Here is a 57,147-nt window from a genome sequence, read left to right as displayed (position 1 = left end):
AAAATGACAGGCCAACAAGAATATTGACCCCCAAACTTAACATGAGGAGCAAAACCATCTGTACACAAGCTAAGTCTCACATTACGAGGCTCAGAAGCAAACTCTGGAAACCGACAATCGAGGTGCTTCCAAGCTGCGCTGTCACTAGGGTGTGCCATTGTGCCTTGAACTCTAGGATTTTTCGAATGCCATGTCATTTCCTCCGGAATGTTCTTCGTTGCAAACAGTCTTTGCAACCTGGGTGTGATCGGGAAATAAATAGAACATTCAAAGGCATTAAGCTACCTTTGGAAGTCTGCTTGTATCGATCGCTGCCACACACCCTGCATTCAGACAACTAAGCATCATCTTTCCAAAACAACATACACCCTTTCGAGCACGCATGAATCTTTTGATGGGACAGTTCCAACCCCTTAACAATCTTCTTCACCTCGTAGAAAGTGTCGGCCATATGATTGTTGTTCGGAATCGCCTCAATTAGCAAAGAAGCAAACCCATCAACACATCTGTGAGGCAAATTATACTCACATTTGAGACTAGTGATTCTAGCGGCCATCTCTAACACAAACAAAGAACTCCCTTCGTATAATGGCCTTTCAGAAGCCTTCAACAAATCCAGAAAATGCTTAGCAGTTGCATTAGGCTCCTCCTCTGATGAAACACTAGCCTCCTCGGAATGCCCCTGATCTTGACTATGACCAAAAGCATCCAAAACCATGTCAAGATATTCATTGGACCGCCGTTCGGGAACTCCCGGATACCCCTCCCTGGATTACTACTCTCGGGATGATCTCTGACGTACTGAATGAATTCATCAACTCCTTTCACGAAATCTGGATTAATACTTTGCCCAATCGTCCTTTTATACATCCAGCTACGTTCTCTTCGTTTCATGATTACAACTTCTACACAGCTCACGCATATGTACAATCACATTAGTCATGAACGGTATTTCGCAGTCATTATCCACCACAGCGTTATGGAAATGCAAATGAGATTTGAAATGCATCCAAAGGGTCCTTATCACTCCAACCTAACCCATCCTTGTACGTTTATTCTCACTAGTGAATGTAACCCAGGTTTTCAATTCTATGGAAAATCCGCCAGCATTTCCCTATAGTTCTCCAAGTACACGATGTAGGTGATTATACACACCTACATATGTACCTAGAGAACACAGTAGAGAAGTGCATGAAAAGGTAGGATTTTCCCTAGAATAAAAACAAGGCTTACATTCACCACCTAAGTGAGAATAAGCGTACAAGGACATTCCCAACCGAGGACTATTCAAGACATACTCCTAATGTGTATGCCTTGAACGGGTATCTAGGCATATGATTATGCAAATGATTCATTTATTATAATATATATATATATAAAAACTAACTTGCATTACATTAAACTAACAAATATATTATAATTTATCTAAAGAAAACTAACATATCATAATATCATAATATTCAAATAAACCAATCAAACAAAACCAAACTACACTAAAATATCATTATATTAAACCAAAATAAGATACATTATATAAATTAAACTAAACTAAGCTACAATATATTAAACTAAAGTAATGTAACATACATGATATTAAACTAAACCAAACCAACCTACATTATAATAAATTAAACAAAACTAAACAACATTATATTATGATAAAGTAAGCTAACATACATTATATTAATCTAAACTAAACTAAACCAACATACATTATTATATTAAACTAAACCAAACTAAACTAACCTATTATAATACAACTAAACTAAACTAACATATTATCCTAAACTATACCAAACTAAAGTAACGTGTTATAATAAAGTAATTAAAAACTATACTTATATTAACTAAACTAATCTAACATATTATAACACAAGCACATTCATTTAAAATATTTCAACAAATTGTAAATACAATAACTAAAAACAATAATAAACTACCATATATCTACACACCATTAGGATTTAACATGCCAAGTATGTACTAAATTTATAAATTTAGCTTTAAAATAATGTCTAACCTGTAGATCTGAGTTTGTAATTGCTAAATAAACAATGCAATACACAAAACCTACAAATCTTCAAATTTAACACAAAAAATTAACACCAAACAAAAGCATAAACTACATTTATGATTTAAGCTTGAATACTTAACTAAAAAAAAAACAGAAAAGCAAACAAACTACCTGCTGGCGGCGGCGGCTGGTCGTGGTTGTTGCAGACTCGCCGGCCACTTAAGCCCTAGGTGAAAACTCCCGTACACCCTAGGTGAAAGGTGGTGGTTAGGGTTTGAAGGAAAAAAAAAATTAAAAAAAATTACCAAAACCCTTACCGGCGGTGAGGCGGCAGCAGAGGGGGCCGTTGTGGCGGCGGCGACGGCGTGCCTTTCTCTCTCTTCCTCTTTCTCCTTCTCCCTTTCTCTTCCTCCTCCCTTTCTGTCTCTTCCGCTTCCTCTCTCTTCCCCTTTCTTCCTCTTCCTCTTTCTCCCTCCTCCTCTTTCTCCCTCTTCCTCTTCTCTCTCTTCTTCTTCCTCTTCTTGGTTTGCCTTTTCCTTCTCTCTCTTCCCTTCGTTTATTTTTTCTGTTTTCGCTTCTGTACAGAAGTCAGAATGGTTGCGTTTTTTTATTTCTCGCAGCTTCCGATGATCCGTCGGAACTTGTGATTTCCAAGGGAATTAATTCCGTCGGAACACACTCCGAGGGAATATTCCGTCGAAACTTAAATATTTCGAGGGAAATATATTCCGTCGGAAAGTTTCCGAGGGATTATTCTGTCGGTAGGGTACCTTTCCGATGAATTTTTCCTACAAAGTCAATTTCCCTCAAAAATTTTGAATTTTCCGAGGGAATTAAATTCCGTCGGAAGATATCCCTCGGAAATAAGCCTATTTCTAGTAGTGAGTCAGCGTATGCTGGATCAGACCCCAGCAGCATGCTCCCAGTGTATGATCGGCCCACTAGTTCAGCTACGGACTCTGGCGGTGATCAGTCCGCGCTACTGCCTGGTTCTACCCATTACACTGGAGATGCTACGGGCGATGGCACTCAACAGCAGCCCTCTCCTACTGTATATGTTGATCAGCAGCACATAGGGGCTGATATGGGTTGTGGTTTTAGGTAGAAATTTCCGTTAGTTAAGCTTCGGGATTTTGTTACGCATATAGTGTTTGCTAATAGTACGTCTCACTCTGCTCCGTCTTCCGATCATGATTCAGGTACCCTGTATCTCTTAGCACACTATATAAATTATGACAATTTTTCTGTAAATTATCGAAAGTTTATTACAGCTATTGTTCAGGGAAAAGATCCAAAGTCGTTTAAAGAAGCTATACAATCTAAAGGATGGAAAAAATCAATGCAAGAGGAAATTAAAGCTCTAGAAAACAATGGTACATGGAGTTTAGAGCCTCTTCCTCTAGGTAAACGAGCTCTTGGAAGCCAATGGGTCGAAAAGACCAAGTTTCTGTCGAATGGTGATATTGAGAGATTAAAGTCTCGGTTGGTAGTATTTGGCAACCATCAGTAGGAAAGGACTTATTACACTGAAACTTTTGCTCCAGTTGCCATGACGACAGTTCGGACTTTTCTTGCTATTGCGACATCTAAAATTATTGGGAGTTGCACCAAATGGATGTCCATAATGCCTTTCTACACGGTGATCTTGATGAAGAAGTGTACATGAAGTTGCCTCCCGGGTTTGAAAGCTCGGATCCTTCCGTAGTCTGTAGATTGAGAAAGTTGTTGTACGGCTTAAAGCAAGCTCCTCGATGTTGGTTCACAAAGCTTCTGTCAGCTTTGAAAGAGTATGGTTTTCTTCAATCCTATTCAGATTACTCTTTGTTTACATTTACTAAGGCTCATGTTAAAATTAACGTCTTAGTTTATGTTGATGATCTCATTGTCTCTGGTAATGATTTCGCTGCGATAAGCTCTTTCAAAGCCTATCTCAGTGATTGTTTCAAGATGAAGGACTTGGATCCTTTGAAATATTTTTTTAGTATAGAAGTTCCCCATAGTTCTGCAGGTATGTTCTTGTGTCAACAGAAGTACACACTTGACATTATTTTTGAAGCAGGTTTGTTAGGAGCTAGGCCGAGTGGTATTCCCATAGAGCAGAATCATAGACTCGGCTTAGCCATTGGAGAGCTTCTTGAAGACCTGGAAGCCTATCGTAGTCTTGTGGGTCGTTTGATATACCTTGTTGTTACTCGTCCTGATTTGGCATTCTCAGTTCATATTTTGTCTCAGTTCATGCAAGAACCTTGTTGTGAGCATTGGGATGCGGCTCTGAGAGTCGTTCGGTACTTGAAGGGTACTCCGAGACATGGAATATTGTTAAGTGCAGATTGTAATTTGACCTTGCAAGGATGGTGTGATTTGGACTGGACGGTTTATCCTATCACATGTCGTTCTCTCATAGGTTAGCTCGTCTTTCTAGGAAAATCTCCTATATCTTGGAAAACAAAGAAGCAGCATACGGTGTATAAAATACAAAGGTCTATGGCTACTATAACTTGTGAGTTAAAGTGGCTAAAAGCTTTGTTGTTGAGCTTGGGTGTGAATCATCCGAAAGCAATTAAGTTGTTTTGTGATAGGGAGTCTGCGCTACATATTGCAAACAATCCGGTTTTTCATGAACGAACAAAGCACATTGAGGTTGACTGTCACTTTTTTCGGGTTGCAATTAATGAAGGTTTGATTTCTCCGTCGCATGTTTCGACTAATTCTCAATTAGCCGACGTTTTTACTAAGGCACTTGGCAAGACTCAGTTTGATTTTCTTATCTCCAAGTTAGGCATTCATGAACCTCATGCTCTAACTTGAGGGGGATATTGAGAATATTTTGTGTATATCTCATAGAATATTTGTTACGATATTTTAGGTGATTATCTTGTAATTTAGGTAGTTGCCTAATTTCCTAGTTTATCTCTGATTCTAGGTTTAGGTTCCTTTGTAACTCATATATATGTTTGGCATGTGCCTAATGAGAAGTTAAGCCGTATTTGTGCAAGTTTCTACATGGGTCAATGCTGGAAAGTTTGATCAATGGAGGAAATCCGGCCATAGATAGTATTTTACGGCATTTTTATTAGGTAGTTTCTTACAACATTTTTTTATTAGATAGTTTCTCACATAATTTGAATTTTAGTAGGTAGTTTTTCACAAAATGTCCAACTTTTTTTTGTGTCAGTGTAATTTTCTTTTCCTTTTACTCTCAGCTTTACAAGTATTCAGTTTTGTATTGTTTGTCTCTTTGTATTAGCTGTACCAATGAGAGAATCTAGGGATTAGCTAGCATCAGGGTGCTCCCATATACTCCCTCCGTTTTTTTTAATGCATTACTTTCCTTTTATGGATGGTATTTTTTTTTAAATGCATTACTTCCTTATTTGGTAACTTTATACTATATTTTATTCTCTCTTACTTTAAATCCCACTTAAATTATTTTACCATTTCTCTCTCTCCTTTATGGTCCCCACTTATATAATAAAAATATTTACTGTCTCTCATATTTTTTCTCCTTCATGGTCCCCATCTAACTTTTACTATAATAAATTATTCACCCACTCATAATATTATATTACTCTTCTAAAATTTCGTGCATCACCAAGTGATGCAATAAAAAAACGAAGGGAGTAAATATGTAATGCTAGACCCTATTTTGAATGACACAAAAGTATTTGACTGTGCCTCAAACTCTTCTCGAATTTCCCATCTCTATTTCTTCTTTCAAGAGCTTTATTTTGCTCTTCAGTTTGAACTAATAGTATATGAACAGCTTAAAAAAAAAGGGATGAATATAATGCACAAATCAAAGTACTCGATCGATCCGTATATATGATGATCTTTAATGTATATGGAGATTACCGATTTAGGAAGTAAGTATTAACACAAAGTACGTACATACGATAAAGTCATGATTGAAAATAAAAAATAAATAAGCACGAAAGCTATTGAAGTGATCCATTATTATACGATAATACGACATACAACATTATTATATAGTCCATAAGATAATTATGCATATAGTACAATAAAGGGAGTCTGATATGCATTATTACATAGTCCGATAATAATGCATATAATACAATAAAGGGGTCGATCTCTATGAAACTCAACAAAGATCCTTCTCTATTATCAGAATCACCATTATTTATGAATTAATTAAAGAGGGCACACTAGGCGAGTACTCGGCACTGCAACGAGTCGACTCGCCCTAGAAATAGTGAGTCCAAAAGTTTCATCTGTCCTAAGTTCACTTGGCTTCATCCCATCAGGGAGTTCCCACGTAAAACAATGCAGTAAGTTCACCGCGCACAACTCTAGCGTGTATAGCGCAAGCCCCATCCCGGGGCAAGACTGCCTACCCGACCCGAATGGTATTAACTCAAAATTAGCTCCCTTAATATTGGGTGCACCCTCTTCAAGGAACCTTCCAGGTTTGAACATGTCTGCATCAGACCACGAGTTTGGGTCTCGTCCAATAGCCCATGTATTGACCACGACTCGTGATTGTTTAGGAATATAGTACCCTCCAATTACCGCATCATGTGAAGTTGCATGAAGTAGGAGGGAGACTGGTGGGTGCAACCGTAGGGTCTCTTTTATGCAACACCGAAAGTAAGGGAGCTTATCTAGATCCGAGTCATCGGGCTTTCGGGTCAAGCCAGCCACATTTGCTAGTTCATTTTGGACCCGTTTCATGTCATCGGGGTTGCGTAGTAACTCAGTCATTGCCCATTCTACCGTCCATGCTACTGTCTCCGTAGCACCAAATGTCACATCCTGTATAATAATGGTTAAGTGGCCAAGATTATTTAGATTACTTGTGCGCAACCATATATAGATTGTTGAATTTAGGGCAAAATATATCTACTGTAATATGTTATTTGAGTATAAAGTCATGCCAATTTTGTTGATCTATTAACATCACTAATTTGACTTGTGTTAAGAAATAATTTTTATTATTAAATATGTGAAAGTGCACACCTTACTCAATTATATTTTTTTGAAAGAATCTTATTCATCTCTTGGAATCGGGAGAGAAGTTCTAACCACTTGAACTATCCCTCACTCTCATCTTACTCAATTATATGAGTACGCATAACTAACCTTTGCTAAAAAGCTTGATAATTGCAAATTAAACTAATGATAAATATAACATTTAATAATAACTTGCAATGTGCATCATATTATTAAGTAATAATGATAGAGTTGGAACAGAGTTGGAACGTTAAATAATGACTCTAAGGAGCTTAGTAAAATATAGGGATTAAAGAGAATGCATGACGACGAAAATGATTAGTATAAAATACAAAGGTTAGAGTATGAAACGTGGCACAAAATTTAAAACAATAATTAACGTTTCCTCCATTAAATTTTGTTATTTTTATTTGAAATCTTTCTTGTACCAGGCATGCATGCACTCAGGTTTAACTTTACACCTTTTCACATAGTTGCTTACCACGTTAATAAAATGCTCCCTTATACACAACCTTATTTATACTCAACCTTTGACTTAAATATTTAACTTATGTATAATATATAAATGTTATCATGTAATATGTTATTGGATTTGTCATCATGTCTACTTTTATAACAAATTTTTTTGTTAATTTCTTAAATAAAATTTAATTAAAAATATTGATGGTCAAATCTGTGCCTCATCAAATATGCAAAATCAAGTGATGCATTTAAAAAACAAAGAGAGGGAGTACCATGCATACACCCCTTATACATTATTTTTTCATGCTTAAGTAAAAAATTAAAATTAGGGTGCGTATACTTACCATGATGATGGCTTTGATGTTATCCCTAGTAAGCTTTAGAGAATTTGTGGAATCTTCCGGTTCATTAATTTTCCCATCTTCATTGTAAAAGTTTAACAACTCATCTACTATATCAAAACTTCTTAAACTTTATTGTCTTCTTTGTAATGTCCATTATTAAGCGTCTTCTTTTTTATATGACTATCAATAATTGGATCAAAGAACCCGTCCAAATCGCTCTGGGCCTTTACAAGTCGTTCATTGAGCCCATTTGGGTCAGCCCAAGTGAGAAATGGGATAAAGTCCGCAATGTTCAAAGCTCCAAAGAGCTGGGAAAGCTCCTGAAGTACGGCAAGGAACTCATCCTGCCTTTCGGACAAGTTAGACCCTTATGCAGCTCGGTAGATAACATTCTTGGTAAGATGAAAAACGTGCTCCCCAACATTCACCGGAGACCCGGCCCGGCCTGATAAAACCCGAACAATGTGATTTACCTCACTGCGGACCGACTCCCACGTTGTTGTCCGTTTGCGGCTAAAGAGCCGCATGACGGACAGCTTGCGCATCCTGCGCTAGAAGGGGGTTCAATGCTCGAAAACCATACCAACCTCGCCGTAGGTGAGGTAATTGATGGCAATTGTTTTGGGCCGATTGGAGAAAATAGTGTCATGGACTTAGAGGACTTGTTTAGCCTCCTCCGGGCCAATGACCACTATCACGTGGACGGAACCCATTTTGAGGTGGAATAGCCCGCCGTAATGCTTGGCTAACTTGGCTAGACCACGGTGGTTCAGCCGCTTCGCCATCATTATGTTGCCGATGATGGGCAGGCCCCACGGGCCTGGTGGGTATGGTTTCCGCCTTAGCCTTGATATGATATCCAATATTAACATTGGTACAAGAAAAAATATGAAAATTGACCTCAATTCAGAAACTAGCTGCTCATGCATTTTTATTCTATTTTTTGTTTTGGTGGCTACTAGTTACGAAGGTTGGTATTAATTTGTTTTTGGAATTGAAATGTTTCTGATGAGGGTAATGTGCTGATGAGGGTATTAATTAGTTACGAGGGTTATATATATATACATATATATATATACAGGGTCGAGATCCGGTAAGAACAACCTCTTATGTGAAAATTCATCCCATATGTGAGAACAAATCTCATTCATTAGATTGTATTTATCCAACAGCTGAGATTGTTCCACTAATAATGGCAATAATGTAATTCTGAAAATAAACAAATCAGCCCCAAATCCCATACTATTTTGTATACTCCTCTTTCTCTCTCTTCAAAGTTTGAAGGTGGGATTTGATTTCTCTTATTCTTCTTCGCTGCTGCATAATTTCTAAGTAGTATTTGATTTCTCTTATTCGAATTTCTCTTAATTTGATTTTAATTTTGATAATTTCAATTGAATTCCCAAACTTCTTGTTCTGATTTTTGTAATTTTGATAATTTCAAATCATCTTCTTCCAATTTTGATAAGTTCAATCATAATTTCGATTTTACCGACCTCACTTGCCTTGCTCGTGAATCTCAATGTAAGTTTCCGGAATTTGATGAATTTTCATTTAACAATTTTAATTTTTTGTGGATCTAGTTTTCGAATTTGTTACGGTGAATGAAATTGAAGCATTATTTGAGTTATTCAAAGAATGGAGTTGTACAATCATTGACAATGGCTTAATTTTTATTCCGAATTAAATTCAGTATTATATTTATGGTCAGAATATTCATTACAATGTTCTTATTTACGAATGATGTTATTATGCTCCTATGTTATTAGGTTCTTATTTGCAATCAAATTTAAGATGAGCAAATAAATTGAAAATGAGCAAACCTAAATATGTGTAATAATATAGAAAAAATATAATGAGCATGGCTTCTCTTAACTTACAAGTTGCCAGCCACTTGAAATTCTAATAATAAACCAATTACAGAGTACTATTGTCGGTTTTGGTGCAATGTTTGGTGCTTTATTATAGATGTACTACTGTCGGTTTCTATTGCTATGATTTCATATGGATACATTGCAAATATCTATAATCTTTGTTTTTGCATTCATGTTTAATAGTAGTGATTAAAGATTGTAGTTGATGGAGGTGGTATAGGCAGTCATGTTCAATGGTATTTGAAATAGTGATATCATTGTTGCATCTTGTTGTTGTTGCTAGGATAGTTTGTTTTGTTGGGGTTGTGCTTCCTAAATACTTATTTGCTCATTTCACAAATGAGCACTGAGTTATTTGCTCATTTGATGAGCATTCAATTATTTATTCATTTCCTAAATATGTGAAATAATATAGAAAAATATAATGACCAAATATAATTAAAATGAGCAAATACCAAAAAAAAAAATTAGCAAATACAAAAATGAGCAATTGAGGAAAATAAGCTAGTGATGGTAGGGTGCAAGGAATAGTGGCGGTGGCAGGGGAGTGAGAGTGACACAAGGTTGTGGTGATGTTGTTGGTTGTGGTCGGGTGCAGAGGCAGAGAAAGGAGATAGAGTTTGGTGGTCGTGGTGATGGTATGGTGTAAAGAAAATGGTGAGAAATGACAAAAATCAAATATATCATAATTAGTAAAAATTAAATTGGGAGCTCTTACATGTCATACTTTGTAGTATACAACATAGTCTACCTTCTGCTATTCAACCCCTTATTCTGCCCTCCTGCTACTGCTCCCTAACTGCTGCCACCCTTCTACTGCTCCCCCTCTTCTCTTATTTAGTTTTCTATTTTACTGTGTTATTGACTTGCTATATTTTCTACTTTATTATGTTCTTAACTTTATTTTTGTAATATTCTGCAGAAATGATTAGCAACAACAAGCAGTGTAATAGTAGAATAACAACAAACAGTGTAATAGTAGAACAAAACAAGAGGTAGAAGTGCAAAAAGGCTCAAGGGAAAAAAAGAAAAGGTTGTAGAACAAAACCAGAAAAAGAAGAGATTATGTAGAGGTTGTGGTGAATTGAGTCATCATGATATTAGAAATTGTCCAAAAAAAGTGTAATGATAACTTTATATAAATATAAGATTTAATATTTTTGGCACATCTCCTCATTATTTATTAAACATTTATAAATTTTGTGTTTTAAATTTTGTTAACATTTTGTTGATTTTATATTTCTTAACAGAATCAATTACTTACTCATTTGGAAAATGAGCAATCAATTTTTTACTCATTTAGAAAATGAGCAAATAGTTATTTGCTCATTTGTCAAATGAGCAAATACTTAGTTGCTAATTTAACAAATGAGCAAAAACTTAGTTGCTCATTTATCAAATGAGCAAACAGTTAGTTTCTCATTTGTCAAATGAGCAAACAGTTAGTTGCTCATTTGTCAAATGAGCAAAATTTATTTTTAATCATTCATTAAATAAATAAGCATTTCTTTGCTCATTTGTCAAATGAGCAAATTATTCTTTGCTCAATTGTCCAATGAGCAAATTATTCTTTGCTCATTTGTCAAATGAGCAATTTGTTCTTTGTTCATTTTTCAAATGAGTTAATTATTCTTTGCTCATTTGTCAAATGAGCAAATTATTCTTTGTTGATTTTTCAAATGAGCAAAAACTTAGTTGCTCATTTGTCAAATGAGCAAAGAATAATTTGCTCCACCCTTGAGCAAATAATTGTTCTTTGTTTATTTGCTCAAATAAGCAAATATTTATTTACTCATTTGTCAATTGAGAAAATAGTTCGTTGCTCATTTGTAAATCAACAAATAGTTCAAATAAACGGTAGGTATAAATGACTAAGTATTTTAGGTAAACACAAAACATCCAATTTAAATATAACCAATACAAAAGTCACCATAATCAAAAGTCACCATTTTTACATCATTCAAAAAATAACAATTTACAAGTTGATTAAATCATTGTTTTTCTACTTCCCTAAACTTAGAAAGCTATATCAACACCTTAATCAACACTACACCAAGAAAAATATTGAGGTTACACAAACAAGTAGCCTTTTCTTCTTAAGCTTTTTCTTCTTCACCCTTTTCTTCTTCAACTTTTTCTTCTTCACTCTTAACATAAACTTTCTTCTGCCTTTTCTTCTTTTAAGGAATTTCTTTAACGGATTGAATTGTGTTTATTTCACTTGAAATTATTGCCAAGGTGTACTTCACACGAAGTTTTTCTATGATTATCACCTGTAAGAAATAGAAAAGAAAAAATAAAACAAGAAAATTTTAAAAAATATAAATGCATGAAGGAGGGTGAAGCACGAAGCAGAAAAATAGAATAAGTAATAAAAACCCAAATTCTGATTCTTTTACAGTTATTTTAAAAGAAAAGTAGATTGAAATCTTGCTAATGAGCAATCAATTACTTGATATGAAGCATACTTGATATGTAAGCCAAGACTATTTCAAAGTTCACTGGGTTCACTGAACTTTGGCTCAATTGCTCTACAGTTTATATTCCAAGTTTCAGCCGAGTTGGAAAAGGGAAGGTGGATGACTGGTGTGCAAGGTCACTCAGAACCATCTACTACTTATATTGGCCATAAACAGAATTCAATAAAAGAGGAAAATGTCATCATTAAAGCAAAGAATAATTTGCTCATTTGAAAAATGAGCAAATAATTACTTGCTCATTTGAAAAATGAGCAAAATATTTGCTCATGGGGATAGTGTATTGCAAATTATTTGCAATTTAACTGTCTTTTCTTCTTGAATAGTGTATTGTAATCTAATGTAATATTAGAAGTTGTGGAAATTTATGTCCTGTTTTTTTTAATTGTTGAAATGTTAGTGCAAAGCCTCTACTTCAAGAGAAAATGAACCAGAGTAGGAAGGTGCCTTAGTGTGCTACCTTCTCTGCTATGCATAAGCAGATAGAAGCTTGGAAGATTTCACTTATCAAGGATGCATAATCCATAGCCTAGAGCACTAGTTTAGTTCTTCTCTCTTTAACTACTTAAATGTGCTTACCAACTTTAACATTGAAAGTGTAGCGCTTCCTAAAGACCTTACATTTAACAAATGGAAACTTTACAATTTGTTCCTTTCTTGGTTAACTATCAAATAACAGTGCAAGAACTTTCACAAGAAGTCTAAGCACATGGAATCACTTATATAAGGAACTTGCAACCAGGGAAACAAAATATGGTGAAGATCTCTACTACACAGCTCAATTGATTCCCTGAGAAACTGCAACCAGGGAAACAAAAGATGATAACTACAAAATAGCATACATTTATGCTGCTGCTTATCAATCGATTCCTTATTTGTGTATTATTAGTACTTTTGCCGCATTACTAAAAACAACAGCATGTTAGTGTCATATTCATTTAAACAAGATGCTTGGTGCTTATGGTAGCAGCATGTGAGTACTCATATATCACTACACAGACATATTAATGCATAATGATTGAAGCCCAAATACACATTACAAGACAAGTGTATATTGTATAGAATTAAGGCAATAAATTATGATACTTCTACATGACATATCAAACATCTTAGTGTGCATCAAACATCTTTGGGAGTATTAAATAAGAAGATCATCAATTAAATATGTACTATATTTGAAATTGATAAAATTATAGGATTCATTGGGGAATATTGTCAAACACTTAGTGTGCATCAAAATTTAAGCACAAATTAGTGAAATGCAAGTACCAAAATTGACAAAATCAATCTCTATAACCATTCATAACCTCAGAAATTATAAATAAAAGTTCGAATTACACTATAAAGAACCCTAAATTAACAAAATCAATTAACGATAAACTAGTGAAATTGAAATCAATCTGTAGCCAAATTACTTTGTATGTTCATAGGAACGAAACCTAAATTGCTCGCAAAAACACTCTTCTAAAAATTTCCTCACATTAATTAAGACTAGATTATGGGAAATAAATTCTATTTTAATAGTTTCGTCCAAACATCGGGTTTTGTTTAGCAATCAAATATGGCATAATTATCAATGTAATTGTCCAACAATTTGAACTCTAAATTGAGCATACTGACAATTAAGTTAACGAAAACCTAGATTGTGAAATTGATATTTAAAAAAAGTATCTTACCTAAGAAGCTGCTTCAATGGAGGAGGAAAGCTCACATGCCGCTTCAACGAATAATTCAATGGAGTAGAGAAAGAGAGAGAGGGGTACAGTGAAAAAACTACGAAGGGGGCGAAATTAAACATTAGAGGGGGTTTTTTTTACCGGGATTAATTGTTGCCGTTGGATGTAATTGATCCAACGGTTATAATGAGTCCTCACATATAAAAAGGTTCTCACATAAGGGATGTGTTCTCACAAGATCTCATTTCTATATATATAATATATATATATCAATGTTGCAGGTTTCAGGTTATCACAAAGTCAGCAATCTGGTTCTAAGTAACTAAAAGAAGTCAAATGAAGATTTTTTCAAGGAATATTCCAAGAGTATCCCAATTGAATAAGTCAAAAGGGGGTGCCAAAAGAATCGGAACCATGAGCCCCAGCTTGCCGTTGATGAAGACTAATTCAAACTGTAATGAATAAGTGCAAAAGGAGAATGGCAAGGAAATCGAAACTACTCCAGCCAACTAACTCCGGATTCCACAGAATCGTTAAAGCCTTTCAAAAATGATTCTTTTATTATAAATAGGAAGCTAATTCATTGTACAGAGGAATCACAAATATTCAAGCCTTAGCATTAATAGAAATTAGCAATTATTAGCAACAATTAGTATCGTTACAAATCTGTTCATAACCTATAGTGTACTTGTATCAACCTATCTACCTATTGGATTGGTGGACTCATAGCCACCCGCAGTTTTCTGCGTCATCATCTTGTGTCTCTTCTTCCTTTTCCCCTTAGCTCATTTTCTGCATATCATTTACTTTCATTCCTAGAACCTGTATTGTCATTTGCATCCTCATTAATCTAGTTGTGGTCCAATCGAGCCTGATCTTATCTGGCAATCAGATTTTTTACGTAAGCATAATTCATATCAAGTATATCATTTTCATTTTCAAGTATTTAAGTCATCTAATACTTTTTTTTTTTGACAAGAACTTGTCTAATACTAGGGGATTGCTATTAGGTATAAATGAAAATTTATGAAATGAAATATAATCTCTTACTGTTCAGTATCGTTGTAGTTATTAATTATTTTTTTTAATGATATATTTTATAGGAAAGATTAAAAATTAGTTAAATTCATTATTCGTAAAATCATCATGATTTAGAATTCATTAAAAAAAAAAAAGTTGCAAAACCCTTTTTTGGCTTCTTGGTTTTGCTTAAATAAAACAGAAAATTAACAAAGAGGAAAAAATGAAAACGAATGGGCCGTAAATAACTAGCTTACGGCTTGTACCATGTACAGAAAGTTTACTTTTGCTTATACTACGTTGTATAACAGGGGAATAGAGAAGAAAAAAAAAAACTCCATAACGTTTTTTATATCAATTTTTTAAAGATCAGCAACCTTTGATTTTGAACCTCCCAAGTGGAATGTAACATGTAGCACTAGTGGTATGTAATTTTAAATAATACTCATTAGGTACATAAAGGTGTTAATTCGGATAATCAGATGGAATTTGGGTTGACCCATCATAACGAATCAAGCCTAATTAAAGTCGAGTTAAGATATGTCAGGTCAAGGTCGGGTCAATTTCAAACAAGTTTATATTCGGCTCGGATAAATTTGGATCAGGTTCAAAATGGGTTTGACCGGGTTAATTAGGTCTGATAACTTTGGGTTAGGTTGATTTCAATTCAAATGATTTCAGTTGGGTTAAGTTCAATTTGATTAAAGGTTGATTCAATATTTGGTCAATTTTGATTCAAATCTTTTTCGTGTTTGGCTAAATTTTGGTCGGGTTGACCAAATTCAATATTCAAATAAGGTTATTTTTTATAACCTAATTATTGGGACGATATCAGGTCATTAATGTGTCATTTTTCATACTGTATCATTAATTTTACGGGGTATTTGTTTTTTCATTAGATCAGTTCTTGTGTTATTTTATCTTTTAAGCAATATTTTATTCGAATTATCGATGACTTATTACACCTATATAAGTGAGACGATGAGTGATGAACTAGTGACAGACTGATAGATGATAGCCATATATGGTGATATAGACACAAAAGAATGTCATCTTCTTAAGATTATTATTACTCTTCAACCGTACGGGCGGTTTTAGGCAAGTTTAGAGTGGTCGACGGAACATGGCCCCCAAATTATAGGGGTCCCAAATTTTAGATATATTTATATTTGTCTCACATAATTACTTATCAGTGTAGTTTTTACAGTGGTGCGGAATGCTTATGTTGTCAATTGCAATGCAGGTTTGAGTCTTTCTGTCAACAATATTTTTTGGCCCCTTTTAATACATTGACTCTTTGATAGTTGTGCGTTGTGCGTTTATATGCACTGAATATGAATCAATCAATAACATAATATTAAAACAGACACTAAAAATGACACGTGTCATTTTCTGGTGCTTTTTTTCCCTCCAAAACTCCCCCTCCCTTTTTAAAAAAATCTTTTATTTTTGGAATATTTGTATAATACAAATATAATAATATTATTCCTAGTTTTATATATTATCTTTATAATAATTGTATTCCTTTTTATTTCATGTTTTATTTACTTAAAATTAGTTACACAAGATTTTTGAGATCTTTTAATTAAGGGAGAATAAGCTGTAATTTAGAAGGGTGGAGAGTACAAAATAACGAAGCCAAAATACAATATTAATATTTGAATTGCCATTATATAGAGTTGTACAATAGTAGGGCTTAATGAAAAAAAAAAACATTTCTATTCATGATGTTGATTTAAAATCTTATGAAATAATACTAATTTAGTTAGTTTTCTATTAAATATTTCTGTAATAATTTTACCAACTTATAACCTTTTTTTCCTTCAAAAAATCTATTAACTATTACTAAAACAGGTCATGCTTACATCGATCATTTTTATTTTTTTTGAAATAAATCTATCATTTTAGACATATGTCAAACTATCATTAAAAAATATATCGCCAATACCATATATGATGTCAGGTTTAAGTTTTTTTTTCATTATTGTAATCATTCTACTTAGCTTATTTTTTGGAAGTACATTATATAGTTTTTTTTTTTTAAAAAAAAACTAAATTAATTCATCAATACAAAGTCATATGTCATCTACATTGTATAGTTTCGAACATGCATCATTAATGTAATATAATGCATACTATTTTAAAAATATTTTCAACAAAACTAATCAACAATAATATATTTTGTTCCTCAATTGTAGTTTTAATAATTTTTCCTATTATTTCATGTTTCTTATATACATTGTATTTGTTTATTCCATATGAATTGCCTCTTTTTTCTATTGAATCACAAGTTAATTATTAGAAAAAACATTATTACTGTCCTACATCGCACGGGTACTAATCTAGTAATAACTATATACTAAAAGGTAAACCTAAAATGAGACTTGTCATTTCTTGGTTAAAAAATTTCCCGCCTTTTTCTTCTTTCCTTTTTTTTATTTTTTTTTCTTTGCCATTTTTTTATGACATTGATTTTATAACCTACAATAATTGTTATTTCCATTTTGACAACATATTCAATCCAATTACACTCAATTTTAGTACATATATTTTATATACTAGAAAACTTTTAGTGACAAAAATACTAACATAGATAATATAGATTAAAAATAAGGTATTTTAATATATTATATTCCAAGATTATTACTACCTCCATTTCTTATTATGTGCAACAAACTGGTATTATTTGTGAGACATAAAATATTTCTTTGCTGCGCATAATAAGAAATAGAGGTAGTATAATATTATCAATATCAGTTTTTTTCTCCAACTTTTATCATTTGACAATAAAACATATTTTAATTAAAAAGGAAAAATCATTTTGATAGCATACTTTGTATAAATCTTAAAATTACATAACGTTTATAAGAACAAAATCATTTTATTATAGTATCCATAATATATATTGGAAAATTAAATCTAATTACTCTAAATATTTATTCTACTACTCACTAAAAATATATTTAAAAAAAAGTTGATTATGGAATACTAATTATCCTAAAGTAAAATAAAATTAATTAAATTTTCATATTATGCCGGTCAAAGTGTGTCAACAATTTAAGGATAAATGCATATGAGTTTGTATATGGGTACTAACCTAAAATAAAATTTTAATTTTCTTATATAAAACTACCTTATAGCTTATAAATTTTTATTACTATATATATTATTTTTTTATACAATCCAATTTAATAACCTTTACATATTGGTATTGGTATAAACTAAAATTCAAGTTATTTTGTTACAAATAATTTTATTTTTTTGGATAAGTTATTATTGAATTAACACCATTATTTATAATTTATTTGGTGTAAAATTAAATTTAATTATGATCATGCATGGCATGGGACTTAACCTAGTTCACCTCTAACTATCCGCCACTTTTTTGTAGGGTTTCGTAGTGACCCTCACTACGCGGAAAGAAACCCCCCAAGACCCGCCCCGATAACTAAAGCAATTAAAGCATGCAAACATAATTAATACATAATTAAAAGAAGAAGGGATAAAGAATTATACCCTAGACGCGTGCTTCGCTCGCTAAAAGAGCTCTTACTTCAACCTCGCAAATGCAAGGCCTTCGACGGTTCGTACCCTCGAACCCGACCCGATCGTCCTAAGTCCCGAAGGTTAGTCGGGACCCGAACAAAATATAAACTTTGGAGTTTTCAAACTTAAGGTAATCTCAACAATAGAGATGCCTATAGAGTTCCACTCAAGTGTGTCTTTCCCAAATGCCAAAGCCTTGGTATTTATAGGGAAATGTACCCTTGAATTTCAATCTCCCACCAATGTGGGAGAGTGGGTAAATGTGATAATTTATTTAAATCTAAATTAAATAATTAATCAAAGCAATCACCATGCAACAAGTGTTAAGGGGAGAGAGAGAGTTAGGTGAGGACCATGACCATGGGGGGGGACCATTGCCTTGCTCCCTAAGGCATGCTCCAAGCATTGGTCCCCACCTTTCACAAAACCGGCACCAAGCAAGGATTGCTGGGCTGGCAGCCAGCTAGCATGCACCAGCAACACAGCTATCCTGCACCGCATCACTGTCTAGCACGCAACACGCACCAGCCAGCATTCCTAGCACATGTGTGCTGCTAGCAAGCCACGCATGATGCTAGGTCCTGGGCGCTAGGCGAGGCCCTCGCTGCTGGCTGCTTGCTGCCCGACACTACTCCTAGCTCGCTGTGCTTGGTGTTGCCATGCGAAGGCACGCACACAAGCACGCAGCTATGCGAAGGCATGGTGCTGCTAAGCAAGGCTGCTAGCATGCTGCTCGCTGCGATGCCATGCATGCACACGCACACACGCACAAGCCTAGCCATGCGATAGTGTTGTGCAATGCGTAGGCTTTTGCTAGAGCTTGCGATGGCACCTAGGCACCCATGCACACATGTTGCGTGGTGCTGTGCCATGCGATGGCATCTAGGCACCCAACCACGCATGCTGTGGTGGTGATGTGCCATGCGAAGGCAAGCACACACGCAAGCATGCTGCTGCGATGGGCTTCCTTGTGCGCCTAGGCTTGCGATGAACTAGCCTAGCCTAGCACTCACATGGCTAGGCCAATGTGATGCTACGGCTATGCTCGTTCTTGTTGCTTGTGATTTTGCGATGCTCGGTCTCGACGCCCTAGGTTCGATATCCGACGTCTGTGTTCGTAAAACTCCGACGACTCATTGAATCCTTCGGATTAATTCGTCGTCTCCGATCGGTTGTTCGATTGGGTTCAACCCGAAGGGTTCAATTAAGATTAAGCTGTAATATTAATTGTACCTTAATATTACTGATCGGAAGCGGCCTCCACCTAGGCATTCCGATCACTTGACCTTACTGAAGAATTAACTCTGTAATAATTCTGAACCCTCTATCAGAATAATACAGTTGTTGGAAGGACACCATTCCTTTCAATCTCCCACTTGTCCTTCTGGACAAGTATGCGTACAGTGTATAGCCCATTTCCTATGTCACTTAATGTCTCTTCGTTAACTATAAGGTAAGATTCATAATCATCCTTATTACGTTCAGAAGTGTTTCTCGATCTCCGAGTTTGACTGTCAATAAGCAGATGATTTCTAAAATCCATCTGAGCACGACCATGCATTTTCACAGTCTCGCTCTTCGAGCGGCCTTGTAAACAACAAAGACATGTTCCCTATTGTTAATAACGGACATTCCCAGTCTTGTACTGTAAGTTTCTCTTACTAAGAGGACCTAATCTCCCGAGTGTTCCCGTTCTGATCCTCAGTTACGACAGACGTTAGGCAACATTAAAGAGACTAGTACTCAAACAAGAAAACTTCACAACACTCATGGTTGAGGAAACAGGTTCCGATAACTATAATGAGAAATGTACTTATGACAATTTTGAATCTCTTAAAGTATTCTCATAGGTCTATCCAGTGCAGTTCTAAACTAGCACTTGTGCAAATGATTTATGACCATTACGTCCTTGCAGCACAAGAAACGGTGTTGTAAATCATACTACACACCAATCTCTGGTGGTCATCAATCGTCTATCAGTTAGATGACCTTGATTAGGGATAATTTTTTATTTAAATATTCAATGTTCACTTAACAAGTGTTTCTTTATCCAAGACATGGTCTTGATACCCTGTTTTGAATATTTCCATAAATCGAATGGACTCATTATTTAATTCTAAAACACAATTAAATAGCAATGGAGTGAATAGTAATTTTGCATAAAAATTAATTACCCCATAAATGAATGGTTTTAATATAGTGTCTTACATTAAAACGACCAGTTTAATTAAAACACATGTACAGGGAATTCAAAGCCAATCTCCAATGTACTTGATTCCCATTGCCTCAAGTGCTTGTTGTGTTCCACTTGAGGCAGAGGTTTAGTCGATGGATCAGCCACATTATCATCCGTTCCGATCTTACAAATTCTGATTTCACCTTCGGATTTCCGTTCCCTTATCATGTGAAATCGCCTTTGGACATGTTTGACCTTCTGGTTCTCTCTTGGCTCTCTAGCCTGAGCGATAGCTCCATTGTTGTCACAGTAGAGATCTATCGGACCCTTGATGGAGGGTACAACACCAAGTTCACTGACGAACTTGCGAATCCAAATAGCCTCCTTAGCGGCTTCTGAAGCAGCCAAGTATTCGGCTTCAGTTGTAGAGTCTGCAGTGGTGCTTTTCTTGGCACTCTTCCAGCTAAATGCTTCTCCATTTAGGCAAAATATATACCCTGACTGTGACTTGAAGTCGTCTCTGCCAGTCTGGAAGCTAGCGTCGATGTAACCATCCACAACCAGGTCTTTGTGGCCACCATAAACCGGGAATTTTTCCTTGTTCCTTTTCAGGTACTTCAGGATATTCTTGGCCGCAGTCCAATGCGCCTCTCCTAGGTTTGATTGGTTTCGGCTCGTAGCGATTAAAGCATACGATACATCTAGCCTGGTACATATCATGGCATACATGATCGACCCAATTAGTGAAGCATATGGAATCTGATTCATTCTCTCTCGCTCAACAGGTGTCTGTGGACACTGTTTCTTGCTGAGAGTTACGCCATGGGACATGGGTAGATGCCCTCTTTTGGCATTCTCCATGTTGAATCGTGCCAGTACTTTATCAATGTAAGTACTCTGGCTCAATCCAATCATCCTCTTAGATCTATCCCTATAGATCTTGATGCCCAATATGTATTGTGCCTCTCCTAAGTCCTTCATTGAAAAGCACTTTCCCAACCAGCCCTTTTACGAACTCTAGTAATTTTGTGTTGTTTCCAATGAGCAGTATGTCATCGACATATAGGACTAGGAATGCGATGTCACTCCCACTGACCTTCTTGTAGACACAAGATTCATCTGGATTCTTGATAAAACCAAAATTGATGATGGCTTCATCAAATCGCAGATTCCAACTTCTACTTGCCAGCTTCAGTCCATAAATGGACTTCGGAAGCTTGCATACCTTTCCAGCGTTGCTTGGATCAACAAAACCTTCTAGTTGTGTCATATACACAGTTTCTTCCAAAATCCTATCTAGGAAGGCGGTTTTGACATCCATCTGCCATATTTCATAATCTTAATATGCAGCAATCGCTAGGATAATCCGGACAGACTTTATCATTGCAACCGGTGAAAAGGTTTCATCATAGTCAATCCCGTGGATTTGTCTATAACCTTTCGCCACCAGTCTGGCTTTGTATATTTTCATCTTTGTCTGTCTTTAGTTTGAAGATCCATTTGCAACCGATGAGTGCGTAACCCTCAGGCAAATTCACCAAGTCCCAGACTTGATTTTCAGGCATGGAGTCCATCTCGATTTCATGGGTTCTTGCCATTTAGCAGAGTCGGGGTTCGTCATAGCTTGTTTGTACGTCGCTGGCTCATCACCATCCATAACTAGGATGTCTTGATCATCGGTTAAGACAATACCAAGGTATCTTTCTGGTTGAGATCTTGGCCGTTGCGACCTACGAAGGGTAATGGGTTGAGCATTTACATTGTTTGTTTGATTCTGACCAATCTTCTCAGCCGCTTCCAAAGCACTTAGATTGTTAGTTTTATCAGGTTCACATTGTTGCTCGTCCTCTCGAACTTCGTCAAGTTTGATTTTCCTCCCACTTGTCATTTTGGAAAGGTGTTCCTTCTCTAAAAAGACACCATCACGAGCAACAAACACTTTGTTCTCAGATTTATTGTAGAAGTAATACCCTTTGGTTTCTTTTGGGTATCCCACAAAGAAACACTTGTCTGATTTGGGGTGAAGTTTGTCCGAAATTAATCGTTTGACATATGCTTCACATCCCCAAATCTTGAGAAAAGACAGCCTAGGAGGTTTCTTAGTCCATAATTCATATGGAGTCTTTTCAAAAGCTTTTGACATAGCTCGGTTCAGTGTTAGTGTCACGGTTTGTAGCGCATGTCCCCAGAAAGAGATAGGAAGTTCACTAAGACCCATCATTGATCGAACCATGTCTAATAAGGTTCGATTCCTCCGTTCGGATGCTCCGTTCCATTGAGGAGTTTTGGGAGGTGTCAGCTCTAAAAGAATACCATTTTCTTTCAAGTGATCGTCGAATTAATGGCTCAAATATTCGCCACCTCGATCCGATCAAAGTGCTTTAATTTTCTTGCTAAGTTGTTTCTCAACTTCTCTCTGAAATTCTTTGAATTCTCAAAAGATTCAGATTTATTCGACATTAGGTAGATATAGCCATATCTACTAAACTCGTCGGTGAAGGTGATGAAATATCGGTAACCTTGTCTTGCGGGTGTACTCATTGGTCCACATACATCCGTGTGTATTAGACCTAATAAGTCACTTGCCCTTTCTCCCAACTTGGAGAATGGCTGTTTTATCATCTTGCCTAATAGACATCCTTCGCAATTTTCAAACGACTCCAAGTCGAATGAGTCAAGAACACCCTCTTGTAAAATTTTCTTGATGTGTTTGACGTTAATATGGCCAAGACAAAAATGCCACAAGTAGGTTTGATTCGACTCGATGGTCTTAGCCCTTTTGGCGGTATCATCAATGTTATAAACTTGTTTGTCAAGAGAAAGCACATAAAGACCATTTTTTGAATATGCCTTACCATATAAAACATTATCGAAATAAAATGAACAACTATTGTTCTTAATTCGAAATTCAAAACCCTTGGCGTCCAACGCCGATATTAAAATAATGTTTTTGGTAACTCTAGGAACATGATAACAATTTTCAAGTTCTAAAATAAGCCCAGAGGGCAAAGACAAACTGAGAGTTCCAACGGAGACGACAGACATCCTTGCTCCATTGCCGACCTGAAGCTCGACCTCTCCCTTCTCTAGCCTCTTATTTGTCCTTAGTCCCTGAGCATTGGAACAAAGGTGTGAGCCACATCCGGTATTTAATACCCATGATGTTTTGCTAGCGAAGTTTAAGTCTATAACAAAAATACCTGATGAGGAAGCAACGATGTCGTTCTTCTTATCTTCCTTGAATTTGAGGCAGTCCCGTTTCCAATGTCCCTTCTTCTTGCAGTAGAAACATTCGGAATCGGATTTGGAAGAGGCTACCTTTTTGTCCTTGCTGCCCTTGGAAGTGTTTGACTTAGGCGGAAAATTTTTCTTTTTCCCTTTAAAGCTCTTCTTCTTGCCCGTGCGCTTAAATGGCTTACCCTTTCTCACCATGAGCATATCATGCTTTCCCTCATCCTAGAGGGTTTGCTCGGCTTGCTTCAACATACCATGAAGCTCGATGAGAGTTTTCTCCATGCTGTGCATATTATAGTTCATCTTGAACTGATCATAGCCTTTATGCAGCGAGTGGAGAATGATGCCAATTGCCATCTCGGTTGAATACCCAACATCTAGCCTTTCCATGTTCTCAAATAATCCAATCATTTTAAGAACATGCGGGCTTACCGGCTCTCCTTTCTTGAGCTTGCTCTCAAGGATTTGCCTGTGGGTTTCAAACCTTTCAGTTCGGGCCTGCTCTTGAAACATATTCTGAAGCTCAGAAATGATCTCAAAAGCCGTCTCCTTTTCAAAGAAGGTCTTTTGAAGGTCCGGAGACATAGTGGCCAACATGATGCATTTGACATCCCGATTGGCACTTTGCCATCGGTTAAGGGCAGCCTGAGTGACCTCTTCATTGGGAGCGTCGGGCATTTCCTCATCAAGGACGTATTCCTTTTGCTCTTGCATGAGAACAATACACAAATTTCTTTGCCAATCAAGAAAATTTGGCCCGCTGAACTTCTCCTTGTCGCGAATTGAGCGTAAAGAGAATTGGTTGTTGTTTGAGTTACTAGCAGACATTGTTCTACAATTGAAAGAATTTGAAATGAAAAACCATTCATATAATCAATAAGTTTGAAATTTAAAAGCGTTCAAGCAAATTTTCAATCTTATTGAGCATTTTATTCACGCATTAATAATTTGTCCCTTTTAGGCAAGAATAAAATGATTCCGAGATCCTAAAGATCAAGAAATGGTTAAGCATGCTTTGGCTTGTCTTAACATTAAATATCTTAAGGTAAGCAATCCAATTGCTAATATCCCTAAGCTACTCTCGGTTTGATAAAACATCGCATCTAATGCATTCTTGACATTTTATCTCTTTTGCCACGACATCTAAGGACTCCTTACTGATATCATTGAGCTTAATCAAGACAACTTGTATACCTAGTATACCTTACGTTCCTAGGGAAGTAGTGATGCCTCGCTTTGGCGTAGCCCATCACATACGCGCATTAGTTCGGTAAGTGTTGTTCTTGGAACGGCAAATTTTAGCTCAATATTTTAAGGGACCTAGGGTTTCTATGTTGGTTAATTTAAGTGAACTTAACTAATCATCGCAACATTTGAAATCCTAGACATGCATCTAACATTCAAAATATATATAACAACAATATATATATAAGGCATAAAAAAATAGATGCATTTGGCAACTAGCATGACCCCTTGAAATCTTCAAATCTTCAAGGGCCTTCATCTTGGCTCGTCTTCATCGAAACGCTGTCTTGAGACATCTTTGCCAAAATAAAATTACTAGCTACTATGACTAAGATTAATCTAAAGTACAAAAATACTTAACGGTACGCAGACCGTATTTAGATTTACAAAAATACGTAACGGAACGCGGTCCGTATTTTCTATCCTAGTCGGGTCCCACTAGTTGCCATTTTTCTCAAAACCTGTTTTGAAACAATCTTTCATTCACCCATTCACTATTTGTGAATGGCCCATGCACTTTACGAGATAAAACAAGTAAACACGCAAAACTAGTAACTAATTTAGGTGGTTAATCCGATTAACGCGCCTAATTAAAACTAGTCAAAGTTGTTTAATAAATTATGTATTACTAAGGTGCAATTTGTTCACGTAACTAGCTAAGCTCCCACTAAATTCCGCATCCAACTTAATTAATCCAATTCTTTAAGCCGGTTAACCCAAATTTTTCAAAATCAAAAAATTTTGCAAGAGCCGAAAAATCGAGGTCTAACCTAGTTAAAATAATTACATAATTATTTTAAAACGGCAAAATTTTCGCAAAAACACATTGCCCGAAATTAAGCCAAAAACGCCCACTCGTATCCTACTGGGTTGTGCACCATGGCTGGCAAGCAACCTAAAGTTGCGTGTGGTGCTGGCTGCTAGCAAGCACGCCTAGCGCAGCATGCTCTGCTAGCTAACACCAGCAGCACGCTACGCATGCTACGCATGCTAGCTTCTCACTGGCGCAGGCAGTAGTGGCCTAGCTGGCTGGGGCTTGCTGCCTCGCTGCCCAGCAGCACGCACAAGCCTTCAGCAGCCTAAGGCCACGCATCCAGCAATACGGCAGCACGCAACAGCCTCCTCGCCACACAGCAACGCAGCATCATGGCATGGCCCCTGTGCGCACCATAGGCAGCCTACATGCGGGCTGCTAGGCAGCCCGGCTAACCTTGGTGACGCTTGGGGTTTTAGCCTCGATTTGCGTGCATTTTCTCGGGATTTTAATCTCGATTTGTGTGTGACACAAAATTAATTCCAAATTTATTTTAGAATCAATTTGAGGAAAAATGAAAATAAAATAAGTCCAACTTAATTAAATTCAATTTTAACGGTGCACAAGCCTAAATTTCCAAAATTACTTTGGAATATTTTAGGTCTTTCTTGATGCTTGAAAGAGCTATGTCCATAATTAATTTAACCAATATGTAAATTAATAATGGATTTGACAAATAGGGAATTGGAAAAATAAATTAATCATCCAATGATAAATTTTTTAAACTTTATACTTGCGTAAAATAACAAGATTACATCTTCCAATATAAAGATTAATCAAAATAATAACAAGCATTTGAACTTCAAGGATTTTAATCAACCAAATATGAAAAATCCAAAATTAGTTCAACATGGAATTTAGGGTTAAAGTTCCAATCCTTTAAACATTTAAAGATTAGATCTTTAACATATTAGGAACTTAAAATTACATATTCACAACAAGTATTCACACATTAATGCAATTTATTTGCATAATTGTGAAAAACAAGTTTATGTAAAAAAGAACATATCAACTTAAGCACATATTATAACTCCATAATCATTCTTAAAAGATATTTAAATTGCAGTAGATTAGGGATGCAATAATGCATTTAATCTACCCTTGACATGCTTGTATTAATCAAGGCATAAAAAAATTAAAATTTTCGTTGAAAACGAAAAAATCCTCAAAAAAATGGGTCTCTGGTTCGAATTTGGCTTCTAGACAGTCCTCAAAAGGGGTGAAACTGATTCAAAATGTCGATTCCACCCAAAAAACACTATTTTTGACCCAAAATCTGGGTTCGACAGCCAAAACGAGAAAAAATACGTGTTTTAAAACTATTTTAAAACGAGCTTCTAATCCAATTAGAAAAGCAAAACCAGAAATTAAATCCTTTTAAAAACACCTTAATAAATAAATAATTGCAATAATTAAAAAGGAGCGCGACTCTGATACCGCTGTAGGGTTTCGTAGTAACCCTCACTACGTGGAAAGAAACCTCCCAAGACCTGCCCCGATAACTAAAGCAATTAAAGCATGCAAACATAATTAATGCATAATTAAAAGAAGAAGGGATAAAGAATTATACCCTAGACACGTGCTTCGCTCGCTAAAAGAGCTCTTACTTTAAGCTCGCAAATGCAAGGCCTCCGACGGTTCGTACCCTCGAACCTGACCCGATCGTCCTAAGTCCCGAAGGTTAGTCGGGACCCAAACAAAATATAAACTTTGGAGTTTTACGAACTTAAGGTATTCTCAACAATGGAGATGCCTATATAGTTCCACTCAAGTGTGTCTTTCCCAAATGTCAAAGCCTTGGTATTTATAGGGAAATGTACCCTTGAATTTCAATCTCCCACCAATGTGGGAGAGTGGGTAAATGTGATAATTTATTTAATTCTAAATTAAAGAATTTATCAAAGCAATCACCATGAAATAAGTGTCAAGGGGAGAAAGAGAGTTAGGTGAGGACCATGACCATGGGGGGGACCATTGCCTTGCTCCCCAAGGCATGCTCCAAGCATTGGTCCCCACCTTTCACAAAATCGGCACCAAGCAAGGATTGCTGGGCTAGCAGCCAGCTAGCATGCTAGCATGCACCAGTAGCACAGCTAGCCTGCACTGCATCACTGCCTAGCACGCAACGCGCACCAGCCAGCATTCCTAGCACATGCGTGCTGCTAGCGAGCCACGCATGATGCTAGGTGTTGGGCGCTGGGCGAGGCCCTCGCTGCTGGCTGCTTGCTGCTTGGCACTGCTCCTAGCTCGCTGTGCTAGGTGATGCCATGCAAAGGCACGCACACAAGCACGCAGCTATGCGAAGGCATGGTGCTGCTAAGCGAGGCTGCTAGCATGCTGCTCGCTGCGATGCCATGCATGCACACGCACACACGCATAAGCCTAGCCATGCGTTAGTTCTGTGCAATGCGTAGGCTTGTGCTAGAGCTTGCGATGGCACCTAGACATCCATGCACACATGCTGCGGTGGTGTTGTGCCATGCGATGGCATCTAGGCACCCAAGCACGCATGCTACGGTGGTGTTGTGCCATGCGAAGGCACGCACACACGCAAGCATGCTGCTGCGATGGGCTGCCTTGTGCACCTAGCACTCATGGTGCGCCTAGCACGCACATGATGCGCCTAGGCTTGCGATGAACTAGCCTAGCCTAGCACTCACATGGCTAGGCCAATGTGATGCTTCGGCTATGCTCGTTCTTGTTGGTTGTGATTTTGCGACGCTCAGTCTCGACGCCCTAGGCTCGATATCCGACGTCTGTGTTCGTAAAACTCCGACGACTCATTGAATCCTTCGGATTAATTCGTCGTCTCGGATCGGTTGTTCGATTGGGTTCGACCCAAAGGGTTCAGTTAAGATTAAGCTGTAATATTAATTATACCTTAATGTTATTGATCGGAAGCGGCCTCCACCTAGGCATTCTGATCACTTGACCTTACTAAAGAATTAGCTCTGTAACAATTCTGAACCCTCTATCAGAATAATACACTTGTTGGAAGGACACCATTCCTTTCATTTTTCGGTAATCACTCTTGACTCCTATCATTTATGCCATGTTTGGTAAATGGCTTTTTGGTAGCTTTTTGGTTAGCTTTTGGCTTTTTTATGTGGTCAAAAATCCAAAAAAGGTGTTTGATAATTGGTTTTTCAGTTAGCAAAAAAGCTAGCTTTTAAACCAAAATGGAAAGGCTGGCTTTTAAACCAAAATGAAAAAGCTGCTATGAGTAGCTTTTTTTATTGGATTTTGGCTTGTTGGTCCAAAGATTATCTAATAAACAACCAACAGCCAATAACTAAATTTACCAAACACTTTTATAGACAACCAGCTTAAACAACCAATTTCAAAAGCTATTATAAACAGCTAAATATTCTAGCTTGTCAAACAAGCCAAGTGAACCAGCCAACCGCCAACAGCAATTTGCCAAACAAGGCTAAATTTACCAAACACTTTTCCAAATTTAATTTTCTTCCTTCAATTTCTAAATTTTCCATTTTAATTTCCAAAATATTTCTATCTTCCAAAATTAAATTCCTTATCAAAAGAAAAAAAAAATGTTTTCAACCGTTTATCTTTTTTCTTCCTTCAATTTCTTCATTTTCCATTTTAATTCCCAAGAACTTTTTATTTTCCAAAATTAATTTCCCTATAAAAAAAAAAAAAAAAGAAAGAAAAGACCCTTATTTTCAACCATTTATCTAGAAAATCGTTTTTCTCCCAATTTAATTTCACTATTTTAACATGCAAAAAAGAGTTGATTTTTTTTAAACATATTTTGACAAATATATAATGTACCAGTAATAATTTAATCTTCAAAAAAAATCTGATAAATATCTTAAATATTGAATAAAGGGCCTTATTTTTCCTAAAAAAAATAAAAAATAAAATTAAAAAATTAGAGGGCCTTATTTGAGAGATTGCATAGGGCCCGATAGGCGTTGGATGATCTTAGCCCCAACACTAGATCTTACGAGGCTACAAGTATTGGTAGTTTGCTATAATACTAATTAATTTCGTATAAGATATTAGTTAGAGTTCTTAGGTTGGGTTAAAATTATGGTTGGTTTGAAATAAAATTAATAATTAATAATTAATAATCATTAATCAATAACCAATATGATTAATTGATTAATGATTATTAATTAATATGACGACATTAAAAAAATAAAAAATAAAAAAATAAAAACTAGCCTCTTCTCTCTCCTAAACTCTAGCCTCCATTGTTAATTTTGAAGGGGCTTCCATCGAATTTCACCGGTGGAAAGCCCAATATTAATTTCTTTTAAGCTTTTTGTTTTTTAGGTTATTATAATGTCTCCCTCGAAAGAAAGGGTTTATCTCCTTCGAAAGACCAGGTTTTTTCGATCTGCTTCGAAAGACAAGGTTTTTCGAGCTCTTTCTAAAGACAAGGTTTTATTTGTGTTTAATTTGGTCTTTAGTTGTGTGGGGCTACGATTAATTATGGCTCGGATTTAGGTTACGAAATCAGCAAAAGAATTTTCTTTCTCACAAAATTGCGAAGTGACGATGGATCCACTCAAAAAGTTGTATGAGACAACGAATCGAGAATGTGCCGAATTGTTATATTTATGTATTTGGATTCTTAGCCCTTTCCCTATTAATTCTTGTTTGATTTTGTTAAATTCGTTTTCATTATCGTTAATTGTCAATTGTAGATGCCGTATGGTTTCAATTAATGAAATTTAGTGTCATTTGGGACTTTTTCAAAAAAAAAATCAATAATCAATAATCAATAATTAATAATTAATAATTAATAATTAATAATTAATATTTAATAATTAATTATTATTAATAATTATTAATTAATATTTAATATTTAATATTTAATATTTAATATTTAATATTTAATATTTAATATTTAATATTTTAATATTTAATATTTAATATTTAATATTTAATATTTAATATTTAATATTTAATATTTAATATTTTAATATTTAATATTTAATATTTAATATTTAATATTTAATATTTAATATTTAATATTTAATATTTAATATTTAATATTTAATATTTAATATTTAATATTTAATATTTAATATTTAATATTTAATATTTAATATTTAATATTTAATATTTAATATTTAATATTTAATATTTAATATTTAATATTTAATATTTAATATTTAATATTTAATATTTAATATTTAATATTTAATATTTAATATTTAATATTTAATATTTAATATTTAATATTTAATATTTAATATTTAATATTTAATATTTAATATTTAATATTTAATATTTAATATTTAATATTTAATATTTAATATTTAATATTTTAATATTTAATATTTAATATTTAATATTTAATATTTAATATTTAATATTTAATATTTTAATATTTAATATTTAATATTTAATATTTAATATTTAATATTTAATATTTAATATTTAATATTTAATATTTAATATTTAATATTTAATATTTAATATTTAATATTTAATATTTAATATTTAATATTTAATATTTAATATTTAATATTTAATATTTAATATTTAATATTTAATATTTAATATTTAATATTTAATATTTAATATTTAATATTTAATATTTAATATTTAATATTTAATATTTAATATTTAATATTTAATATTTAATATTTAATATTTTAATATTTAATATTTAATATTTAATATTTAATATTTAATATTTAATATTTAATATTTAATATTTAATATTTAATATTTAATATTTAATATTTAATATTTAATATTTAATATTTAATATTTAATATTTAATATTTAATATTTAATATTTAATATTTAATATTTAATATTTAATATTTAATATTTAATATTTAATATTTAATATTTAATATTTAATATTTAATATTTAATATTTAATATTTAATATTTAATATTTAATATTTAATATTTAATATTTAATATTTAATATTTAATATTTAATATTTAATATTTTAATATTTAATATTTAATATTTAATATTTAATATTTAATATTTAATATTTAATATTTAATATTTAATATTTAATATTTAATATTTAATATTTAATATTTAATATTTAATATTTAATATTTAATATTTAGTATTTAATGTTTAGTATTTAATGTTTAGTATTTAATGTTTAATGTTTAATGTTTAATGTTTAATGTTTAATGTTTAATATTTAATAAATGATAGTTATAACGTGTGAATAAGGGCAGTTAGATTATTATGTGTGTACATTAAGCATAAACGAAATCTGAATAAATTATATACCGTATTAAATAAGGAACTGGTGTAATTAATATACAAATATGCAGCTTTTTAAAAAGGAAAATGATGTAACTACAAAAACGGAGAAAGTCTGAATAAAATGTTATTGTGTTATATGTTGTTGGATTAGGCTCAATGTAAAATATTATATATATATATATATATATATATATATATATATATATATATATATATATATATATATATATATATATATATATATATATATATATATAGGAAGACTCATATAAGAACCCTCCTCTATATAAGAACTTAATCTTATATAAGAACCAATCTTAGCCGTTTATTAGTTTTGATCTAACCGTCCAAAATGATGCTCTACTAATGGCATTTTTGTAATTTGAAGGAGTTTATTCAAATTCCTTTTCCTCTTCCTTCATCTCGTTATTTTATGTTTCTCAACTCTCAGCTTTCTCTCTCTAACATTCTCATCTTTCTCCCTCTCCTCGGTTTAACAGATTGGCGAAAGTTCATCAAATTCATCACGATATTTTCACAGATTTTAGATTAATTATTGTAAGTTTATTAATTTTATAATCAGATTTGTTTTAAATTTAATGATTTTTCATGCGATTTTGATGCGATTAATTTCATGCGATTATTTTGAGCATTTTCTATGCAATTGTTCTCAATATTGTTTAGCGAATATTTTGCTGCGATTTTGCTACGACTTTTATGTGATTTTGATGCGATTTTTTGCTGCAATTTTGATGTGATTTTGTTGCGTTTTTATGCGATTTTTTCTCTAATCTTTCCCTGATTTTTGCGATTTGTATGCTGTGATTTTGATGCGTTTATTTCTCAATTTTTGCTGCGATTTATGTTCGATTTTTACTGATTAATTCATGTTTTCGTCAATATTTTTGCGAATTTTCTATTCGATTTTGTTTTTGGCGATTTTCTATTCGATGTAAATTTATTTTGGTCGATTATTTATCAGTTCGATTGTTCGAATTTTTTGTTCTTATTTTGATTTTTTTTGTTCGGTTTTCTTTTGCGATTTTGACGCTGTTTTATTTGCTGCGATTTTTTCTCAAACTTTTCCAGCTTTTTGCGATTTGTGTATGCTGCGATTTTGATGCGTTAATTTCTTAATTTTTGCTGCGATGTATGTTCAATTTTTATTGTTTTTGTTTGATTTTTGTTATTTCATTTGAATAATGATGTGTGCCTTTACCAATTGTTTATGTACTTTACCAGTCAAAGATCGTAGCTGCTTCCAAACACCTTCTCTATGTGTAACATGAACATGTTTTATACTCCATTTAAATGAATTGTGGTACTTGTTTGATAAATGAGTTAGAGATGTGTAGCAAGCTTCATGATGCTACTCCTTGCTATATGGTATTACTGGTTAACACTGTTAATGTTATAGTATGTCTGTTTTGACATATTGAATTGTGAATATTATGGTGCTTGGATCTTAAAATGGAATCGACCTTTAGACTATTCACTATTTTAATATCGAATATGGAGTAAGCATTAGAAACATTGGCTATGATAAAGAAGTCCTAATTATTGAATGATATTTAAAGTTTTAGGCAAACCATACAAATTTTTGTGAGCACTGCAGGTATTTTTTATGCTCTACAATACTCCTTTCTGTAACCCTGTACTTTCTTTTCGCATTTGACAACGATTATCCAAGAGATTCTTCGTCTGTACCCACCAGGAGTATTTACAAGATGCCAGGCTAAAAGAGATTCAAGTTCCAAAAGGACTCATTCATTCGGGTAATTTTAGTTGTTTTTAATGCTTTAATTTCAGTGTATTCGGTGATTTCAGTGTTTCGCATACATGTTTATACCAATTTTCTTACTATAAAGTTTGGAATTCAGTGTATTCGGTGTTTCGCATACATGTTGTCTCTTTTATGTGAACCTCTGATTTCTTGATCAATGTTACATATGCTTGAGTTTTATTAATAGATCGTTGCTTAGTTGACTGTTATGGCAATTTAATTGGGAAAGTTGGTATTAATTATTAATAGTTGATACAAGGATGTGAGCAAGGAAACCTTCGACATCTGAGTAAGGGTATGAACTCTTATTGCTCTTAGTTTCTTTTCTTTTTGTGTTAACAGGTTAATTTTTGAAAGTTCATCTTGGTTTTGAACCTTTGCTGGTAAAAAAAAAAAATGTTTTTTGAAAAAAATCCTAGCAAGTTATTGGGTGACGAGTTTGCTCATCATTTTGAGTAGTATGTAAAATATCTGCATTTGTGTTGCACGTCATCTCCTGCTTGCTTCTGCTTCCTTGATGTTCTATCTTGTTTGTTTATTTTCTTATTGTCAGATGTTTTTGTGTGAGAGAATTTCTTTTCTTTTTTTCTCCCCTATAGATAGAAAATGACCTGTTTTGTGCAATGTTTTTGAGTATTGAAACTAAAGAAAAATCATTAGTGGGTAGTAGAATGACACTGGAACAGGAATCTTGTTGCTTCATGCTCTAGCTGCTTAAGCAATTCAGGGAGATAACATTAATGATCTAGGCACTTCATCTGTTGCAGGCTCACAGCTATCACAAAGAATCCACGGCACCCTCCTGGGTTTATTTATGCGTGGGATGTATTCAACCACCTAAAGGGAAGAGGAAGAACACATCAAGATTCGCATGATAAAGTGATAATGAGTTAATGACATATACAAAGCTAAATATTTAGACATGTTTATATTGTCATGAATCTTATGATTGTCTAATTTTCAATCTAAACCTTGTCAATGTCTTTCACTGGCAGAAATTGAAGTCACATGATGTAAACTCGAACATGACCGGTCTCTTATTGTCCAACAATTGCTTATATTATTTTTAATTTGATACATTTTTTTTAAAGATAATTTGATACATTAGGTAAACTCAAAATTCATATTTATTTTAATATTTTATATAAATTAGCCTACTAGCTCAACATGTAGAGCATTGTGCAAATGCACAAAAAATGTGGGTTCGAATCCCACGTAGGTTGATTTGTGTAATGTGGAGACAAGTGTATGTTTAAGAGTTTTGTTGTAACATAGTTTCCATAGGCATTTTTTGTTCGTATAACTTAGTCCTATTTAATTTTTTATGATTTTTTATGGTTATTTTTAGAGATAACCTATGCAGGAATCGAACCTACATCTCTATGCATTTGATTGATGTACACGTTTTATACATTGATTTATCCCGATTTTACATCATATTCTTGTTCGGTTTAAGGCTCTTTAGAGCCGTTTCTCACTAACAATCTCTTCTCTAGTGTGTTCGATGTGTTTTTGTAATTTTTACAGGAATTTGGTGTTTCTTGGATGATTCAGACACGTTTCGGATGTTTATGGAGATGTTAGTGAAGCAAAGAGGAAGAACCAAGCTAAGTACGAGTTATAAAGCAATTAAACCTCCTATGCCCGGTTGGGCTATGCTTGCTCGGTTGGACCGAGCACAGAAGGGTCGTTTGGAGCTGCTAAGTACAAAGATTTGAAGCGCATTTGGCTATTAGTCCCACGCGCCCGATCGGGCTAGGTGTGCCCGGTTGGACCGAGCGCGTGGTGGTAGAAGATGTTAGAAGATCAAACAAGGCAGCCAGCAAATTGAGCCTCGCGCCCGATTGGGCGCCAATTGCCCGGTGGGATCGGGCGCCAGGGAGTTGAAGAGAAGAAAAGCAGCGTAGCTTATAAAGTTCCACCTGCCCAATCGGACAGTGCTCGCCCGGTTGGACCGGGCACAGTTATGCGGAACCCGATTTCATTATTTTCGAATTTTTATCTCATTAAGGGTATAAATACCCCTTGTATTCACAATTAGAAAACACTTAGTTAATTCCTTAAGCTTTATTTCTCTTTCTAGAACCCTAGTTACTTTTCTTCAAGCATTTTAATTACTCATTAGATTTAATTATTGTTCATCAACAATTTAAGTTATTTCAATTGAAGCATCATTGGTGTTCATCTATTTCTCTTCTCTTTCAATAATTATTGTTCTTAATTATGTTTTCTCCATTGATTATTGTTTTAGGGTTTGCTAATATGTGTGAGTAGTTTTATATTCCAAGATCTAGGGTAGCCCAATTGTGATTGATGCATGAATTGATTCTTTAAATTCTCTAATGACAATTGCGATTATTTATGCTAATTTGATTGTGATTATGCCAATACTAGATTAGAGATAATTAGTGTTGTTGTTATTCCATAGTTTTAATCACAACGAGAGTTGAGTTTTAACGGATTTGAGTAGATCAATTTAGGGTTGGAGATTCATCACGAGAGTAGCTGAATTGATAATTGGGAAGTGAAGTAAAGTGTTTAATGTCTCTAATTTGCATGATTCCATGAGAATAGGCTTGATTGTGGTTAGAGAAGCCATTGATATTCGAGATAGGTCCTTGGTATTGAATAGGATTTGCTTTTCCCCATGTTGATTGGATTGTATGCTAGGGGTAGATAGATAATTGCATCGATCGTAATTGTGGTAATACTTGATCTTGGATGTTTTAGTTTATTGATTCATTATATTCTTTAGATTAGTTTAGTTCTCATACATTAGTTTCTAGTACTATTCACCATTGATTTGATACTTGCTTAGTGATATTTGAGTCTAATTAATTCGGTGAGCCTTAGTCTCTTGAGATTCGATCCTTACATGTCTGTCTACATAGTAGTGGTCTCGTTAGGTTATTTTTGTTAGGTACGCGACACGCCTATCATGCATAGTGCTCTACCACTTGAACTAATAGGTTTTAGCATGCCCAACGATTAAATAATGTATTGTAATTCAACCCTATGTTCTAAGCTTTAATTTCAATTTTCTAAAAAATGTTCAAAATATTTTTTTCTACCTATGTTCTAAATAATTTTGTCATTTCCTATATTCTAAATTTAGTCTACTTATGTTCTATTTTTTTTCCTATGTTCTAAATTTTTTCTACCTATGTTCTATTGTTTTTTTTCCTATGTTCAAAATATTTTTTTTACCCATGTTCTAAATTCTTTTGCCTATATTCTAAATTCAGTCTACTTATGTTCTAAAGTTTTTTTTTTCCTATGTTCTAAATGTTTACTACCTATGTTCTAATTTTTTTTTTATGTTCTAAATATTCTTTATCCTATATTCTAAATTTAGTCTACTTATTATGTTCTAAATATTTTCAACCTTTCTAATTTTCTCTTATGTTCTAAATTTTTTCTACCTATGTTCTAAATATTCTTTTACCTCTATTCTAAATTTTTTTGCCTATGTTCTAAATTCAGTCTACTTATGTTCTAAATTTTTTTTTCTTATGTTCTAAATTTTTACTACCTATGTTCTAAAGTTTTTTTTTATGTTCTAAATATTCTTATACCTATGTTCTAGATTATTTTTTCCTATGTTCTAAATTTAGCCTACTTATGTTCTAAAGTTTTTTTTTCCTATGTTTTAAATTTTTTCAACCTATGTACTAGTTTTTTCCTATGTTCTAAAGTTTTTTTTTCCCTATATTCTAAATATTCTTTTATTTATGTTCTAAATTCTTTTGCCTATGTTCTAAATTCAATCTACTTATGTTCTAAATTGTTTTTTTTTTCCTATGTTCTAAATTTTTACTGCCTATGTCATAAAGTTTTTGTTTTTTATGTTCTAAATATTCTTTTATCTATGTTCTAATTTTTTTTCCTATGTTCTGAATTTAGTATACTTATGTTCTAAATTTTTTCAACTATAGACAATATCCAAAACAACAACAACAACAAACATATTAAAAAGTAATCCGCCTTTTAGCATTTCCCAAACCAAATTCAATCAAAATATCACAGCCTCATCATATCATTTAGTAGTAGTATTATGATAATATCAAGAATGCATCCACTCAAATGCTCAAATATTCAACATTCTTAAACAATTTCCTCTACAACACTCATAATTCTACCAAAAAAAAAACCGTAATTTCAAGCTTGATTAAGCTAGGCAATGTCATAATACAGAGCACAAAGAACAACATTTAATGATGAAAAAATCAAACACATTACAAATCAGGTTAAATTCAAAAATGCAAATCACAGAACAATAAATCAAAAACTTCAAAAGTTATCAAATTCCAAACACAATTAGAACAGGAGAAGACATCTACCGATAAAATTCGACGGATTTGAGCTCACTAGAAGAAATCATGTTGTTCAGACAATAATTTTGCTAGTATTGTGGAAATTGAAGAGTGACAATGAAAATTAGGGATCTGTTGAGCGAAAATTGAGGAGAGAGGGAAGGCATTTCTAGCAGCACCAGCTCCATCGATCATACGAAGACAGCATTTTCTACGGCTTGTCATCTCTTCTTCGCCGCCGAATTGATCTCTGTCATCCGTAGCGATCGTCTTCTCGTGGTTTGATGGTTAGATTGAGTTGGAGCTAGGGTTAGGGTTTATTTGTTGAGTTCTTGTTAAGAAGCTAGAGTTTGGTAAGGAGGTTAAGAGGAGAAAAGATCTAAAGATTGAGGTAAACTTTCAGAGAGACTTTGAGCTTCTCCATTGATGAAGAAGATGGAAAGTGTGAATCGCAGAGATGGATGGAGAAAATAGGGAAAAGTGAAAAAGAGTTGAGAGAGAGAGCGCTAGCATAAAAGGTAAAAGGAGAGTTAGGCAAGGGTCGTGGTTTTTTTATGTGTTCCATATAAGTGCTACCCATAATCAAAGTGTTACATGAAAGTGTTACTCTAATTAAAAGTGTTACTTTGAAGTGTTACAAAATACAAGTGTTACCTATTATCTAAGTGTTACAAAATTGTTACTTAAATATCTATTTATATCTTGATTTATAAAGTGTTACCATAAGGTGTTATATTAGGCCAACCTTGTAGTATACTCGTGCTTCGCCTTTAGCAACTTTTTCCCTAACAAAATGAATGTCCATTTCAATATGCCTAGTACGCTGATGCTGTACCGGATTACCTGATAAATAAATGGCACTCACATTGTCGTAATAAACTAGAGTATTTTTATGAATAGGAAAATGTAGTTCAAGCAATAAATTTCAGATCCAACAAGAATCTGAAACCACGTTAGCAACTCCACGATATTTAGCCTCAGCACTAGAATGAGACAAAGTTGGTTGTCTTTTAGACGACCAAGAGATCAAGTTGTCACCTAGAAAAACACAATAACCAGATGTAAAACGTCTGGTATCTAGGCATCCTCCCTAATCAACATCTATATAAGATATAAGATTTTGGAGAGAAGATTTATACACGTGTAGTCCATGAGACAATGTGCCCTGAAAGTAGCGCAATACAATGTGCCCTGAAAGTAGCGCAATATGCGCTTTAGAGCACTCATATGCTCGTTCCTGAGATCATGCATGTGAAGACAAACCTGTTAAACTACATAAGAAATGTCAAGTCTAGTGAAAGTGAGATATTGTAAAGCATCAGCAAGACTCCGATACTTAGTGGGATCCTCATAAGGTGAATCCTTTGAGGCACTAAGTTTTGGTTTGGTGTCAACAGGAGTAGGATAAGAAGCATCGTTAGCCATGCAAGCTCTTTTAATGATCTCCGTGGCATACTGTTTCTGAGACAAGATCATACCACTAGCATTGCGGGAGACAGCAATTCCCAAAAAGAAGCTTAGAGGACATAGATCCTTCGTAGCGAACTCGGCACTCAAGAGAGCCATAAAATGCCTTCTTAATCGATCCGAAGATGCTGTAAGAATAATATCATCAACATACAACAAAATATATGCCATATTTGAGCCTTACCGATAAATAAATAGTGAGTTATCAGATAAACTGTGAGAGAAAATAATACTGGCCACAAAATCTGCAAAACGCTAATACCGAGGAGCCTGTTTGAGGCCATAGAGAGATTTCTTCCGTAAACAGACATGAATAGGCCGACTTTTGTCACGGAAACCCAAGGGCTGATGCATATAAATAGTCTCGTTGAGATAACCATGTAAGAAAGCATTTTTGACATGTAACTGATGAATGGGCTAAGACTTAGTGAGAGCAATGCTAAGAACAGTACGAATATTAGCCGGTTTGACAACCAAACTAAAAGTCTCATCACAATCAACACCCTGCTGGTGAGTTTTGCCATCACCTACAAGACGGGCTTTATGCCTCTCAAAAGAACCATCAGAATTCTTTTTATGACGAAAAATCCATATAGACCTAATGACATTCACATCCTTTGGCCTAGGTACAAGTTCCCATGTATTATTAGCAATTAGAGCATTAAATTCATCTAACATTGCATTTTTCCAATTCGGATCACGGAGAGCACTAACTGGGTTCTTAGGTAGGGGAAAAATATTAGTGGAAGTCACAGTGGCGAAGTTGGAAAAATATTTGGAGTCAGGCTTTTAAATACCATTTTTTCCTCTAGTTGTCATTTGATGGATAGTTCGCATAGGGGAGGTGAAGGCAAACCAGGTTGTTGTACGGGGCCTTGCAACGTGACAGTACCAGGTGATTAGTGTGGGCTTGGAGAGTGAGGCCCAGCCGAAGAGTGAATAGGAGGAGGTGGGCCTGAGGAGGACGGCCCAGAAAAAGAAGTTGGGTCAGTTTGTGGCGTCAAATTTTGAGGAGTGTTGCTTTGAGTTTTCAAGTGATGTAGAAGTGGATTAATATCCAAAAAATAATATGTATATACACGACCAGATTCCTTGTCGTAATTTTTGTTTCCAACTATTTAATGGTACTTATCCACGACCAATAATTTTATAATTACGACTAGATTTTCCATCGTTATTTTTTCATTAACGACAAGCAAGATCACTAGCGGGTTGTTATTCTGGGATTAACGTCCATTGCAATTTTGTTGCAATTTTTTTTTTTTCTTTTTTTTTGGGTTTGATATATAGCACAACTTCATAATAATCACTTCAATTTTATTCATTGTCATTATATATAGCTTAGAACAACATAATACACATATCCAAAAGTAAGGATGTATGTCGCTCCCAAGTTACTAAGCATCGCTAGCATTTTTTCCTTGAAATTCCGTATTTACCCTTCGTATATAAATACTTACGACACTTCCAACACATTTCACGCTCGATAAACTTAAAAATCTGAAATTAAAAAAAAAAAACACAGAAAATTCACAAAAATAACTAATATTAACTAATAATACTAATACTAATTACTCAAATTATCACAAAAATAATAATAATCACAATAAAAATTATAATTATCATACAAAAATTACATTAATAGATTTGATTAATTAATTTTTAAAAAAAAAACGTTTTGGTTAATTAAAAAAAAATAAAAAATAAAATAAAATTGGACATCCGCCTAAAAAATCTGGATCCTCCATGGTGGCGGATCCACCATGGAAGATCCGGAAATTCTAGGCGGATGTGTACATCTGCCTAGAATTTCCGGATCTTCCATGGTGGATCCGGAAATTTTAGGCGGATGTACGCTTTTCAAAAAATAAAAATAAAAAATTTCGAGGACTTACATAATCCTCCGACGATGCCTCCGGTGTACGATCGTTGTCGTCATCCATCGTCCTAAACCCGTCGCTAATGCTTAATAATTTTTTTTTTTAAAAAAAATGGGATTTTTGGTGGTGGGCTCGAGAATTTTGGGTTGGATGTCGTGGGGTTGGATGTGGTGGGATCGGGAATTTTTTTAACCAATTGGTGGATCGGATGTGCTCGGGAATAATATTAAAATGCTCGAAAATCTTTTTAACCAAGTGGTGGAGCCTTATATAGTCCAAGTTATGGAAAGGGCAATATGGTCCTTTCATGTCAAAATGGGAGCGACGTCTGGTAAATTGGGAGCGACGTTTAGCAGTTCACGACATTTACCATGAAAAACAACAACAAAAAATCATAGTATTGTGTCTAAATATATCCATCAAACTAAAATTAGAAGATATAAAAAAGTATTGATTTATCTACAAGTTGAGGATCCAAAGAGCATCAGATCAATGTATGTTGAGCCTTCGACAGTAGTTCTCTAATTGTCTACTATTACCTGCATTTATTAAAACACAAGGAACATTTAGGATAGAGAATCGAACGAACATACAAAATACCTATATAATAACAATCTAAATGTTGAAACAAATACGTTAATGAGCTTACAATCATAACACAAAATATTGATGGAAGAAACCTATATATACTAACACTTAACAGCAATAGTACTTAAATCTTTTATCACATCGACCTTCACCAAAATCTTTTATCACTTCGACAACTTGCTGGTAGAGTTACAAGCTAATTTTTAGATATTTGAAGGTACTTTTAGTAGGCTAAATTTATTTTTATAGGCTAAATTTATTTATGCTTATAGTATAAATCATCACTTTAATTAATTTCACTGCTAATAAAAACTGATTGTCAAGTATTGAATTTACTTATAATTAACTAGGATATGATGAGTTAATGATAATAAGAATTGGTTATTGGCGGTTTAATTTGTTGCTTGTTTTTGATGTCGTTTTGCTTTGTTGGATTTCTTTCACTTACTGGCTATATATTTTTCTTCAGCTTTTGTTGTATTTTGTTATATGGCTGTAATCTGGATATTATTTCCTAAAGTATTTTGAGGTTGTTTTCGATCTGTTGTAATTTACCCTACAATTTATTTCTGATCAGTAGCGTTATGCTATGAATTGATTATTGCTTTTCGTTTTGACCGATTTTATTTTAAATTTGAATTATAAAAAAATATAAAAATTGACTTGGAAAATTTAGAGCATCTTAACAAGTTAATTCTTAGGCCGATTGTAAGTTAGTAAGGTTCAGCTCAAATTAATCATCTTTATGTTCCTGTTGCTCATAACTATATATGCTGCTACTTTAGAGTTTGATCATATTTTGAATGCTAGGGATACATGTGACGATGTTTGGATATTTAGAAGAAATGTTCCAAAGATATGTGCTAACCTATAATCTTTATTTTGTAGGTTGTGTTAGGGAAGTAAATGCATGGAAAAGGTGTAAAAATGGATGGTATGTACTATTTTGTGGAATGACTTTTGGGGCATGATTATGGATCAGGAGTGGATGGATCATAGTGATTATGAGAGTGATTTTGGAACAATGATGGATATTTTTTTGGACAGTGATGGATGTATAAGTTTGTTGTGATGATTGTCAAATATTTTAAAATATTAATTAATGTAAATTTATATTATTAAAAATAAACTTTTTGTACTAGGAAATCTAATTTAATACAATATTATAGAAAATCTAAAGTGTGCAGGTACATTACATTGCTGTTACTAAAATAATATTTACCTATTCTAAATATTATAATTTCATCTTTTGTAACAGATAAAATCGTTGACAAATAAACAAATATGTTTAGTAACGGCAAAAGTTGTTGCAAATATTATAAATAATTTATCTTAATTAATATATTTTAATAACATTTGCAACGATATACGCGTTTCCAAACATGTTAATTTTTTTACAATGACAGTAATTGTTGCCATAAACTACTATTTTCAATTTGAATACTACTATGTATAGCAACGACATATTTATCCCAACGAAAAAAGTCATTGTCAAAAATAAGTTTTTTGCATCGACAAAAGTCGTTACTCTCATTTTTTGTGACGCCCATAACCGCAACGACCTTGCAACGATAATTGTCATTGTCAAAGATATTTTTGGCAACGACAAACTGTTTTTAGCAATGACATTTGTCGTTGTAAAAACAGGTTTTCTTGTAGTGAAATATACTAACACTTAACAGCAATAGTACTAAATCTTTTATCACAACGACCATCACCAAAAGCACACACAACATAAACAAGGTTGATGCAACTTTTTATATCAGTACTTTACACCAAAATTTAGAATCCAAGATCCACACATTAAAAAATTATTACAATATAAGTTACAGTATAAGTTAATCACTTTACTATTTTCCCTTCATAATTAGAATCCAAGATCCACACATTAAAAAATTATTGATGTTATGTAATGTAATTTGTATGGGATCACTCAGATAATAAATTAATTTTATGTGGCCCAAAAACAAATTACAAGGAAATTAGCAGAATAACGCTCCAACTTTCCTAAACAACAATCTTCAAAGAAAGACAATTAAAAGTTAAACTCCATAGACCATCATCCTTTTAAGCTACTTTCTGCAAGTATGAGTACTAATTTTGCTATTTTTGCACTTTCAATTTAATTTTTAGATTAATCTTACACTCTCTCCACCCTAAAATTTCCAATTATGAAAACCTGCCTCTCTACTAATAATTGTAAGAACTAACCTTAAAGCATGATAATGTTGACCAATTCAAATACACAAGAGTAAATCACAAACCAGCTTGGAATTTGAAATAATTTTGTAATAAAGATTTTTTTGACTTTTACCACCAAAAAAATTCAAAAAATTGTTTTTTACCACCAAAACTTCTAAAACTTTTATTTCACCATAAAAAAAAATTCTTAAAATTGTTTTTTACCACCTATCGTCAAGAAAACCATAAAATCTAACGGTTTAAATTTTTTTTTTTATTTTCGTGCGCAAAACATGTTCTTATAAGTTTAGAGGGGCGTTTTAGCCATATGAGTCTAATTTGAGGTCAGAATTGACAAAAATGATCGAAAATGCCTCGTTTTGCGTGTTTCATGCAAATCGAGGTATTTTTAAACACGCAAAACGAGACATTTCCAATCATTTTTTATCAATTGCGACCACTTAGGCCACAACATTACTCGGTCAGGATCAATTCTGTGATTGCGAGGTTCGAGTACATCCTAGTACCGGTGCCCGTAGAGGAGGATGGGATTACTACACTCTGGGAAGCAAAAGGTAGCTTTGTGCAATGGCCATGTGCTTGGGTAAGGTTGATCAACGAGGTAAGATTTTGGGTTCACTCTTTACTCTATGTCCGGTTGTCTTCCTAAGAGTTGGATGGATTTATTTTCTAACCAATTGCGTGATTTGCTTTATCAGATTTCGAAGAAAAGCCAAAATTCAAAGAGAAGGAGGGTGGAGCAGCCTAAAAGCATTAATTAACCGATGCCAAAGAAGTGGAGTGAACAACGGTCGGAGAGCGAAAAAGCGTCGAAGAAGAACTCTTCGAGAGGTTAAGCTATGCAAGCTACTCCACTTGTTGCAGACACAGTCCTTCAATTGCTCTCTAAAGATTTAACTTATCTACACAACCGTGTTAGTATGTTGTCTAGGGACACTCCCATTGAAGTTGCACTACCTAAGGCATTGTTCCACTATGATGACGAAGCAATTGCATGGCTCAACAAAGAAGATGTGAAGGAATTTCTAAGTGGTTCAATGCTTAACATTTCCCTCATTCAAACATTCATGAGGTAATTCAATGCCGCTCAAATTATGTTATTCAGATTAGTGGTGATTGTCGTTTATTTTTCCATTAATATTCTATTATCATGCATGCAGAGCACTATAGGAGCACTTACGTGACATTGATTCTCCATTTCAAGTTGGGTGGTTATTCCCCGAGCAGATCTCCACTACTAGAATCTTAGGCAACCACCCTGACATGTTGTACTATGTTGAACGGAGTATCAAGGAATCAATGTGTGCGGGAGACAAGTTCATATTCGCCCCTTGTTATGAAGAGTACGTCTAACCATGTGAAATTCATTTGTTTCCCCTGATTATATGTTGTACATGGCTAATTATTGATTTGTTTGTCTATTGTGAATTTATGTAGTTTACATTGGACCTTGCTGGTGATTTGTGTTTCCAGTAACACAATCTTCCTTTTTGATTCAGCTCGATTGCCTCATCCAAAAAAGCTCCTCGTGAAGTCCATACTGCAAAAGTAAATAAAGCTACCTAGTGTTGATTATCATTACCTAACTCATTTATTAGTCATACTAATCAAATTTGAACTTACTTTTCTATAGTGTTATGAAAAAGATAAATTGTCGAGCTCCTCAAGGTCCCACATGAAAATCACCGATGGTAATGCCACATGATATTGTTATTTTCATAATAAACAATGCGTAAAATGTTACTAATTTTCTATGCATGTTTGATTCATGTACTTTGTTCCTATGCTAGTGCGCACAACAATATACAGAGTTGATTGTGGCGTATACGTGATGTGATTCATGTTTGGCATAGTGAGTCGTTGTAAAGACACAGTACAGCCTTATGAGGTATGCCATTGACTTAGTTTATTTGCTCTTAACATGTGATTTGACAAGAAATGTAGGAAATAGGCATCCTAGTAGTCATATAGGCCTTATTTAGGCCATTTTGGATCGAAATGCGTCCTTAAACACTTGAATTGCTCTTTTCATGTGATTTAAAGCCTTAGCCGCCTATAACTAAGTAATAATGACATGTTATGAGAAAGAATGAGTTGATTTGACAAGAAATGTAGGAAATAGGCATCCTAGTAGTCATATAGGCCTTATTTGGGCCATTTTGGATCAAAATACGTCCTAAAAAACTTGAATTGCTTAATTCATGTAATTTCCAGCCTTAGCCACCTATAACTAATTAATAATGACATGTTATGAGTAAGAATGAGTTGATTTGACAAGAAATGTAGGAAATAGGCATCCTAGTAGTCATATAGGTCTTATTTGGGCCATTTTGGAGGAAAATGCATCCTAAAACACTTGAATTGCTCTTTTCATGTGATTTGAGCCTTAGCCGCCTATAACTAAGTAATAATGACTTGTTATGAGAAAGAATGAGTTGATTTGACAAGAAATGTAGGAAATAGGCATCCTAGTAGTCATATAGGCCTTATTTGGGCCATTTTGGATCAAAATGCGTCCTAAAACACTTGAATTGCTCTTTTCATGTGATTTCAAGCTTTAGCCGCCTATAACTATGTAATAATGACATTTTATGAGAAATAATGAGTTGATTTGACAAGAAATGTAGGAAATAGGCATCCTAGTAGTCATATAGGCCTTATTTGGGCCATTTTGGAGGAAAATGTGTCCTAAAACCCTTAAATTGCTCAACTCATATAATTTCAAGCCTTAGCCGCCTATAACTAAGTAATAATGACATGCTATGAGTAATAATGAGTTGATTTGATAATAAATGTTGGAAATAGGCATCCTAGTAGTCATATAGGCCTTATTTGGGCCATTTTGGATCAAAATGCGTCCTAAAACACTTGAATTGTTCTTTTCATGTTATTTCAAGCCTTAGCCGCCTATAACTAAGTAATAATGACATGTTATGAGTAATAATGAGTTGATTTGATAATAAATGTTGGAAATAGGCATCCTAGTAGTCATATAGGCCTTATTTGGGCCATTTTGGATCAAAATGCGTCCTAAAACACTTGAATTGTTCTTTTCATGTTATTTCAAGCCTTAGCCGCCTATAACTAAGTATTTATGACATGTTATGAGAAAGAATGAGTTGATTTGACAAGAAATGTAGGAAATAGGCATCCTAGTAATCATATTGGCCTTATTTGGGCCATTTTGAAGGAAAATGCGTCCTAAAACTCTTAAATTGCTTAATTCATGTAATTTCAAGCCTTAGCCACATATAACTAAGTAATAATGACATGTTATGAGTAATAATGATTTGATTTGATAAGAAATGTAGGAAATAGACATCCTAGTAGTTATATAGGCCTTATTTGGGCCATTTTGGATCAAAATGCGTTCTAAAACACTTGAATTGCTCTTTTCATGTGATTTCAAGCCTTAGTCGCCTATAACTAAGTAATATTGACATGTTATGAGAAAGAATGAGTTGATTTGATAAGAAATGTAGAAAATAGGTGAAGTAGTAGTCATATAGGCCTAAGTAATAAATTTTTGCCTAACTGAACTTGTAAATGTATTTTAAATGCATAACCTAAGTAATTAATTCTAACATACTTTTTTTATTCCAAGTTTTTCAAGGTACAAAAAGGAGGTCCGTTGACGAGCAAGGAACTTAATGAAGTTCGAGGCATGTTGGCGTCTTTCATCACATTTAATTTGTAAATGTCATTTCTATTTGAACTTGTTAACTATATTATTGATTAGTATTGTTTGTAATATAGCACTTTTTTTTTTGGAGGAATTGTAAATATGACACTTCATTGTATTGCATTTGGGATTATTAATTAATATCTATGTATTGTTGTTATTATTTCAATTTAGAAATTATTATTATTATTATTATTATTATTATTATTATTGTTATTATTATTATTTATAATATTATAATAATAATTATTATTGTTATTATAATATATAATAATGGTAGAATTAATGCAGGAACAGCTAGAACCGGTGCGAAAAGTATAAAAAAGAAAAAAAGGCGCACCAGGACTTTTCGCACCGGTTTACAGCAACAACCGGTGCGAAAAGTTTTTTTTTTTTTTTTAATTTTTTTAGGGAATTTTTCACACCGGTTCAAAACAAGTATCGATGCAAAAAGTCTTGGGTTTTGGCATCCCTCAAATCAGAACTGGTTTAAAACTGGTGCTAATTGGGGGTTTTAAACCGGTGCTGATTACCAATTTTCGCCTAGTGATTTGACGCGTGAATGGGCTTCTCAAATACTGTCTCATGTTGGTTATATAAAAGAGTTTGAATTCATGGGTCAGGGTCTTCTTCCTTCTGCTGATACGCGTGTGAAATTATCTATTGATCTCACACAACCTCTAATTCCTGGCTGTTTTGTGCCGCTAGAAGGTGATAGAATCATCTGGGTTTATTTTAGATATGAGGGCATATTTTGTTTTTGCAAAAATTGTGGTTTTGAAGGACACTCAAGAGAGCGTTGCGAGGTTAAGAAAGAAGTGGCCAAACGGCGGTTGAAATGTCGTGTTGCTGCTCTTGAAAATCATGGCATGAGGGTCATATATGGCCCCCATGACCATAATTACTACACTAATTTCATTAGAGGCCTTCCTGACAGTGATAGATATAGGAACCCAGAAGCACATCTTGTTCGACCTGAGGAACCAGAAGATATACCTCTAGAAGACCGCATTCTCAATGGAGATGGCAACTCTGACTCTTGGAACTCATTGAAAAATTCTGGAAGTAGTGCTTCTAAGGATTACTTTACTTGCTCAGAAAAATTTCTTGAGGTTGAAAATGGAGCTCTCTCTAGGGCTATAAGCCTCCTAGAACTCGGCTGGGATTTGGTAGAGATCCTTATGCTCAATTCTTCCCTTCTAACAGCGTGATGCGTCTCCTAGAGGCACACATGAGGCCTCTCGTGTGGTAATCTCTAACTCTACTCAAGTTCCTTTTGCGAACTCCTTTTCTGCTGCTATGACTGTTTCAACAGGTGTTGGCCTCGATCTGGTGGTTCACACCCCAAATTCAACCGTGCAAACTCTCGAAAATAGGGGGAGGAGCCCACCTTCTGCTCGAATCTCAGAAGGCTTAATTAATCAACCTTTTGCCCTCTTTGTTACTGGTTTAACTTTTGAAGTTGGCGAATCATCCTTTAAGCCAACTTTCTTCTACAGAAGGCGGGCTTCAACAGGTGCACTCTCCTTCCCCGACCTCTCAATCATGGTGCCACCGTCTATGAGCCTTCCTCAACCTTCTACAAGGCTCCTTAATTTGATGGCTGAACCTATGGTCGATCTAATCTCTCCGATAGAGAATGACATCACCAACACCGCCAATTGCTTTATACAAGCAGGGTGTCAATTGGCTCGTTCTCTCAGGTTATCGGGTTTACGAGTCCACCCTTTCCCTAGGGTGTCATGGCCGTCGTTTCTGCCGTATTCACCCAGATCTTTTGGGGAAATCTCCCAAATCTCACTCTGACTGAATTCGATCCACCGACTCCCCAGCTTCTCCAATTACTTCAATCAATGTCGACGATCTCTTCAATTATCCATCTCCGGTTCTCTCTTGTCCGAAAAAGACTTCATATTTTGATAGGAAAAAGAAAACAACACAATCAGAAGGTGGAGATAATCTCAGAGAAAGTTTCACAGATTATAATTGGGGTGAAAAAGGATGCTTTTACTTTGAACAGGTGGTCTAATAAAGGTGCTTTTGCTCTTTGGTGGCGTGATGGTACAGGGAAACACACTTTCATCTCGAAAGCTATATCGGATGAAGACATGGCGCGACAATGAGGTCTGAAAGTTGACATGGATATTCTAGCCAAGGCTCGAAAGCGCAAATCTCCTTCGCCTTCTTCTTCTCTTGATTTGAAAAGTTCTATTTCTATGAAAAAGTTGAAACCCTTTGTCTTTTGTGCTAATAGAATGACTCCTTCGGCTGATGGCATGGATTGGGAAGCAAATCAACAATTAGTGTGTCCCAACTTGGAAATGCAAGATGAGGTTGCTGCATCGGTTCACCACCCAATGGGAATATGAAGTGTATTTCATGGAATTGTAGGGGTCTCAATGATCCACACGCCCCTAAACGTCCTTACCTTGTGTGGCTTGTTTCGTAAAAAAACCTATGTTTTTATTTTTATTGGAAACTAAAGTAGTTGTTGATGTGACTAGGCCTTTACTTGATATTTTTACTCCTACTACCTCTTTTGGGGTTGATGCGATAGGTACTAGGGGGGGTCTTATGGTTTTTGCTTGGACTAGCTCTATGGTGACCTGTATTTTCTCTTCTACTAATGTCATCCTTTGTAAAATAGTTTATCCTAATGATGAAATTAAATATGTAGCTTTTGTTTACGGTACCCAGTGTCTTGAAGATAGGCTTTTAGTTTGGAATGAGGTTTCTTTTATTATTCAAACTTATCCAAAATGCCTTTTACTTGGGGATTTTAACCAATTGACTTTTTGGAAGATAAATTGGGAGGGAATACTATTATAAGAGGGGTTGATGATTTTATTGATTGGAGATTGTGTAATGAGGTTCTTGATGTTCCTTTCTCGGGTCTAAGGTTTACTTGAACAAATAAAATACTATAATTGGATTTGATTCTAGAAAGATTAGATAGAGGTTATGTGACTCCGAAGTGGTTTGAGGAATTTCCGAATGGCCGTATTATTCATGAACCTATCTTTGTCTCTGATCATGCTGCTATTCTCTATGATTCGGATCCAACTACCATCCGTTCTACTCGGCCGTATCAACTTGAACTTAGGTGCTTGGGTTTTTCGAAGGTAAGGAATATTATTGATACGGAATGGAAAGTTACTAATGTTCGTGCCTCTTATCCTTTTTGCTTAGTACAGAAACTTCAAAAAATTTGAAGTATGCTTCAAAAATGGTGTCTTAATCACAAGAATTTGTGGGGTAAAAATTGGAGGGAAATATCGAAGGAGTTAGATGTGCTTGGAAATAATATTTCTTCTCTTAATGATGCGCACAACTATCTTGATCGTGTGAATTCCTTTATTCCGAAATGCAAGCTGGAAATTCAATTCTGGAGGCAACGAGTGAAATGTGAGTGGATTAAGGATGGTGATCTTCCTTCTAAGCGCCTTTTTAATAAGGTTAAACTTCGGAAGGCAAGAAATGAGATTATTACTCTACGTTCGGAGGATAATTTGTGGGTGGAGGGACATTACCAAGTCTCTAATCTCATTGTGAACTCTCTAAAAGTTGTCTTTGTGCCGACTGTTGATTACGCTCAAGAGGATCATATTGATTTGTTACTACGACAATTACATTTTCCCTCTCTCTCACCTTCACAAAGTGAGGTTTTATGTCAACCTTTCGAGTTTGCAGAAATTAAAGCGGCTATTTTTTTATTTAAAAGGTTCAAAGTCTCTAGGCCCCGATGGCTGCATTACCGAAATATTTCACGCAAATTGGGATACAATTGGATACATAGTTACTAAAAGTGTTCAACATTTTTTCAATAGGGGTTTTCTTCTTCAGGAGCTAAACTCGACTCTGTTAGTCAAGATTCCTAAAATTGATACTTCGGAACTGGCTTCTCAGTTTAGGCCGATAAGTCTTTGTAATACAGTCTATAAGTGTATTGCTAAATGTCGTATATCATGGTTAAAACTGGTTCTTCCTCTCTTGATTTTGGATTTTCAATATGTTTTCATCCCGAGAAGACATATGGAAGATCACCATTATCCTCCGAGTCCCCATTATTGATAACAGGCACATTATTGAGACACGCGATTTCTTTTAAATCTATCCTCCGAGTCCCCATTATTGATAACATGGGGAAGCACTTGGGAGTTCCTATCGACCTTTCTGGGAGGAAAGCTTCTTTCTTTGTGGATCTAGTTGAACGAATTAAAAAAGAAATTTATTTATTGGGCACACTGCAAACTTTCAGAAAGTGCCAAACTCATTCTCATAAACTCTGTCCTATTGGGAATGGTGGCTCATGCTATGAAGACTTGCAAGCTTCCGATGTCCATCTCCAATAAACTAGACTCCCTTTTCACTAGGTTTTTGGTGGGCTAAAAGTGGAGAGAAAGGCGTTCATTGGATAAACAGGCAACAAGTACAACACCCTAAAGGAATGGGGGGTTTGGGAATCCGATCTGCTAGCTTTTACAATAAGGCCTTGTTATTTAAAAATTATCCACATAATGCATACCAATCCTCAACTACTTGCTGCTAAGCTTATAATGCGAAATCTGATTGTATCTTTTGTCCTTAAAGTGACTTGCGCAAACCTCCTACTTCAAGCTCAAACTGGGTTAATAACAAAGTTCCATTTGTAAACTCAGACCAGAATCTCAGACAAAGTGCATCATGGAAGGTCAATTATCTTATTACTCCTACTCGATCCTGGAATGTGGGAGTTGTCAGAGAACATTTTGAGTGGGAAAGTGCCCAGGAAATCTTAACTATCGATCTCCCAACAGAGGAAGAGGAAGACTTCTTGTATTAGCCTTGGCATAAAACAGGAACCTATACTGTTAAAATGGGGTATGCTTCTTTAGCAAATCCTGAAGCAGGGAGAGAGTCCCACCCCCCTAGAAAAGAAATCTTTGATTTTTACAAAATTTTATGGCACCTAGACATCCCCCCCAAATGGCGTACGTTCTTATGGAAACTTGCTGTCAATGGAATTCTTGTCAAAGCTAATCTTCGAGCTAGAGGAATTATCACTGATACATTATGTGACTATTGCGGTTTAAAGGAGGAGGATGGTTTTCACCTCCTTCTTGACTGTTCAATAGCTCGGTATGCTTGGGACAACTGCCGGATACCGAACTGCAAAAAAATCAACGGGCTCCACTTCTCTTCAGGATTGGATCCGTAGCCATATTCTACTTTTTTATAGTCAGGATGGAATCCAAAGTAATCGTATTCAAGCCTTCGTGGCTACTTTGTGGGCTATATGGATTACAAGGAATAAGCGTGTTTTTCAAGGAGAAAATGGGTACTTAAGATGTTACTTTGGTAATCTTAAAGAGGCATTTCTCCTATTACACGATTTCACTAAGTTAGAGACTGGATTACAAGATCAATATCTACTACAGATTCCTCTAATATTCCCTCTCCGCGATTTTTGCAGGTTTCTTTAGGACAATTGAATCATGTCCTACTTTTCAACGATTCTTTAGCTCTAGGTACTATTCGAGCTGATGGATCATGGCATAAGGCTAGTAAACACTACGTGGTAGGATGGACGATAGAGCTGCGTAGCCGTGGGGAAAGGGAGGCTGGTGGTAATTCTGGAATTGCGGTCTCAACTTTGCAAACTGAGTTTTGGGCTTGCCTTTATGCTTTAAGATGGGCCCGTGACAATGGTTATAGGTCAATAAAGATCTTAACTGACTCTGCCTTACTTGTCACGTCACTTAAGAAGAAGGGACCCTCGGATATTCACCTTTTCTGGACTTGGAAGGAGATTATTAAAATCGAAAGCACCTTTCAGCATTGCATCATTCTCAAGGTTGATAGAGCGGAAGTCAGTCTCACTCATCATATAGCTAACCACTGTCGGGTTACTTTAAATAGTTTCTCTATTCCCGCTGTTTTTGATGTTTTTTAGTTTTTTAGTCGTTCTTTTCTTTTTGTTGTTGTCAAAAAAAATAAAAAAAAATAAAAACCTAGGGAAAGTGCAATACAACCAAGGTTACATTACGAAATTTTCCAATAGCCTTAAAAATTTTACACTAAGTCCCCGTCTGGTTCAATGTAAAACATTTTCAATGAAAAATTAGTTTCATGAAAAACACATTTTCAAGGAAAACCACACTTGCAATATAGTTCCTTTGTTTGGTTCTTACAAGAAAAGGTAATGACAAATTAAAAATATAAGTGGACATGTGGGGATGTATGAAAGGAAAGTAAAAAGGAGATAATGAGAAAAGAGAAAAATGTGGCTTCCCTTATTTTGTGAAAGAATATGTTTTCACCATTATGAATGCAATTTTTCACCATTGGGAAAATTATTTTTCACTTCTTCACAAATCAAACAAAGAAAAATGAGAAACAATGGAAAAATCATTTTCCGTGAAAACATTTTACATCAAACCAAACGGGGCCTAAGCTCTTGGATTCTACACGGTGATGAAAGGGAACGCCGAAGAAGAGATGCTCAATAAAGAAGTGATTGCATTATATCATAGATGAAGAAGAAGAAGAAGAAGAAGAAAAGTTGCATCCGCTAAAGATCCCTATACTATATATGACAAAAGCATGGATGCATGATTTCTAATTATAATCCAATTACAGCCTCCTTGTACAAATTGTATGTACAGATCTAAATGTATATGATGTTATGAGTTTGATTTGGAGAATAAATCCTTTATGTTTCGTACCATGATACAATTCGGATTGGTCTAATTTAACGGAAATAATAAAAAATAAAAAAAACATTGAATTTGAGAGACCAAAAACTTTAAGTAGGGACAAAAATTTCAGGAAATATGGAATGTTAAATTATGGATGGAGAGAGTTTAACCACATTACCAAACTATTGGCCACCTCATCAAAAATGATGAATGATATAGTCAAAAAAAAAATATGTAGACCAAAAAAAAAAAAAAAAAAAAAAAAAAAAAAAAAAACCTCTATATGTTAAGAAAATTTGCAATTATTTATTATGTGAGAGAATCTTTTAAATTATCATTCTTATTGTATAAGAAAAATTTGTAATTAAAAATAATGATAATTAAGATAATCGAGATATGCATTGGCACACTTTTTAGTCAAAACATAAGCGGCAAATATCTTAATTTTGAGCTTCATTTTAATATAATATTAGATTAGCTTTTGTGCAATGCATAGATATAATAAAAAGAATTTATAATTGTGTATATTTTTAAGTCATATTATCAATCAGAACATAAACCAAACTACAAAAATTAAAATAATACTTGTATAAACAAAAGAAAATTCATGTCTACAACAAAATTTAGTAGACTTTGTAATTAGACGGAGTAATCACATATATAGAGGGTTAATATTTGCTTTCCTTAAGATTAATTATATGTACCTTAAGATAATGTATCGTATAAAAGCACTTTACAATCAATATTTAGCTTTTCATAAATAAAAAAAAGAAAAAAAAATTAGAAGAGAAAAAAATAAAAGTTTAAGTGGGAAAAAATTGAAGGAGAAGTTGACATGTGTACAATTTGGAAAAGGGATGATGTCAGCGGTTGTTATTTTAGTATAAGTTATAGATGTACTTGATTATTTTTATTTGATGTTGATTTTTTTAAAAAAAATAAAATAAAGATTGATTCATAAATAAAAAGTCATACAACATCTACAAAGAGATTTAAATCTAATAATTAAATACAGGAAAACTGAACAAATAAAAAAATCCTTTCAACAGAGTTACGATCATTGTTGCAAATCGGTCATTTTCATACCCTATTTCATATCGCTGTGATTTACAGCCTTCTACGACGAGAGAGTCTATCGATCTGTTGTAGTCGTGAATAAAATTTTCGTCTGATTCATCTGATTGTAATCGAATGTGTTTCGGGGTTTTCTGATGTCCTGCGGGAGAGTTACAATTCCGAGACTGGAACCGGACGCCTGTACCTGCAAAACAACGAAGACTCCTTGTGGTAGGAGCTCCGCCTCCAACGGTCAAGTTAGTACCTGATTAAGGAGTAATAAGTGCGGAAAGTAAAGGGAGGAGATCTGGTTCCTCTAGGGGAGGAGTGATCAATGTATTTTGGTTTTCTCTAGGTGAGAGTCATTAATTGCTGAATCCGTGTGTTGTTTTCGAGTCCTCTCCCTCTTAATGAGGATTAAGAGGGGTATTTATAACCTCGGGAAGCGTGCCACTCTCTAGGTTTAGGGTAAACCTAGGGCTGACTGGGCCTCTAAACAGGATTGGGCCTTGTTGGCCGGTTTTCCCATTTGGCATGGGTGGACACGTGGCGTGTCTCAATTGGTCCGTAGAGGACGTATCTGTGATTGACACGTGGCAGGATCCTATTGGCCTACGTGAAGGACACGTGGCGGAACCTGGTTGGTCCACTTGTCAGACGGTGATTGGTGGATAAAAATCCCCTAATCATTTGCCTCTCACAGGTGGCACGTGACTGGTCACGTGTCACCTGTGACAGGTGTCGCACGGCGACAGGCGACGGCCTGCTACAGGTGTCACCTTGCAAATGGCCGAGAGGTTTTCCCGCCCAAATTTTGAATTTGGAAGCGACCCTTCGCCTTCTCACTTTGCCTATATAAGGAAGTGCTGACTTCGGTCATTTTCACATTTGAGAACTTTGCGAGAGAACATTCGGACCCCTGAACTTGCTCTGACACTTTGGAATTTTGTTGCCTACCGCCTGCTCTGACAAGCCGTTTGCAAAGGATTTCAGAATTTCATCAGTCGTCACTCGTTCAGGTAACCGTCGCTTCTCTTATTCTTAATTTTTTTTCTTATTATTATTTTTTTGAAATGGCACCATGGAAGCACACGACACGACCTAAGTTAGTGATCAGCCGGTCACCGGGGACGGCTGAATCTAGGACTAGGAGTGCCGCCTGCCCTTTTCTGGACCCATCTTTGCCCTTTATACAAAGTCCGACTGTATCTGTGTCTATGCAGAACGTGATGGCCAGAACAAAAAAGACTGCTAGGATCTCAAACTCGGACGTTTCCTCCCACAGGGTGCCCATTAGTGAAACATCTGACCAGGCGCCAGATGTAGAAGTGAAACAAGGCGGCTGCCAAGCCGACAGTTCTGAGGGAGGGGTCAAGGTGGTCCCTTCCCATTTTACCGTTGATATGTCTAACTTTTCTCCTGCTCCTTCTAA

The 57,147-nt window shown here is 34.6% G+C and overlaps 2 protein-coding genes and 1 pseudogene across 2 annotated transcripts; 1 reads left to right on the top strand and 2 right to left on the bottom strand.

Moving 5' to 3' along the window:
- Positions 1-6,163: 6,163 nt before the first annotated feature.
- On the bottom strand, positions 6,164-8,917 carry LOC110707028 (annotated as a pseudogene).
- A 29,976-nt stretch (positions 8,918-38,893) lies between these two features.
- On the bottom strand, positions 38,894-39,801 carry LOC110707580 (uncharacterized mitochondrial protein AtMg00810-like). The gene is made up of 4 exons (XM_021885610.1): positions 39,439-39,801; positions 39,303-39,354; positions 39,100-39,201; positions 38,894-39,006 (listed from the first exon to the last, which is right to left on the bottom strand). Exons 1-4 carry the CDS (start codon positions 39,799-39,801, stop codon positions 38,894-38,896), a joined length of 630 nt encoding a protein of 209 aa, XP_021741302.1.
- Positions 39,802-52,837: 13,036 nt separating this feature from the next.
- Positions 52,838-53,914, top strand: LOC110707574. Its single transcript, XM_021885603.1, has 3 exons — positions 52,838-53,100; positions 53,201-53,333; positions 53,435-53,914. Exons 1-3 carry the CDS (start codon positions 52,838-52,840, stop codon positions 53,912-53,914), a joined length of 876 nt encoding a protein of 291 aa, XP_021741295.1.
- Positions 53,915-57,147: the final 3,233 nt, after the last annotated feature.

This window comes from Chenopodium quinoa, unplaced genomic scaffold (genome assembly GCF_001683475.1).
Source record: "Chenopodium quinoa cultivar QQ74 unplaced genomic scaffold, ASM168347v1, whole genome shotgun sequence".
In the NCBI taxonomy this organism is placed as follows: domain Eukaryota; kingdom Viridiplantae; phylum Streptophyta; class Magnoliopsida; order Caryophyllales; family Amaranthaceae; genus Chenopodium; species Chenopodium quinoa.
The sequence above is the reverse complement of the archived record's forward strand: the minus strand, read 5'-3'. Positions and strand labels throughout refer to the sequence as shown.

Bases quoted from the DNA above. Each gene is read 5' to 3' on its own strand.
- LOC110707580 (XM_021885610.1), bottom strand. From the start codon at position 39,801: ATGGCATATATTTTGTTGTATGTTGATGATATTATTCTTACAGCATCT. The intron at 39,355-39,438 runs GTAGTTTAACAG...CGCTACTTTCAG, and splicing joins CTAGACTTGACATTTCTTAT to GGCACATTGTATTGCGCTAC. The intron at 39,007-39,099 runs GTTGGATCTGAA...TTTATTTATCAG, and splicing joins TAACGTGGTTTCAGATTCTT to GTAATCCGGTACAGCATCAG.
- LOC110707574 (XM_021885603.1), top strand. From the start codon at position 52,838: ATGGGGTATGCTTCTTTAGCAAATCCTGAAGCAGGGAGAGAGTCCCAC. The intron at 53,101-53,200 runs GTATGCTTGGGA...ACTTTTTTATAG, and splicing joins CTTGACTGTTCAATAGCTCG to TCAGGATGGAATCCAAAGTA. The intron at 53,334-53,434 runs GCATTTCTCCTA...CGATTTTTGCAG, and splicing joins ACTTTGGTAATCTTAAAGAG to GTTTCTTTAGGACAATTGAA.